At 50.2% G+C, this 63,407-nt stretch overlaps 15 protein-coding genes across 21 annotated transcripts; 9 read left to right on the top strand and 6 right to left on the bottom strand.

Moving 5' to 3' along the window:
* Positions 1-27,123: 27,123 nt before the first annotated feature.
* LOC9643370 (ribonuclease TUDOR 1) lies at positions 27,124-31,171 on the bottom strand. Of its 2 annotated transcripts, none has more exons than XM_024666404.1 (17): positions 31,048-31,171; positions 30,797-30,989; positions 30,659-30,733; positions 30,480-30,596; positions 30,340-30,432; positions 30,080-30,280; positions 29,813-30,025; positions 29,661-29,759; positions 29,444-29,611; positions 29,213-29,392; positions 28,815-29,153; positions 28,492-28,761; positions 28,257-28,442; positions 28,131-28,208; positions 27,895-28,089; positions 27,473-27,823; positions 27,124-27,407 (listed from the first exon to the last, which is right to left on the bottom strand). In XM_024666404.1, the coding sequence occupies exons 2-17, from the start codon at positions 30,926-30,928 to the stop codon at positions 27,219-27,221; spliced, it is 2,886 nt and encodes a 961-aa protein (XP_024522172.1). In that variant the 5' UTR covers positions 30,929-30,989; positions 31,048-31,171; the 3' UTR covers positions 27,124-27,218. The 2 variants fall into 2 exon arrangements, with proteins under 2 accessions (XP_024522172.1, XP_024522179.1); XM_024666411.1 differs by having other exon boundaries at positions 27,895-28,083; positions 31,048-31,170.
* A 57-nt stretch (positions 31,172-31,228) lies between these two features.
* Positions 31,229-32,750, bottom strand: LOC112343273 (protein NCA1-like). Its single transcript, XM_024666451.1, has 7 exons — positions 32,462-32,750; positions 32,193-32,409; positions 31,989-32,134; positions 31,831-31,924; positions 31,631-31,777; positions 31,421-31,576; positions 31,229-31,371 (listed from the first exon to the last, which is right to left on the bottom strand). Exons 1-7 carry the CDS (start codon positions 32,629-32,631, stop codon positions 31,282-31,284), a joined length of 1,020 nt encoding a protein of 339 aa, XP_024522219.1. The 5' UTR covers positions 32,632-32,750; the 3' UTR covers positions 31,229-31,281.
* LOC9643369 (transcription termination factor MTERF2, chloroplastic) lies at positions 32,430-35,256 on the bottom strand. The gene is made up of 7 exons (XM_024667734.1): positions 35,005-35,256; positions 34,099-34,805; positions 33,630-34,035; positions 33,370-33,585; positions 33,210-33,317; positions 32,879-33,153; positions 32,430-32,824 (listed from the first exon to the last, which is right to left on the bottom strand). The coding sequence occupies exons 1-7, from the start codon at positions 35,254-35,256 to the stop codon at positions 32,638-32,640; spliced, it is 2,151 nt and encodes a 716-aa protein (XP_024523502.1). The 3' UTR covers positions 32,430-32,637.
* A 121-nt stretch (positions 35,257-35,377) lies between these two features.
* Positions 35,378-35,905, top strand: LOC112343730 (nucleolar protein 12-like). Its single transcript, XM_024667727.1, has one exon. The coding sequence runs from the start codon at positions 35,378-35,380 to the stop codon at positions 35,903-35,905; it is 528 nt and encodes a 175-aa protein (XP_024523495.1).
* LOC9643730 (UDP-glucuronic acid decarboxylase 5) lies at positions 35,809-37,695 on the bottom strand. The gene is made up of 13 exons (XM_024666441.1): positions 37,491-37,695; positions 37,350-37,436; positions 37,216-37,303; positions 37,073-37,164; positions 36,955-37,019; positions 36,806-36,894; positions 36,675-36,752; positions 36,525-36,618; positions 36,413-36,479; positions 36,293-36,356; positions 36,198-36,238; positions 36,038-36,148; positions 35,809-35,986 (listed from the first exon to the last, which is right to left on the bottom strand). The coding sequence occupies exons 1-13, from the start codon at positions 37,590-37,592 to the stop codon at positions 35,918-35,920; spliced, it is 1,047 nt and encodes a 348-aa protein (XP_024522209.1). The 5' UTR covers positions 37,593-37,695; the 3' UTR covers positions 35,809-35,917.
* A 47-nt stretch (positions 37,696-37,742) lies between these two features.
* LOC112343280 lies at positions 37,743-38,883 on the top strand. Its single transcript, XM_024666457.1, has 4 exons — positions 37,743-38,061; positions 38,136-38,179; positions 38,238-38,404; positions 38,450-38,883. The coding sequence occupies exons 1-4, from the start codon at positions 37,764-37,766 to the stop codon at positions 38,862-38,864; spliced, it is 924 nt and encodes a 307-aa protein (XP_024522225.1). The 5' UTR covers positions 37,743-37,763; the 3' UTR covers positions 38,865-38,883.
* A 115-nt stretch (positions 38,884-38,998) lies between these two features.
* On the top strand, positions 38,999-39,904 carry LOC112343726 (zinc finger protein GIS2-like). Its single transcript, XM_024667717.1, has 2 exons — positions 38,999-39,162; positions 39,373-39,904. Exons 1-2 carry the CDS (start codon positions 38,999-39,001, stop codon positions 39,902-39,904), a joined length of 696 nt encoding a protein of 231 aa, XP_024523485.1.
* Positions 39,902-42,004, top strand: LOC9643729 (probable ureidoglycolate hydrolase). Its single transcript, XM_002963474.2, has 11 exons — positions 39,902-40,214; positions 40,271-40,356; positions 40,412-40,486; positions 40,533-40,661; positions 40,715-40,801; positions 40,860-41,062; positions 41,110-41,212; positions 41,288-41,379; positions 41,423-41,485; positions 41,533-41,773; positions 41,822-42,004. Exons 1-11 carry the CDS (start codon positions 40,032-40,034, stop codon positions 41,976-41,978), a joined length of 1,419 nt encoding a protein of 472 aa, XP_002963520.2. The 5' UTR covers positions 39,902-40,031; the 3' UTR covers positions 41,979-42,004.
* On the top strand, positions 41,974-43,460 carry LOC9643728 (protein ANTAGONIST OF LIKE HETEROCHROMATIN PROTEIN 1). Its single transcript, XM_002963473.2, has 2 exons — positions 41,974-42,084; positions 42,143-43,460. The coding sequence occupies exons 1-2, from the start codon at positions 42,040-42,042 to the stop codon at positions 43,433-43,435; spliced, it is 1,338 nt and encodes a 445-aa protein (XP_002963519.2). The 5' UTR covers positions 41,974-42,039; the 3' UTR covers positions 43,436-43,460.
* On the top strand, positions 43,361-47,318 carry LOC9643368 (DExH-box ATP-dependent RNA helicase DExH10). The gene is made up of 16 exons (XM_002963472.2): positions 43,361-44,441; positions 44,494-44,808; positions 44,857-44,961; positions 45,011-45,079; positions 45,133-45,300; positions 45,357-45,428; positions 45,479-45,595; positions 45,644-45,868; positions 45,929-46,087; positions 46,135-46,224; positions 46,277-46,372; positions 46,439-46,592; positions 46,640-46,788; positions 46,846-46,938; positions 47,000-47,092; positions 47,150-47,318. Exons 1-16 carry the CDS (start codon positions 43,470-43,472, stop codon positions 47,258-47,260), a joined length of 2,988 nt encoding a protein of 995 aa, XP_002963518.2. The 5' UTR covers positions 43,361-43,469; the 3' UTR covers positions 47,261-47,318.
* Positions 47,299-48,600, top strand: LOC112343724 (mediator of RNA polymerase II transcription subunit 27-like). The gene is made up of 6 exons (XM_024667712.1): positions 47,299-47,427; positions 47,513-48,052; positions 48,109-48,162; positions 48,211-48,282; positions 48,337-48,380; positions 48,428-48,600. Exons 1-6 carry the CDS (start codon positions 47,299-47,301, stop codon positions 48,546-48,548), a joined length of 960 nt encoding a protein of 319 aa, XP_024523480.1. The 3' UTR covers positions 48,549-48,600.
* Positions 48,542-49,823, bottom strand: LOC9643727 (ubiquitin thioesterase otubain-like). Of its 2 annotated transcripts, XM_002963111.2 has the most exons (8): positions 49,689-49,823; positions 49,574-49,639; positions 49,433-49,516; positions 49,255-49,377; positions 49,155-49,207; positions 49,049-49,098; positions 48,894-48,994; positions 48,542-48,843 (listed from the first exon to the last, which is right to left on the bottom strand). In XM_002963111.2, exons 1-8 carry the CDS (start codon positions 49,797-49,799, stop codon positions 48,589-48,591), a joined length of 843 nt encoding a protein of 280 aa, XP_002963157.2. In that variant the 5' UTR covers positions 49,800-49,823; the 3' UTR covers positions 48,542-48,588. The 2 variants fall into 2 exon arrangements, with proteins under 2 accessions (XP_002963157.2, XP_024522230.1); XM_024666462.1 differs by having other exon boundaries at positions 48,894-49,098.
* A 13-nt stretch (positions 49,824-49,836) lies between these two features.
* Positions 49,837-51,096, top strand: LOC9643726 (protein unc-50 homolog). Of its 5 annotated transcripts, none has more exons than XM_002963471.2 (9): positions 49,837-49,943; positions 49,996-50,063; positions 50,110-50,135; positions 50,201-50,291; positions 50,344-50,439; positions 50,487-50,617; positions 50,676-50,798; positions 50,844-50,915; positions 50,976-51,096. In XM_002963471.2, the coding sequence occupies exons 1-9, from the start codon at positions 49,863-49,865 to the stop codon at positions 51,026-51,028; spliced, it is 741 nt and encodes a 246-aa protein (XP_002963517.1). In that variant the 5' UTR covers positions 49,837-49,862; the 3' UTR covers positions 51,029-51,096. The 5 variants fall into 5 exon arrangements, with proteins under 5 accessions (XP_002963517.1, XP_024522252.1, XP_024522266.1 ...); XM_024666484.1 differs by having other exon boundaries at positions 50,844-50,934; positions 50,988-51,096; XM_024666498.1 differs by having other exon boundaries at positions 49,839-49,943; positions 50,481-50,617; positions 50,988-51,096.
* An 83-nt stretch (positions 51,097-51,179) lies between these two features.
* Positions 51,180-54,859, top strand: LOC9643367 (probable LRR receptor-like serine/threonine-protein kinase At4g20940). Its single transcript, XM_002963470.2, has 3 exons — positions 51,180-52,386; positions 52,442-53,977; positions 54,033-54,859. Exons 1-3 carry the CDS (start codon positions 51,294-51,296, stop codon positions 54,626-54,628), a joined length of 3,225 nt encoding a protein of 1,074 aa, XP_002963516.2. The 5' UTR covers positions 51,180-51,293; the 3' UTR covers positions 54,629-54,859.
* Positions 54,722-55,387, bottom strand: LOC9643366. Its single transcript, XM_024666505.1, has 2 exons — positions 55,356-55,387; positions 54,722-55,302 (listed from the first exon to the last, which is right to left on the bottom strand). The coding sequence occupies exon 2, from the start codon at positions 55,265-55,267 to the stop codon at positions 54,746-54,748; it is 522 nt and encodes a 173-aa protein (XP_024522273.1). The 5' UTR covers positions 55,268-55,302; positions 55,356-55,387; the 3' UTR covers positions 54,722-54,745.
* Between the last annotated feature and the right edge of the window lie 8,020 nt (positions 55,388-63,407).

Genomic DNA, 63,407 nt, shown 5'->3' with positions numbered 1-63,407 from the left:
TTTTGTGTGATGGACTTCACAAACGAGGAGATCACTCATGCTTACGAAGTCAGCTCCATCATTGACTTAATGGTGGGACTTGCGGAGGTGGAATCTTCAGTCCACTATATGATCTACGACTCCGAATCCTATCACAAGTTCTGGAAGGCCTTGAACGAGGTGAAGGCTCAGTTGAAAGGCAAGGAGATGCGGGAGATCCATGGGATAATGGCTAAGAAGAAGATACCGACGAATGTCCGCATCTTCACACTCGCCCTTGTTATTGGTCCTGCAGCAGAGTGGGACTGGAGTGACTTCCCAGCTTCGTTCGACAAGGCCAATCGAATTGATCTGAGGGAGGTCAATTTACCCGTGCCTGAGGAACTGAAGATGGCTATGGAGCTTTCGAATCCAAAGAAAGCTCCAGGTGCAGCATGGGAAATGCTCAGCTGGGTCTTCAACGCAATAGCGGGTGGGTCATCTGCTTCCGACTCCAAGGGCAAATGCGTTGTCGAGTACAACTGCGGCGGACTATTCTTTCGAGCCGCACTACTCAAGGGTGTCCCTTGTGTTGCGGTGACAAACTCCATTGAAGAGATGACTTCAATGGAGCATATAATTACAGTTGCCAAAGAAAAACAGTATCTTCTCTGCGAACCTGGTGAGTACACACTTTAAGTTTAAATGTTATCTCACAAGCTCTGTATGCAGGAGCGTGGCCACCCCCAGATGCTGAAACGGCGTTAACAGCTACTTTTGAAGATACCCATGTTGGGCCGAGCTCACAACCTGCACAAGGTAAGGTCACGTGAGGCCTCACGCCATTTTGATTATAGATCGTTGTGAATATTTAGACACGAGGACTGAAAAGCGCACTGGTGGCGCATCGAAGAAGGACAAACAGAAAAGCAATAGGAAAAAAGGAGGTACAAATTATATTTGCAATGGCGTGTGGTCTCATGCCATTCCTTGCAGGAGAAACTTCTTCAAAGGCAAAACAGGCAAGCACCAGCCAAGCTCAAACTGACAGTGGTCATAAAAAGCGAAAGCACGTTGGACAGTCGTCGAGATCAGAGGCGTTTGATTCGAAAAGGAAGAAGGGCAACGAAAAGATGATAGGTAATGCCTCGCGGTTATGGCGTGTGTGCTCATGCCATTCATTGCAGATCAAGGGCTGAGTGAAAGCAGGCAGTCACCACCTCATGACTCAGATTCCTATGGCGGACTCCCCTTCCCCAATCTCAATGGAGAGGTACAATGGATGAGGGAAGCTTTTCAAGGCAGGGCCACGTTTTTCTCATCTCGTCGTCTTCGAAGGGTGCAAGAACGTGCAGAAACCATGTTAAGACAGTCGGGTGAGGATACGGTCCTAGGTCACGCACTAAAACAAGCTATGGATGTCTTGTATTTTGAGATGGAGACTCGGCCAGATGATTTTCCCAAGATGGTCCTGGAAGAACAAGCCATCCAGCCTGAGCAGCCTATGGAAGAAATGCAGGAGGGGGATGAGGAGCCAGAGAAAGATAATGAGCAAGAAGAGCAGAAGGATGAAGAGGAGGACAAAGAAGAGGAGGACGAAGAGGACTTGGATGGTCCTCACAATGGTGACGATCACAATAACGACGACGACGATGATGACGACGATGGCCAGCCTGAGGTGGCCAAAGAGCGGCGGAGGAAGGTCATACAAGACAAACCATCAGGTAAATAATAATACATCCATTCCTAACCTTTTACCATTTCTAACATTGTCCATGTAGGTCGCAGAGCAAATGGTAAGTAGAGATTATTCAGTTGAATTTACAAACTCTAGCCTTTAGTGTCGAGGAAGGATAGTGCCAAGCAAGGGTCGAAACGTATGTCCAATCCTTCAGAATCAGCAGTGCGCTCAAGTGATATCGGTCCTAGTTCCTCAATAGCAGTTGATGGTAAATACAGTATAGTCGATTCAATGTGCTAATGAGTTTGTTTTTAGTAGCACGGGAGGATACCATCTCAATCGAAGGGAGATATTTGGACATGCATATGGATCCGCCAGTGGACTCTACTTGGCTGCAAGAGTCATCAGAGCTGGTGGAGGCTACTATCCATATCAACGCCAAGCAAGCTGACCACGCTCCACTTGATGCTGCCCATACCACTGAGTCAATCTTGTCCACGTATCCAACTGACGGTGACCAGGCGCCATTGGACCCACATGAGGCCGCCCCAGCCGCCGAGCCGGTCGTATCCTCATTTCCAATGGACTCAACGTGTGCCCAATCGTCTGACTACGCGCCGTTGGAACCTCCCTACACCGCCCCTGCTGCTTGTTCGGTCATGTCCACTTTGCCAACGGAGGCACCAGCTGAAATGGCGTGTGATCACACGCCATCGGAACCACCCCATGCCACTGTTGAGCCAGTTGTACCAGAGTCTACAGCTGAAATGGCATGTGCCCACACGCCATCGGATGCGATTGACCCCACATTGCAGAGGAGAGTATTTCCGCCCTTCACGTTTCCTCGACCAAAACCCTCTCAACGACCATCGGGAGCAACATTCGCTAATATTGTAGATGGTAAAATTGACTTGTACCATTTTTTATGCTGACGCATTTCATTTCAGAGTCACGGCGAAGGTACTGTATCGTTTTTGATCTGAACGGTGTCCTTTTCTCCCATGAGCGTGGCTCGTCCTCGAATGTCATTGCACCCTCCAAAGCCTGCGGTCGCAAGTTGGTCAAAAGAGACAGATTCACATTAATCACACGGGAGAAACTGCGGGATCTAATAATGACCATGCGACACTTAAAACAGAGGGCCGGGTTCAATTTGCAATTGGGAGTTTGGACATCCATGATGCGCCACAATGCATTAACGTTGCTACAGATGATGCACGATCAGACGCGAGTAATATTACCATTTGACTTTCTCCTAACGCAGGAGGATTGCTTGACTATGGTCCATGTGAGGGGTAGCAAGCCCATCTTCGTCAAGCCAGAGGCTGTAGTGATGAACCGGACTGCTAGCTCAAGTGAAATCCTCATCATCGATGACTCGCCGATTAAAACTGCAGCGAACACGCACACATATGCAGTGCACCCCATCTCTTGCAGTATGGAAACTAGGGAGAAGAAACCGTATGTTCTGGGGGACCTTGCAAAACGGCTTGGAGCGATGGTGATAGAGAACCGGCCAGTCCAGGAGGTGGCTGCAGAAATCAACCAAATGGCAGATGGAACGGTATATCAGAAGCCATTTGATCGGACAGACACCAGTCATCATTTATGGCATGTATATTGTCTAGCCAAGCACTATCCGCATCTCCATAATCTGCTAAACCGGATGGGTTCTTCGACCACTGAACATGAGCGTGGACGTATTAGAGAAGAGATGGCATTACTATTGGGTTTAAATCCTGATAGTGTGGAGAGTGATGAAATTCCAAGATTATTGTATAGGCGTTGGAGGCAAAAAATAACAGTCTGAGATGGCATGTATTTATTTAAAAATGTAACTTATTATGGCATGGTGTTCCATGCAATTGTATTAATATTAAAAGACAATTCTTTGAGAGGATTTGCATTATACTAGAAGTGTTACAGCATGTTATTGGAAGTCTACGAAGTTGTTTTATTAATAATGGGAAAGTAAAGATTGAATGGGGAATTGGGCTCCACCTAGACTCGGAGCAACTGAGCCAATATTAAAAGGATGGAAAGAAATTGGACGACGATGACAAGGAGAAGAGAGAGGTGAAGCAGTGGCAGGGGGAGGAGAAGTGATTGAGTAGACATTTCCTTGTTTAAAATAAAATGGCATGTGCCTCAATGCAGTTGAATTTTGTTATATTTATATACTATATAAAGGTTTGGAAACCTTATTTTACAAGTGGGATAATGACAATTCCCACTTTAACGAAATAGAGCTTATAAGATTTCCTTAGAAAGCTGAGGATGTGATCCAAATGAGTGTTTGACGCAACAAACGGGCTAACGTAGTTGTGATAAAGAATTATAGTTAGGATCACGGGAAAGATAAAGACTCCAAAGCAATAAAGGAGTCACAAGATTATCCTCATATAGTTTAGGTTGGTACTCATGAATGTGAGACCAAAAGTAATGACTGTGGAAGGTCAAATACGGAAGAGGACTCAAGTCCTTGAAATGGTAGCCGGGGCTACCTTTAATAAATGCTGGAACAACCCAAGGAGTTGGGGGGTGTACTTAGAGATGAGTTGGTATTCTCATCACATGGACAAGTAGTCCTAAGGGGCAAAGGTTGCCCCAGAGAACAAAATCAAGTGTCAGAGTAACACTTGTGAAAATAGTCATTGTAAGTGAGGACATGAATGCCAGAAGTGTATTCCAGTGAGCTAGTGCCCGACAAGTAGGACCTTACAGGTCTGTGGATTAACCAAGTCCAAAACTGCTGGATGACTCAAGTAGAGTCAAGAAATGGTCCTAAAGGACTGATGGAAGCGTTTGGACTAAAGTGTGTGGTACCCCACGAAGGATGGGGGGGATCATAGGATCCAAGGATGAGAACAAAGGGTATCTCATCGATAGCAAAATGTGCCATGCTAAAGTTATGGGAAGGGTGTTCCCAAAAAGAAAACAACTTTGAAACAAAGTTGTGTGTGACTTCTATAGTGCAGTGCTAATGGATGGTTGGCATAAAAAAGAGTGGTATTGGTCTTGGCAAAGACTTAGACACAAAGAAGAAGTGTCATAGAGGTAGGCTCGTGGAGCCGATGGTGTGGAGACACCAAATGTGCCAAGGTGTGATACCTTGAGGCTATGTTGGTGGGCTCATAAGAACCCCTTGCCAAAGGAATCCCAATGGAAATGGGAATGGCATAGCCTAAGCTGCAGAGCATGCAGTTGGAGTGTGGTGACCCAGATAATGATGGAGGTGTGGAAGCACCAGCAATGAGTTGTAGGACTTGACAACTATGAGGCAACTAAGCAAAAGGTGCAAAATAATTGGTTAAACAGGTAGAAGGTAGCTACCCAAGCCTTCTTAATGGCATAAGGAAATTGGATATACCCTTATGGGGGATAAGTTGCTTATGTTGCGATATAGTAAGTTAATGTCATGAAAGGAAATACTCATTGTCAAGGAAGCCGTCATTGGGAAACCCGAACACTCTAGAACACCAGGAGGTGGTGTTTGATGTCGCGAGGGCAATAGATAAGGCCCAAGGGGCTAAGTCCCTAGTGAATGATGGATAGAAGGTGCTATCCAAATGTCCAAGGTGGCGGAGATAGGAGAAAACTGTCTACTTGAATTGAACAAAGCCAAAAATGGAATTTTGGCAAGGCTAGCGATGGGCATGTAAAGGCCCATAAGCAACAACGTAATCTCGGTGTGTGGGATTATAGGGTGAGCACACCTGGATTGAGGAACCACTCCCTAAGCTATCGGGTAGGTTCATCCCTAAGAATACTTGCTAAGGCATGATAGAAAGTGCAAAGCTATCCTCTTGGTCTGGAGGAGAATGACCGAAGGAAAGGTGTGAAGCCAAAAGCAAGAAGTATGGGGGTAAAACCAAACCATAGGAATCAAAGGGCATAACCAAGGTTGGTTATGCCAGTTGGGAGTGGAGAATCAAGTGGGGGCTCGAGGGTGTTGCCACTCGCAACCGTGATGCCATGAAGAGTCTAAAATATGGAATTGTCCATGTTAGACTATATGGTAATTGGAAAGCTTGCAAAAAGGGAGGCCTTAGCAAGCTAAGGAACAGAGTTCCTTCAAGGTTCCCAAAGATGATTCTAGGTAGCTTAGTACCTAGAAAGGCCAAGCATAAATGGTTCAAAGAATGCGCGAAATCAGAGTGGCGCAGCAGAAGCGTGGTCTTGAAGCTTGCCATGAGGCAAGGCTATCAAGGTTAGGGAAGTAGTTCCCGAGTGTTCAAAGAAAGGGCTTTGAACAAAAGTCGATGATCAAGGGCTTTCACGCTTGTGCAGGAACCATGTTATAATGGTCGGAGGACTTGCCAAAGCGAGATTGGCAAGTCAGGGGAACAAATACCCTAGTTGAAGGTGATAACTTCAAAAAGGGTGGGCCATGGGGCCAAGCATGGAGGAGTCCATGCATGATCACAGACTTGTCAAGTAAGAGGACTTGGCAGTGTGGAAGAACTAGGTTCCTAAGCTGTGATTTATAGCGCGCTTTGAGTATAAGTTGGTGCACCGGCGTGGGGAGTCACGCCAAGCATCTTGGGTGATGCCGTCCGTAGATGCATATACGGAGGTTGGGTTCGAGTTCCAACCCTCTAGTGCTTGGGTTCGAGTCCCAACTCACTAGGGTGTGGTGATGGTTTGGAATATGAGGACACTCATTTTTCGGTGGTCATGGACTCTTAGTTTGGAGACTGGTTTGGGCACACCACCAAGCGAGGGATGCCTCGGAGTCGTGATGCACGGTTAGATTGCTTAGAGTGAAAGCTCGGCATATCTAACTTGAACACTTTGGTGCAAAGGGCACCAAGGACGTGGTGAATGAGATGGGGACACCCAGTCTCAGTTGCTATGGATCCTTGGCCGGAAGGGCTGGCTTGGGCGCACCGCCAAGTGTGGGGGATGCCCCCGGGGTCATAATCAATAACTTAGAAGGGTCTGGAAGACCTAGTTCCTATTGCTAGACCTATTAAGGGGTCAAGATGAGATCACTAGGTGATCTTGTGGCTAAACAAGGACAAGGTCTTTATTTGGGTTAAGGGATATGATTCCTAGTTCAAAGTGTTGATTTGAACTATTGATAAAGGTGTGGCTTGGTCAAGGTGACTAAGTGGGAAGGACACCTAAGGGAAATGAACTACTACAATACAATGGTATTATGAGTTCAAGAAAATAGTCTCCAGAGACAGGCCCATGGGTGGGTCACAAGGTTGGGCTAGGAAGAGAGCCTAGAACAGTTGGGGAGACTTACTAGGGGTGAACACCCTAGTTTGGGCAAAGCAGATCCTTCGCTATGGAACCAAAAGAATACCTCCATGAGGGAGGTAATGATCTTATGTTGCTTGGTGCAACAATCCAAGGATAGGAGCAAAAAACAAGTGCCCAAGATAGGGCCGTGGAATCCATTGGAAAGAATCCAAGTAGCAAAGTTAGCCAAGGAACACTAATGTGTTTGATGCTAACGGATTGCGGAAAAAGAAGTGAACTTCCAAGGATGGATTCCCAAGTGCTCCAATTTGGCAAAAGAAAGGCTCCAAGTGAGGGAGCAACTAAGGAGCCAAAAGATAGGGCCGTGGACAGCCCTAGCACAAATAATGATAAATGGAATGTAATGCCAATGGTGGCACAAAAATAAAAAAGAGGATGAGGGTGCCCTCGAATAGAGAACTTCCTAGGAGGGGAAGTGGAGTTGCACAAAATGTGCAAAGCAAGGTGTCAGAGACACCTAGGAAATTGACTTCAAAAAGTCAAAAGTAAACGTTCCAAAGTGCAAAGGTAGATCAATGGAATTTGTGACTACTCAAGAATGAGTAGTGGAATTGAGTTAGAGAGGGTGTCTTTAACGGGTTTAGCGAGAACTGAACCAATAAAAAGGAGCAACCCACCCTAGGTGGTCAAGTGAGTCTCTAAGTTGGAGAGACTATCCTCCTTAGAGGATGGGCAAGGCATGGTGAGCCTTTGGTGTCAAACCATTGACGAATATGGAGAAGGCATGGTGGGCTTTCAATGTCAAACCATTGACAAATATTGGCTAGGTGCCAAGGGTGGAAATAGTAACACATGTGGGTGTTACTTTATAGAATGGTTTACCGTTCGATGAGGACATCGAACTTCGTCTATGGGTGGTGGAGTTGTGAGACACAAAATCCCTAGGCCCCAAAGTGGAGTCGGAAGGGTGCCACGTGGTAGTGGCCGAAGCGAAAGCCAAACGAGCGTAACACGTTTGGACTAAAAGCTCCGATTTGAAAGGTTGAGAGCGGGAGTGGAACTCCCAACAAAGTGCTCGAGGAACAAGCACGAAGCGAGCAATAAGCGAGGCTCCAAAAAGGGACCCAAAAAGGAACAACACATGACACGTGGGAGTGTCCGAGGTGGAGTCCGAAGTGGAGTCCGAGATGGAGTCCGAGATGGACCGAGACAGAGTCCGAGATGGAGTCCGAGGTGGAGTCCGAGATGGAGTCCGAGATGGAGTCCGAAGTGGAGTCCGACATGGAGTCCGAGATGGAGTCCGAGATGGACCGAGACGGAATCCGAGATGGAGTCTGAGATGGACCCGAGATGGAGTCCGAGATGGACCCGAGATGGAGCCCGAGATGGACCGAGACGGACTCTGAGATGGAGTCCGAGATGGACCCGAGATGGAGTCTGAGAAGGACCCGAGATGAAGTCCGAGGTCGAGACCGAGATGCGGACCAAGACCGAGACCGAGACCGGGACCGAGACCGAGGCGGAGGCCGAGTCCGAGTCCGAGTCCGAGTCTGAGTCCGAGTCCGAGTTCGAGTCTAAGAGGGTGAAAGCCCAAAGCGTTTGTCTCCCAGACCCTGGGGGGTTTGGTGAGCTCAAGAGGGTGAAAGCCCAAAGCGTTTGTCTCCCAGACCCTGGGGGGTTTGGTGAGCTCCAAAAGTATAGTAAGGGAGAGGACTGCAGTGGAGCCAGTTTGGCCAGGAAAGGCCGGTTTGGCCAGGAAAGGCCAGTTTGGCCCAGGAAGGCCAGACCCAGTGTTGGGTGATGAGCTGACCACTGGGAAGTCCAAGACTAGAGTGAACATGGACCGACAAGCGGGGTAGCTTGGTGAAGTGTTCAAGAGCCGGCTCTAGTTCCCCCGGGAGATCGACTGGCCGATGCTCCCAGTCCAAGTGTGGGTGGCACTACCTACTTGGATACTAGGTGTGGCTCAACGGAACCTCACTCTAAGCCCATGGCTAAAGCACCTAAAGGTGAAAGGCGGGGAGAGTACCCAGGTGGCTCGCGTAAGGCCACGGTGTTCCGAAATGTTGTCCCAAAGGCCCAGACTGTGGAAAGGAAGAGGAGTAGTCCTCTGGGGTAGTGACCAAGGACACAGTCGTGTGGTAAGGAAGTCCCAGAGGACCGTGGGACTTAGTGGTCAGGCCTGTGGGCCTCGAACCAGTGGTAGTGTTGGCAAACACGGCCAGGGGCAGAAAGGGACTTAGTGGGGGCTGATAGAGGGATATTGGGGAAGGCTATTCCCCTTGTCGGTGGGCATCCTAAGGATGCTAAGGAGTGGATCTGAGCTGACCACTCACGAATGGTTTGCCTAGTCTTGGAGAGCCAAAGACTGGGATGCATGTGGTATTGGACTACCAGTGTGGCAAAGGTGATTGGGCATGGCCTTAGCGTAACAAGATGCCATGTCGGTGGTACCTTTGAGTGTCGGTCATGGGATCAGACACGTAGGTGATTGGGCATGGCCTTAGCGTAACAAGATGCCATGTCGGTGGTACCTTTGAGTGTCGGTCATGGGATCAGACACGTGGAGCACTTGGACCAAGTGCAATTGTTGAGTGGCATGGATGCCATTCTCGGGGCTAGCAAGTCCCAAGTCCTGAATTGGACTTATGGAGGTTGTGAATGAGACTCCTCCAAGTGGTCGGAGGTGTGGTTAAGTGACTAAAGTAGAATGGAAAAATTAGTCGCTTACAACTTGGTATCAAAGCTGTTCCTTAGTCCGACTTTTATTGGTGCTCAAGTATATCACCATTGATGTTGGCATCGGAAGGTCCTAGAAGTGGGCTTATCCTTGAGGAGTAGCATGTCGAGAAGACATGGCTCTCCACTCAAGTTCATGCGTGAACTTCGGTACAAGGTGGTGGATAGAAAAGGGCCAATAATGGAATGACTTTGGGATCTTGGGAACAGTATAAGATTTCCTTAGAGAGCTGAGGATGTGATCCAAATGAGTGTTTGACGCAACAAACGGGCTAACGTAGTTGTGATAAACAACTATAGTTAGGATCACGGGAAAGATAAAGACTCCAAAGCAATAAAGGAGTCACAAGATTATCCTCATATAGTTTAGGTTGGTACTCATGAATGTGAGACCAAAAGTAATGACTGTGGAAGGTCAAATACGGAAGAGGACTCAAGTCCTTGAAATGGTAGCCGGGGCTACCTTTAATAAATGCTGGAACAACCCAAGGAGTTGGGGGGTGTACTTAGAGATGAGTTGGTATTCTCATCACATGGACAAGTAGTCCTAAGGGGCAAAGGTTGCCCCAGAGAACAAAATCAAGTGTCAGAGTAACACTTATGAAAATAGTCCTTGTAAGTGAGGACATGAATGCCAGAAGTGTATTCCAGTGAGCTAGTGCCCGACAAGTAGGACCTTACAGGTCTGTGGATTAACCAAGTCCAAAACTGCTGGATGACTCAAGTAGAGTCAAGAAATGGTCCTAAAGGACTGATGGAAGCGTTTGGACTAAAGTGTGTGGTACCCCACGAAGGATGGGGGGGATCATAGGATCCAAGGATGAGAATAAAGGGTATCTTATCGATAGCAAAATGTGCCATGCTAAAGTTATGGGAAGGGTGTTCCCAAAAAGAAAACAACTTTGAAACAAAGTTGTGTGTGACTTCTATGGTGCAGTGCTAATGGATGGTTGGCATAAAAAAGAGTGGTATTGGTCTTGGCAAAGACTTAGACACAAAGAAGAAGTGTCATAGAGGTAGGCTCGTGGAGCCGATGGTGTGGAGACACCAAATGTGCCAAGGTGTGATACCTTGAGGCTATGTTGGTGGGCTCATAAGAACCCCTTGCCAAAGGAATCCCAATGGAAATGGGAATGGCATAGCCTAAGCTGCAGAGCATGCAATTGGAGTGTGGTGACCCAGATAATGATGGAGGTGTGGAAGCACCAGCAATGAGTTGTAGGACTTGACAACTATGAGGCAACTAAGCAAAAGGTGTAAAATAATTGGTTAAACAGGTAGAAGGTAGCTACCCAAGCCTTCTTAATGGCATAAGGAAATTGGATATACCCTTATGGGGGATAAGTTGCTTATGTTGCGATATAGTAAGTTAATGTCATGAAAGGAAATACTCATTGTCAAGGAAGCCGTCATTGGGAAACCCGAACACTCTAGAACACCAGGAGGTGGTGTTTGATATCACGAGGGCAATAGATAAGGCCCAAGGGGCTAAGTCCCTAGCGAATGATGGATAGAAGGTGCTATCCAAATGTCCAAGGTGGCGGAGACAGGAGAAAACTGTCTACTTGAATTGAACAAAGCCAAAAATGGAATTTTGGCAAGGCTAACGATGGGCATGTAAAGGCCCATAAGCAACAACGTAATCTCGGTGTGTGGGATTATAGGGTGAGCACACCTGGATTGAGGAACCACTCCCTAGGCTATCGGGTAGGTTCATCCTTAAGAATACTTGCTAAGGCATGATAGAAAGTGCAAAGCTATCCTCTTGGTCTGGAGGAGAATGACCGAAGGAAAGGTGTGAAGCCAAAAGCAAGAAGTATGGGGGTAAAACCAAACCATAGGAATCAAAGGGCATAACCAAGGTTGGTTATGCCAGTTGGGAGTGGAGAATCAAGTGGGGGCTCGAGGGTGTTGCCACTAGCAACCGTGATGCCATGGAGAGTCTAAAATATGGAATTGTCCATGTTAGACTATATGGTAATTGGAAAGCTTGCAAAAAGGGAGGCCTTAGCAAGTTAAGGGACAGAGTTCTTTCAAGGTTCCCAAAAATGATTCTAGGTAGCTTAGTACCTAGAAAGGCCAAGCATAAATGGTTCAAAGAATGCGCGAAATCAGAGTGGCGCAGCAGAAGCGTGGTCTTGAAGCTTGCCATGAGGCAAGGCTATCAAGGTTAGGGAAGTAGTTCCCGAGTGTTCAAAGAAAGGGCTTTGAACAAAAGTCGATGATCAAGGGCTTTCACGCTTGTGCAGGAACCATGTTATAATGGTCGGAGGACTTGCCAAAGTGAGATTGGCAAGTCAGGGGAACAAATACCCTAGTTGAAGGTGATAACTTCAAAAAGGGTGGGCCATGGGGCCAAGCATAGAGGAGTCCATGCATGATCACAGACTTGTCAAGTAAGAGGACTTGGCAGTGTGGAAGAACTAGGTTCCTAAGCTGTGATTTATAGCGCGCTTTGAGTATAAGTTGGTGCACCGGCGTGGGGAGTCACGCCAAGCATCTTGGGTGATGCCGTCCGTAGATGCATATACGGAGTGTAAGCGACTAAATTTTCCATTCTACTTTAGTCACTTAACCACATCTCCGACCACTTGGAGGAGTCTCATTCACAACCTCCATAAGTCCAATCCAGGACTTGGGACTTGCTAGCCCCGAGAATGGCATCCATGCCACTCAACATTTGCTCTTGGTCTAAGTGCTCCACGTGTCCGATCCCATGACCGACACTCAAAGGTACCACCGACATAGCAGCCCGTTACGCTAAGGCCATGCCCAATCACCTTTGCCACACTGGTAGTCCAATACCACTTGCATCACAATCTTGGCTCCCCAAGACTAGGCATACCATCCGTGAGTGGTCATCTCAGATCCACTCCTTAGCATCCTTAGGATGCCCACCGACAAGGGGAATAGCCTTCCCCAATATCCCTCTGTCAGTCCCCACTAAGTCCCTTTCTGCCCCTGGCCGTGTTTGCCAACACTGCCACTGGACCGAGACCCACAGGCCCGACCACTAAGTCCCACGGTCCTCTGGGACTTCCTCACCACACGACTGTGTCCTTGGTCACTACCCCAGAGGACTGCTCCTCTTCCTTTCCACAGTCTGGGCCTTTGGGACAACATTTCGGAACACCGTGGCCTTCCGCGAGCCACCTAGGTACTCTCCTCGCCTTCTGCCCTTGGGTGCTCTAGCCATGGGCTTAGAGCGGGTTCCATTGAGCCACACCAGGTATCCAAGTAGGTAGTGCCACCCACACTTGGACTGGGAGCATCGGCCAGTCGATCTCCCGGGGGAACTAGAGCCGGCTCTTGAACACATCACCAAGCTACCCCGCTTGTCGGTCTGTGTTCACTCTAGTCTTGGACTTCCCAGTGGGCAGCTCATCACCCAACACTGGGTCTGGCCTTCCTGGGCCAAACTGGCCTTTCCTGGCCAAACTGGCTCCACTGCAGTCCTCCCCCTACTATACTTTTGGGGCTCACCAAACCCCCCAGGGTCTGGGAGACGAACGCTTTGGGCTTTCACCCTCTCAGGCTTCGGACTCGGACTCGGACTCGGACTCGACTCGGACTCGGACTCGGATTCGGACTCGGGCTCGGGCTCGGGCTCGGTCTCGGCCTCGGCCTCGGTCTCGGTCTCGGTCCCGATCTCGGTCTCGGTCTCTGTCCCGGTCTCGGTCCCGGTCTCGGTCTCGACTTCAGACTCCATCTCGGACTCCATCTCCGACTCCATCTCAGACTCCATCTCGGACTCCATCTCGGGTCCATCTCGGGTCCATCTCGGGTCCATCTCGGACTCCATCTCGGACTCCATCTCGGGTCCATCTCGGACTCCATCTCGGACTCCATTTCGGGTCCATCTCGGACTCCATCTCGGGTCCATCTCGGACTCCATCTCGGACTCCATCTCGGACTCCATCTCGGGTCCACTTCGGACTCCACTTCGGACTCCAACTCGGGTCCATCTCGGGTCCACCTCGGACTCCATCTCGGACTCCATCTCGGACTCCACTTCGGACTCCAACTCGGGTCCATCTCGGGTCCACCTCGGACTCCACTTCGGACTCCAACTCGGGTCCATCTCGGACTCCACTTCGGACTCCAACTCGGGTCCATCTCGGGTCCACCTCGGACTCCATCTCGGACACTCCCACGTGTCATGCGTTGGTCCTTTTGGGTCCCTTTTTGGAGCCTCGCCTTTTGCTCGCTTCGTGCTCGTTCCTCGAGCACTTCGTTGGGAGTTCCACTCCCGCTCTTGACTTTTCAAGTCGGAGCTTTTGGTCCAAACGTGTTACGCTCGTTTGGCTCTCGCTTCGGCCACTACCATGTGGCGCCCTTCCGGCTCCACTTTGGGGCCTAGGGATTTTGTGTCTCACAACTCCACCACCCATAGACGAAGTTCGATGTCCTCATCGAACGGTAAACCATTTTGTAAAGTAACACTCGTATGTGTTACCATTTCCATCCTTGGCACCTAGCCAATATTTGTCAATGGTTTGACATTGAAGGCTCACCATGCCTTTTGCATATGCCTCAATGGTTTGACACCAAAGGCTCACCATGCCTTGCCTATCCTCTAAGGAGTGTAGTCTCCCCAACTTAGAGACTGATTGGACCACAAGGAGTGGTTCTCTCCTTTTATTGGTTTAGTTCTCGCTAAACCTCTTAGAGACCCTTCTCTAAGTCAATCCCACTACTCCTTCTCGAGTAGTCTCAATTTCCATCGATATAACCTTTGCACTTTGGAACTTTGAATTTTGACTTCTTGGAGTCAATTTCCTAGGTGTCTCCGACACCTTGCCTTGCACCTTTTGTGCAACTCCACTTCCCATCCTAGGAAGTTCTCTACTCGAGGGCACCATCATCCTCTCTTCTATTTCGTGCCAAAGTTCCAGTTATCATACTTTGTGCTAGGGCTGTTCATCGCCCTATCATTTGGCTACCTTACCGCTCCCTCCCTTGGAGCTTCCACTTTTGCCAAATCGGAGCAATTCGGAATCCCTCCTTGGAAACACACTTCCTTTCCCGCAACTTGTTAGCGTCCAACACATTAGTGTTCCTCGCCTAACTTTGTCACTTGGATTCCTTCCAAGGGATTCCACGGCCCTATCTTGGCCATTCATCTTTTGCTCCTATCCGTTGATTGTTGCACCAAGCAACATCGAATCTCTACCTCCCTCCTTGAGGTATTGTTTCGGTTCCATAGCAAAGACTCTTCTTTGCCAAGTCCAGAGGATGTTCACCCCTAGTACGTCTCTTTAGCATCTTCTGCTATGGGCTCTATCCACGGCCCAACTTCGTGACCCTCCCATGGGTCTTTTATAGAGACTACTTTCCTCGGACTCACTATGCCATCGCACGGACATAGTTTATTTCCCTTAGGTGCTCTTCCCACTTGGTTATCACGACCAAGCCACACCACCTTAAACAGTTCAATTTCAACATTTTGAACCAGGAACTTCATTCCTTAGCCAACCAAGGACCTTGTCCTTTTCTGGCCATAAGATCACCTAGTGATCTCACCTTGGCACCTTAACAGAGTTGCCAAGAGGTACTTGGTTTTCTAGACCTCCAAGTTGTTGACTATAACCCCGGGGGCATCCCCCACACTTGGCGGTGCACCCAAGCTAGCCCTTACGGCCAAGGGTTCATAGCAACTGAGATTAGGTGTCCCCATCTCACTCACCACGACCTTGGTGCCACTTGCACCAAAGTGTTCAAGTTAGATATGCTGAGCTTTCACACTAAGCAATCTAACCGTGCATCACGACTCCGAGGCATCCCTCGCTTGGCGGTGTGCCCAAACCAGTCTCCCCACTGAGAGTCCATGACCACCGAAATATGAGTGTCCTCATATTCCAAACCATCACCACGCCCTAGTGATTTGGGACTCGAACCCAAGCACTATAGGGTCAGGACTCGAACCCAACCTCCGTATATGCATCTACGGACGGCATCACACTAGATGCCTGGCGTGACTCCCCACGCCGGTGCACCAACTTATTTTTAAAGCGCGCTACAGATCACAGCTTAGGAACCTAGTTCCTCCACACTGCCAAGTCCTCTCACTTGACATGTCTGTGATCATGCATGGACTCCTCCATGCTCGGCCCCATGGCCCACCCTTTTTGAAGTTATCACCTTCAATTAGGGTCTTTGTTCCCCCGACGTGCCAATCTCACTTGGCAAGTCCTCCGACCATTGTAACATGGTTCCTGCATAAGCGTGAAAGTCCTTGACCATCGACTTTCGTTCAAAGCCCTCTCTTTGAACACTCGGGAACTACTTCCCTAACCTTGATAACCTTGCCTCATGGCAAGCTTCAAGACCACGCTTCTGCTGCGCTACTCTGATTTCGCGCGTTCCATGAACCATTTACACTTGGCCTTTCTAGGTACTACGCTACCTAGAATCGTCTTTGGGAACCTTGAAGGAACTCTGTCCCTCAGCTTGCTAAGGCCTCCCCTTTCACAAGCTTTATAGTTGCCATATAGTCTAACATGGACAATTCCATATTTTAGACTCTCCATGGCATCACGGTTGCTAGCAACAACATCCTCGAGCACCCTCTTGATTCTCCACTCCCAACTTTCATAACCACTATTGGATATGCCCTTTGATTTCTATGGTTCAATTCCATCCCAATACTACTTGCTTTTGGCTTCACACCTTTCCTTCGGTCATTCTCCTCCAGACCAGGAGGATAGCTTTGCACTTTCTGTCATGCTTTAGCAAGTATTCTTAGGGATGGACCTACCCAATAGCCTAGGGAGTGGTTCCTCAATCCGGGTATGCTCACCTTATAATCCCACACACTGGGATTACATTGTTGCTTATGGGCCTTTACATGCCCATCACTAGCTTTGCCAAAATTCCATTTTTGGCTTTGTCCAATTCGGGTAGACAGTCCTGTCCTGTCTCCGCAACCTTGGACATTTGGATAGCACCTTCTATCCATCATTCGCTAGGGACTTAGTCCCTTGGGCTTTATCCATTGCCCTCGCGACATCAAACACCACCTTCTGGTGTTCTAGAGTGTCCCGGTGTCCCAATGATGGCTTTCTTGACAATGAGTATTTCCTTTTATGACATTGACTTACTATATCGCAACACAAGCAACTTATCCCCCGTAAGGGTATATCCAACTTCCTTATGCCATTAAGAAGTCTTGGGTAGCTACCTTCTACCCGTTTAACCAGTTATTTTGCACCTCTTGCTTAGTTGCCTCATAGTTGTCAAGTCCTACAACTCATTGCTTGGTGCTTTCACACCTCCATCATTATCTGGGTCACCACACTCCAACTGCATGCTCTGCAGCTTAGGCTATGCTATTCCCATTTCCATTGGGATTCCTTTGGCAAGGGGTTCTCATGAACCCACCAACATAGCCTCAAGGTATCACACCTTGGCACATTTGGTGTCTCCACACCATCGGCTCCACGAGCCTACCTCTATGACATTTCCCCTTCGTGTCTAAGTCTTTGCCAAGACCAACACCGCTCTTTCTCATGCCAACCATCCGTTAGCACTGCACCATAGAGGTCATACACAACTTTATGTCAAAGTTGTTTTCTTCTGGGAACACCTTTCCCATAACTTTAGCATGGCCTATTTTGCCATTGATGAGATACCCTCTGTTCTCATCCTTGGATCCTATGATCCCCCCCCCCATCCTTTGTGGGGTACAACACACCTCAGTCCAAATGCTTCCATCAGTCCTTTTAGGACCATCCGTTGACTCTACTTGAGTCATCCAGCAATTTTGGACTTGGTTAATCCATAGACCCGTAAGGTCCTACTTGTGAGGCACTAGCTCACTGGAATACACTTCTTGCATTCTTGTCCTACTCAAAAGGACTATTTTCACAAGTGTTACTCCGACACTTGATTTTGTTCTCTGAGGGCAACCTTTGCCCCTTAGGACTACTTGTCCATGTGATGAGAATACCAACTCATCCACTCAATACACCCCCAACTCCTTGGGTTGTTCCAGCATTTATTAGAGGTAGCCCCGGCTACCATTTCAAGGACTTGAGTCCTCTTCCGTATTTGACCTTCCACGGTCATTACCTTTGGTCTCACATTCATGAGCACCAACCTCAACTATATGAGGATAATCTTGTGACTCCTTTATTGTTTTGGAGTCTCTATCTTTCCCGTGATCCCAACTTTAGTTGTTTACCACAACAACCTTAGCCAATTTGCTGAGACAAATGCTCATCCGGATCACATCCTCAACTCAATGAGGAAAACCTTGCACTGTTCCCAAGATCCCAAAGTCGTTCCATTATTGGCACTTTTCTATCCACCACCTCGTCTACAAGTTCACACATGAACTGTAATGGAGAGCCATGTCTTCCCGACTTGCTACTCCTCAAGGATAGACCCACTCCTTGGACCTTCCGATGCCAACACTAGTGGTGATATACTTGAGCACCAATAAAAGTCGGACTAAGGAACTGCTCCGATACCAAATTGTAAGCGACTAAATTTTCCATTCTACTTTAGTCACTTAACCACATCTCCGACCACTTGGAGGAGTCTCATTCACAACCTCCATAAGTCCAATCCAGGACTTGGGACTTGCTAGCCCCGAGAATGGCATCCATGCCACTCAACATTTGCACTTGGTCCAAGTGCTCCACGTGTCCGATCCCATGACCGACACTCAAAGGTACCACCGACATAGCAGCCCGTTACGCTAAGGCCATGCCCAATCACCTTTGCCACACTGGTAGTCCAATACCACTTGCATCACAGTCTTGGCTCCCCAAGACTAGGCATACCATCCGTGAGTGGTCATCTCAGATCCACTCCTTAGCATCCTTAGGATGCCCACCGACAAGGGGGATAGCCTTCCCCAATATCCCTCTGTCAGTCCCCACTAAGTCCCTTTCTGCCCCTGGCCGTGTTTGCCAACACTGCCACTGGACCGAGACCCACAGGCCCGACCACTAAGTCCCACGGTCCTCTGGGACTTCCTCACCACACGACTGTGTCCTTGGTCACTACCCCAGAGGACTGCTCCTCTTCCTTTCCACAGTCTGGGCCTTTGGGACAACATTTCGGAACACCGTGGCCTTCCGCGAGCCACCTAGGTACTCTCCTCGCCTTCTGCCCTTGGGTGCTCTAGCCATGGGCTTAGAGCGGGTTCCATTGAGCCACACCAGGTATCCAAGTAGGTAGTGCCACCCACACTTGGACTGGGAGCATCGGCCAGTCGATCTCCCGGGGGAACTAGAGCCGGCTCTTGAACACATCACCAAGCTACCCCGCTTGTCGGTCTGTGTTCACTCTAGTCTTGGACTTCCCAGTGGGCAGCTCATCACCCAACACTGGGTCTGGCCTTCCTGGGCCAAACTGGCCTTTCCTGGCCAAACTGGCTCCACTGCAGTCCTCCCCCTACTATACTTTTGGGGCTCACCAAACCCCCCAGGGTCTGGGAGACGAACGCTTTGGGCTTTCACCCTCTCAGGCTCCGGACTCGGACTCGGACTCGGACTCGGACTCGGACTCGGACTCGGACTCGGATTCGGACTCGGACTCGGGCTCGGGCTCGGTCTCGGCCTCGGCCTCGGTCTCGGTCCCGATCTCGGTCTCGGTCTCGGTCCCGGTCTCGGTCCCGGTCTCGGTCTCGACTTCGGACTCCATCTCGGGTCCATCTCGGACTCCATCTCGGACTCCATCTCGGGTCCATCTCGGGTCCATCTCGGGTCCATCTCGGACTCCATCTCGGACTCCATCTCGGGTCCATCTCGGACTCCATCTCGGACTCCATTTCGGGTCCATCTCGGGTCCACCTCGGACTCCATCTCGGACTCCATCTCGGACTCCATCTCGGGTCCATCTCGGACTCCACTTCGGACTCCAACTCGGGTCCATCTCGGGTCCACCTCGGACTCCATCTCGGACTCCATCTCGGACTCCACTTCGGACTCCAACTCGGGTCCATCTCGGGTCCACCTCGGACTCCACTTCGGACTCCAACTCGGGTCCATCTCGGACTCCACTTCGGACTCCAACTCGGGTCCATCTCGGGTCCACCTCAGACTCCATCTCGGACACTCCCACGTGTCATGCGTTGGTCCTTTTGGGTCCCTTTTTGGAGCCTCGCCTTTTGCTCGCTTCGTGCTCGTTCCTCGAGCACTTCGTTGGGAGTTCCACTCCCGCTCTTGACTTTTCAAGTCGGAGCTTTTGGTCCAAACGTGTTACGCTCGTTTGGCTCTCGCTTCGGCCACTACCATGTGGCGCCCTTCCGGCTCCACTTTGGGGCCTAGGGATTTTGTGTCTCACACGGAGGTTGGGTTCGAGTTCCAACCCTCTAGTGCTTGGGTTCAAGTCCCAACTCACTAGGGTGTGGTGATGGTTTGGAATATGAGGACACTCATTTTTCGGTGGTCATGGACTCTTAGTTTGGAGACTGGTTTGGGCACACCACCAAGCGAGGGATGCCTTGGAGTCGTGATGCACGGTTAGATTGCTTAGAGTGAAAGCTCGGCATATCTAACTTGAACACTTTGGTGCAAAGGGCACCAAGGACGTGGTGAATGAGATGGGGACACCCAGTCTCAGTTGCTATGGATCCTTGGCCGGAAGGGCTGGCTTGGGCGCACCGCCAAGTGTGGGGGATGCCCCCGGGGTCATAATCAATAACTTAGAAGGGTCTGGAAGACCTAGTTCCTATTGCTAGACCTATTAAGGGGTCAAGATGAGATCACTAGGTGATCTTGTGGCTAAACAAGGACAAGGTCTTTGTTTGGGTTAAGGGATATGATTCCTAGTTCAAAGTGTTGATTTGAACTATTGATAAAGGTGTGGCTTGGTCAAGGTGACTAAGTGGGAAGGACACCTAAGGGAAATGAACTACTACAATACAATGGTATTATGAGTTCAAGAAAATAGTCTCCAGAGACAGGCCCATGGGTGGGTCACAAGGTTGGGCTAGGAAAAGAGCCTAGAACAGTTGGGGAGACTTACTAGGGGTGAACACCCTAGTTTGGGCAAAGCAGATCCTTCGCTATGGAACCAAAAGAATACCTCCATGAGGGAGGTAATGATCTTATGTTGCTTGGTGCAACAATCCAAGGATAGGAGCAAAAAACAAGTGCCCAAGATAGGGCCGTGGAATCCATTGGAAAGAATCCAAGTAGCAAAGTTAGCCAAGGAACACTAATGTGTTTGATGCTAACGGATTGCGGAAAAAGAAGTGAACTTCCAAGGATGGATTCCCAAGTGCTCCAATTTGGCAAAAGAAAGGCTCCAAGTGAGGGAGCAACTAAGGAGCCAAAAGATAGGGCCGTGGACAGCCCTAGCACAAATAATGATAAATGGAATGTAATGCCAATGGTGGCACAAAAATAAAAAAGAGGATGAGGGTGCCCTCGAATAGAGAACTTCCTAGGAGGGGAAGTGGAGTTGCACAAAATGTGCAAGGCAAGGTGTCAGAGACACCTAGGAAATTGACTTCAAAAAGTCAAAAGTAAACGTTCCAAAGTGCAAAGGTAGATCAATGGAATTTGTGACTACTCAAGAATGAGTAATGGAATTGAGTTAGAGAGGGTGTCTTTAACGGGTTTAGCGAGAACTGAACCAATAAAAAGGAGCAACCCACCCCAGGTGGTCAAGTGAGTCTCTAAGTTGGAGAGACTATCCTCCTTAGAGGATGGGCAAGGCATGGTGAGCCTTTGGTGTCAAACCATTGACGAATATGGAGAAGGCATGGTGGGCCTTCAATGTCAAACCATTGACAAATATTGGCTAGGTGCCAAGGGTGGAAATAGTAACACATGTGGGTGTTACTTTATAGAATGGTTTACCGTTCGATGAGGACATCGAACTTCGTCTATGGGTGGTGGAGTTGTGAGACACAAAATCCCTAGGCCCCAAAGTGGAGTCGGAAGGGTGCCACGTGGTAGTGGCCGAAGCGAAAGCCAAACGAGCGTAACACGTTTGGACTAAAAGCGCCGATTTGAAAGGTTGAGAGCGGGAGTGGAACTCCCAACAAAGTGCTCGAGGAACAAGCACGAAGCGAGCAATAAGCGAGGCTCCAAAAAGGGACCCAAAAAGGACCAACACATGACACGTGGGAGTGTCCAAGGTGGAGTCCGAAGTGGAGTCCGAGATGGAGTCCGAGATGGACCAAGACAGAGTCCGAGATGGAGTCCGAGGTGGAGTCCGAGATGGAGTCCGAGATGGAGTCCGAAGTAGAGTCCGACATGGAGTCCGAGATGGACCGAGACGGAGTCCGAGATGGAGTCCGAGATGGACCGAGACGGAATCCGAGATGGAGTCTGAGATGGACCCGAGATGGAGTCCGAGATGGACCCGAGATGGAGCCCGAGATGGACCGAGACGGACTCTGAGATGGAGTCCGAGATGGACCCGAGATGGACCCGAGATGGATACTGAGAAGGATCCGAGATGGAGTCCGAGATGGACCCGAGATGGAGTCTGAGAAGGACCCGAGATGAAGTCCGAGGTCGAGACCGAGATCGGGACCAAGACCGAGACCGAGACCGGGACCGAGACCGAGGCGGAGGCCGAGTCCGAGTCCGAGTCCGAGTCTGAGTCCGAGTCCGAGTTCGAGTCTAAGAGGGTGAAAGCCCAAAGCGTTTGTCTCCCAGACCCTGGGGGGTTTGGTGAGCTCCAAAAGTATAGTAAGGGAGAGGACTGCAGTGGAGCCAGTTTGGCCAGGAAAGGCCAGTTTGGCCCAGGAAGGCCAGACCCAGTGTTGGGTGATGAGCTGACCACTGGGAAGTCCAAGACTAGAGTGAACATGGACCGACAAGCAGGGTAGCTTGGTGAAGTGTTCAAGAGCCGGCTCTAGTTCCCCCGGGAGATCAACTGGCCGATGCTCCCAGTCCAAGTGTGGGTGGCACTACCTACTTGGATACTAGGTGTGGCTCAACGGAACCTCGCTCTAAGCCCATGGCTAGAGCACCTAAAGGTGAAAGGCGGGGAGAGTACCCAGGTGGCTCGCGTAAGGCCACGGTGTTCCGAAATGTTGTCCCAAAGGCCCAGACTGTGGAAAGGAAGAGGAGTAGTCCTCTGGGGTAGTGACCAAGGACACAGTCGTGTGGTGAGGAAGTCCCAGAGGACCGTGGGACTTAGTGGTCAGGCCTGTGGGCCTCGAACCAATGGTAGTGTTGGCAAACACGGCCAGGGGCAGAAAGGGACTTAGTGGGGGCTGACAGAGGGATATTGGGGAAGGCTATTCCCCTTGTCGGTGGGCATCCTAAGGATGCTAAGGAGTGGATCTGAGATGACCACTCACGAATGGTTTGCCTAGTCTTGGAGAGCCAAAGACTGGGATGCATGTGGTATTGGACTACCAGTGTGGCAAAGGTGATTGGGCATGGCCTTAGCGTAACAAGATGCCATGTCGGTGGTACCTTTGAGTGTCGGTCATGGGATCAGACACGTGGAGCACTTGGACCAAGTGCAAATGTTGAGTGGCATGGATGCCATTCTCGGGGCTAGCAAGTCCCAAGTCCTGAATTGGACTTATGGAGGTTGTGAATGAGACTCCTCCAAGTGGTCGGAGGTGTGGTTAAGTGATTAAAGTAGAATGGAAAAATTAGTCGCTTACACTAGGGATTTTATGTCTCACAGAAACATGGTCAACAAGTTAAAGGATTAAATAGAAATGTACAATATGGGCATCAAATTTCTTCTATAAATGTTATAGGCTAAAGGATCATTGAAATCAAGATCGAAATGATAAAGAGTTCATTTGATAAGACTAAGTCCGAAATTGTGTCCAAAACCGACTCCCAGATTGAATTTGAGATTGAGTCCGAAATCAAGTTGAAGGCAATGCTGAGACCAAATCCAAAACTAATACAGGTTGTGGGGGGCTGCAGGGGGTTCCAAAAGTACAATAGGGGTAATGAGGTCCAAAACCCAATCTTGAAGGAACTCTCTAATGGTGCTTCTAAATTGATTTGAGGTTGGGACTAGGGTTAAGGTACCAAGCCGTTAGGTCATGATGTTTCCCCTCGGGGTTTCAAAGCAAAAGATGCACCCAAAACTTAGTATTTAGAAGGTCTCATAATCAAGCCTTGTTGTACCAAGGGAGATTAGGAACCTAGAGGTCTAGTGTGCTTAGCTACTTATACCTACGGGAATATAATTGAACTTTAAATCCAATCTAGTTTGGGGAGGGGGATTAGGAGAGAATTTGGGAACCTGTGGATGGATAACTAACATTTTGTTGCTTATATAGTGAGTAGTTGAAACTAAGTAGAATTAAGTAGGAGTTAATACTATAGGCAGGAACTTTGGTAAGGGAATTTAATTAAAATTAAAACAATGGTGGTTGTATAGATGAGGTAAGGTAACAAATTCGAAAGGAGAAATTTATGATTTACAACCATCCACGGTCATCAACTCCAATTTCAAATTCATGAGTATCATCTTTATCCTACCCTCTTCTTTCAGATGTCAATATCAAGTAGTGATATAGTTAACTACTATGTAAGCTCTTGAATTTGCCCAAAAGGTTATCTAACCTAGATCGTTCTTTTTGGTTGTTTACAGTGTTATTCAAACCCAAAAATGCTTTAACCCCAAATATCCTAAGGCCCTTAACCGATTAGAAAAAGGGATGCAAATTTGTTCATAAGCCTTTTCTTTTATATTTGAACTTATATGAATTATCTTGGTTACTTACAATCTACTAATCAAACTAAACTTACCAAATGTCTATTTCAATATATGGTATGATTCTCTTATTCAACTAACATAATTAGACCTAAGACCTATTTAAGACTAAATATAAACTTTTGAATTTAGACTTCCCAAAAAATCACTAAGCTTAATAGTATTTAAACCCAAGAATGTTTAATCTAAGTATCCCAAAACCTTTAACCGATTGAAAAAAAGAGGGTGCACTCCTATTTATAAGCCTTTTCCCTTTATATTTGAACTTTTATAGATCATCTTTTGAATCATTCCCTTTAGTTATGTACACACTAATAAAAGTTACACTAAAGAATAACTTTAATACTAAGTTTTAAATAATTAAATTTTCCACTTTACTTTATAATAATTTAATCATCTTTAACCACTTAGAAAAATCTCATTCACAATCTCTAAAGATCTTCATCCCAACTTGAGGTATTAGATAAGTCCCTAGAAATGAACTCAAAGCTATAATGACTTTGCACCTAAGTATTTTGTCTAAGTCCTATATCAAAAACTCAAAAGTACCACTAATATTTTAATTTCTTTTACTAAGGCCATGTCCATTTTCACTATTTTATTGGTATTCCAATACCACATATACCATGATCCCATCTCTTTAAAACTAAACCATTCATCTATGAGTGATCACTTTATAACCACTCTTTAACATTTTTAAAATATTATAAGACATAAAAAACCTAATATCCCTTATTTGATCCCCATTAAGTCCAATCTTCACCAACATTGCTATTGGGTTAGAGAGTAGTGACAACTAGCACATGGATTTTAGTCAGATTTAATTTAATAAATACCATCAATATAATGCAATAAGATGCTTGCCATCGTTGAGCATTTGCTAGATGTCACAACTGCCTGTTCTGGGTAAATGCCAGTTGCAAGAGAAAACATTGTGATCTTCCATCCAAGGCATCTGCCGTGCCACTGCACTTTCTATACATTTCCATACCTGCAAATCTTTCTGGATGGCAGCTCCTCCTCCCCATCGCCTCATGAATGGGCAAGATCCACATTGCCCCCTGGACACTTTTTTGCCCTTCGTTAACCTGGTTTATAAATAGCAAAATGGGGAAGCTCCGGGTGACGGTGATGGTGAGGACGATGCCACCACGGGCGACCTTGATGACGACCACATTTTCGATTGCATTCCAACGAGGGAGCTCCTCACCGGGGCTGCGTTTGTGGGAAGCGCTTGTGCCAATCTCATGTAAGTAAAGAATGTAATTAGAGCTGATCATTCTTCTCGATACTTTCAGTGACTTCTCTCGGTGGCTGGATGATCAGGTCTGGCTGAAACCAAAAGACGTCATCAAACCAGCTCGCAAGCACCCATCGACCGTCACAAGCATTACTTTTCCGCGGTATGTGGTTCTTCTCGCGCTTTTTCTCTATCTCCTTGCCTATTATCTTATCCAGAACGCAGAGAAGATCGTCTCTACTGTCTCCACCATTCCTCATCTTTGCCACCTCTCAGCCACGATTTTCGATGCTCAGATCTCATCGAGCTCCTCTCCACAGCCTAGAGATTATCAGGATTTGTCTAGTTTTCTCCTTGCCGTGCCTTCTCAATGTCCTCTTCTTCACACACTGGAGCTTTTGGGTGTGAGTGTGACTTAGCAGTGACTTTGGAGTCGCGCTTAAAAGCCCCTCACCACGAGCAATGACTTGGGTTAGGAGCATGTCAATGATATCTTCAAAAGCTACTCAAACCTCTCGGATCTTTGTGTTGTGGCATCCCATCTGTTGATAATCGAGCAGCTTCTACAGCCCAATGCCAACTTCTCTCACGTCTCTCAAGCTCTGTTTCTCTCCTGGAGTGTTGCATATCATAGCTCCACACCTTGGAAGTTGATCAAAGATAATAGCACCAAGCCCTCCATGCGGAGTCTACGTTTAGTGGGACATGGCAAGCAATCTGTAAAACATGCTCCAATCTCAAGGTTCTTGAAAAGGTATACTTCCATTTTCCTTGGTTTTATGTGTATTGAAGAAACGCATTTGTTGTTCTTTTGCAGCTAGAAAGAGGGCTGTTTGTAAAATTCCATCTGCTCTTCCGAAACTTGAGAAAGTTTGCCTTCGGACAGGGTCCCTGTACAGTACCACCTGATTTAAACTCAATCAAACAAACCAATTTATATTTCCACATAAGCCCTAAAACAGTTTGAATGGTCTATATTATGTGCAAGACAAAGGAATCAGAAGGATGCAACAAACTCTAGGTTTTGAGTCTAGCTAGTTCCATGCACCTTTTCCATTCATATTTTTCTCCATGACCAAGGATTTCTATATATTCCCAGGTTTATTGCGTTCCATCTTTTTTTTGGGTGCAAATTTATTGATGATGAGGCTGTTGCAATGCTCTTCCCACAATTGAGTAACTCTCTTCACTGTCTGAATCTGCGAATCTCTGCTGCAACGAAGGGGGTTTTGTGAGTATGTACAAGCTTTAGTTATGGTTTTCAAACAAGTTTTTCAAATCTGTTTGTTTTCTTGTTATCGTTAGGAACAACTTGGTGCTCTTAGCAACAAACCGAGTGCCTCAAGGTGGATCGTCCACTGAAGGCAGGGACAGGGACAGGTTTAATGTTCTGACAAACTGGGTGTTTTGATTAAAACTATCAAGGCGGATTGTCCATTCCTTGCGCGAATCAAGAGGCTGGATGCTAGTATCAGGTAGAATGGATCGGTTATAGACATTGCTTGCGAGATGTTTCTTTCATGTGAGGGAGAGACTCTGATCAACGTGAATGATTTCAGCCGAGAAACGACCTCTGATGCTTGTAATGCAAGCTGCAGAGATAACTGTGCTGCTTGGCTCTCTGCGAGGCTTGTGGATAGAAATCTTGCTACATGGCAATTTCCATATCAATCAATCAATCAATCAATGCAATCTACAAAAATGACTCTCAAATCCTCGAGGGTGGACTTACTTGCGTCCTCCTCTACGTGCTCCCGGTCCCTTATCTTCGTCGTCGCTTCCATCCACATCACCATACTGCCAGATGTTCAATCTCGCCTTGCGAGCTTTCTCTTGGTGCTCCGCCAACACCTCCAAGGCGGCCCTCTTCTCCTTGCTGTCCCACTTGCCAGCCTTATCCACCCTCGCAAGCCCAGCCTGTCCACCACAAGCACAAATCAATCAGAACAATGCCTCTTGTCAATGGACCTGAGTCCACTCACCTCCAAAAGCCCCGCATTCACGCTCATGCTCGTGTCAACGTCCACTAGCGTCACAATGAGCCGCGTCCCACTTCCCTGGCCTTTGACCTTGCCGCCGGACGCGTCCCGTCCCTCCACCTTGGCCATCATCGTCTTGCTTGTGCAGATAAACTCGGCCGCCTCTTCGCAAAATTCCTCTCCTTCACCGGGTACTCTGACGTGGGCAAGGCTGCACCACTGCGCCAGGCCTGGCGTCCCAGCCACCGAGGGGTCAATGGGCCTCAGTTGAGACAAAGGAACCACTTCCTGGTTTCCATAGTCGATATAAAACACCTCGTATTCACCCTTGCCAGCCTTTGGAGCGTTCACAACCTGAAACACAAGCCGTTATAATCAGCTCAGCTCTGATTATATGCCAAGAAACCACACAAAAGTGGACTCACCAGGCCACGATACCAAGCACCGTCATAGTTAGCCAGTACTAGCTGTCCCCTTTCCGGAGTAAAACCCGCGGGGGCTGCCTTTTCAGAAAGGCTCAACGATTCAAGTTGCTGCTGAATGCTGGACGCCCGGGTATCGCTCACTTCTTGCACATAAAATGATCCGCCAGCCAGCACTTGCGTAACTTGCACCTGAAACTAGAGAAGTTTATTGTTACGTCGAAAACAACAAGAGTTACCTGCAAGACTTCTTGCTTGGAAGGCTTGTCCGTCGATTGCTTCTCGGATTCTCCATCGTCGCTAACATTCTCCCAGATCTACAGAACCTAGTCAGACCAACTTTTGAGCTTGTTCATGCCACAAACCTTGAGACGTTGCGTTCTCGCATGCTCTTCGGCCTGCATGAGGAGATGGCCATCCGTGATCCTCTCCGCGAAACCTGGCTGCAGCTTAGCCAGCCCTGCTTCCAAGAGACCGATACCGACGTTTACTTTCCCCTCGTAAAGGCTACCAAGGAAAGTTCCAGTTCTATCCGCTGTCTCTACTTCAATCTGGCGAAAGCTAAAACATTAAGGCGGACAAAGAGCACCACGTACGCACCTCAACGTCGCGCTGTGACACCCGTCGCCGCATGAAAGCGAGCGCTTCGTCTGAATAAGGCTCGCCTTTCCCAGGACACCTCACTCCCGAGAGTGAAAAGAATATCAAGCATGTCTCTTTGGGAACAAACAGCTTGTACCGATGACCACTCAGTACGAAGTCCACAACTGCAGACAGCCGCCTTGCTCTCTGGAGGAATGGCAAGAACTGCCTGGCCTTGCTCGCAAGCAAGGCCTGCTTGGCCTGTAACGTCTGCTTGGCTTTGCTTGTCTGCAGAAAGACGGAGCGTTAAGGCCGAACACTATACAGGGTTTTGACCATACCTGAGTCGGAACCATAGTCAAATCGTTGATATGGGCTGGCGCACTGGGAGGCGTTCCTTTCTTCCCGGGCTTCTGAGATTTTCTCTCGGCAGCGACTAAGTTGTCGTAATAATGCGAGCGATCATCAAAATCTCTGTGCCGCACAACCTGAGCGTGTCCATTGGCCAGCACCAGCTCTGCCACGTTAAAGCCCTCGGGTTGCCCGGGCAGCGGCGGCTCAAACACCTCGGCGCCCTGGGGAGCCGACGACAAGAACACGGAACCAAACTCAAGAAGCCGGGTCCCTCCGGCCTCGGAATCGGTGGTAATGGTCCGGGAGTACTCCATAAACACACGCACCTGAACCATGCAAGCAGCGGGTTGAGAGAGAAACAAACAAAAGAGCGCGCCAAACCAACCTGCTGCCCGATAAGGCGGGAGCGGAGGAACTCCTTGGCCTCCCTGAAGCGCGCTTCCGCATCAGTTCTCTTGGGTGCCTGAATACTCGACAGATTAACACGACGGTCCCAATTCGGTCTTCCCAGCGGGATCGCGTCATCGGCGACAACGATGCAGTCGGCGCTCGTCACCTCTATCACCTGGGAGCGCGCGAGTTTAGCTCAAAAACACCAAGAGCAACAACAAGGTACCTGTCCAGTGAAGACATCGTTCTTGATGGCCTTGGTATTGATCTGCGGGACGAATCCAGCAAACAGCCGGAGCCTGTCCTTCTTGGCTTGCAGTTCAGCAGCTTTGAGGCGGCGCTTCTCGTCTTCTTCCAGCATGTTGGCACTCCATTCGGCGTACTTAGCCAGGCCCTGCAATCCTCGCAATGGTCAAGGACTCAAGAGTGGAGCAGGAGTCTACCTGTTGCAAGAGTTCCAAGGCAAGGTCTACAGTCTCTTTGTATTTGACAGACCCAAACAAGGTGTTGAACTTGTCCGTCCCTTCCAAGACGATTATAACCTGCCACACAAGGATTAATCAGGGGATGAATCAAGTTGAAGAAGAGAGCATACTTCTCTATGCAAGATCCTGCACTCCGTGAAGTGCTTTGCCTCTCTTGCCCATTCCTCGGGAGCTTCCAGGTTGGTGGACGCTGCCAGCTTCTGAGCAGTGGTAAGTGTCGTTGGTGCCGCTGCTCCCTCTCCTGCCTCTCCGTTTTCCGCGTCTTTGGCATCTCCGCCACCTCCCGCACTGGCCGGAGCCACCCGTCTTCCCATTGACGGAGCCTGAGAGCGACTGCTAAGAAAAAAAAAAGGAAGAAGGAAAGGATTGGTGCATACCTGAACTCCAGCTAGATGCACCTGTACAAACTGAAAGCTTGGGAGTAAATAGACCCGGAATGAGCTCCCGTCCCTCACTTGCTCCACAAATGCCCGAAGAGGCTTCCCCTTGCTGGACTCAAGGAGAGCACGGGCATCAAAGGTGGACGTGTCACCGATTGCAGATGGGGGGATTGAGCGTATGGATCGCTCGCCAGCTTCCTGCAACACAGGTGACAAGCTTATAGTCAGGGTGGGGCGCAACCTCCTCCATTTCGTACCTTGTTCCATATTCCAAGGCCCTGCTGCCGTGCTTGTTCTTCAGCCTTGAGGAGTTCCTCGATAAAAGGACTCTTCTCTGCACCTTGTCGGACCTGCAGGAACGATGGCAGATCTAAGCAAAGGTTTGCATCACCTGTACCTTGGCCCATCCAGCGCTGGCAACGGCAAGCGCGACGTTGGCGTCATCCATAAACACAGAGCCAAATTCTCTGTTGTTGAGGTTTGCAACGGCATAGTCCACCTTAAAAGTCACCTCCTAGATGGCCACGACCACGAGCGTGAGAGAAGTGGTAGGGAGTGGCGAGCATGAACACAAACCTTCCCGATGCATTTGTTCCTGAGAAACTCCCGGCTGTCCCATGCGAAAGGCTCATCGCTGGTGTCCCTTCGGGCCTGCCAAGCCAGCAAAAGGCATGAGACCGGATCACTGCCTGCAAAACCAGAATTTGCACTCACCAGCCTTGGAGCCATGAGCGAGGAAAGCGTGATGGACTTTTCTGGCGGGATTCCTTCCTTGGCGGTTCCCATGATCACCAGAGAATCCCCGGATGGCACAGCCTTGACCGTCCCCTTGAACCATCCCGCCATACTTTGCGGATTCAGCAACCGATCTCGTGGAAGTCAGCTGCCCAGGCCCCAATCCTCGAATCTGTCACACAACACACGGAGTCACAATCAAGTGGTGCGATCCATGAGAATGAGCATACCCAAAGGCTGGATGGATGTGGCGGCAGCAAAGGGTGGTATAGATCCGCAATCCGATCCGATCCAAAAACCGCCGCCCCGATCCAGGAGCTCCGCCGCACAGCGCAGAGAGAGAGAAACAGGGGAATTATATATACACGCTTAAAGCTCCCTTTTGCGTCTGGGGTTCGATTCCGGACACCCTTTTTCTTTTTACTACACGCGCTATTTATTATTGAAAATGAGAGAAATTCGAATCAAGGAGCTTGTGCTTGTTTCTTCTTCGCCTTCGTCTCCTGCTGCTGCTGCTGCTGCTGGGCATGGAGGAAGCCGAGAACGGAAGCCCGCTGTGCGTGGAACAAGAAGTGAGCTTGGGACACAAATAGTAAGTCGTACCCGTTTATTCAGAGATTCATCCCGTGGCGACGGCGGACAGGTGAGGTGCTCCATCCTGGTGATGGCGGCGGCAAATCCCTCCGCCGCCTCGCTGTCTCGTCCCATGGCACGCTGCACATCTGCAACCTTGGCCAACGACACAACCACGTCGATGCTCTGCACACACACAGACGCCAACGTTAAAAGGCACGAGCCCTTATCTTGACGTACCTCTGCTGACAAGTCGTTCCGGCCAGCTTGAGCCCTGTCTCGGACTTGTAGCGCCTGCTTGTACAAGGCCAGGGCGCACTCGAGATCGTCCGCGTAGTACTTGAGATCACCCAGCTTGTTAAGGGACACCGACAATGCATGAACAATCTGTGCATTACGAGCGAGAGCTCAGTTAAATACAAACGTGGGGAAAAGCTCACTTCCGCATTCACGTCGACGCCAGTTATGGCTTGGAGGACGCTCACACTCTCTGCGTACTTGTCCATCGCGCCATCCAAATCTCCCATGGCTCGCCTACACACAAAACGCTCCCATGGAATCACAAGCAGCCATGCTTGCATGCAAGCCTTCAACTTACAGGCAGTCGCCCAATAAACCAAGAACAGCACCATGTTGCGAGCACACCTCCGCCGAGGCCCCTTTGGTCTCCATCATCTCCCTCGTGTCCTCGACACAAAGGTCCAGTCTAGCCTTGGAGCTCTCCAGGTTTTGCGCTTGAAAGGCCTGCATCGTCGAGACGCGAATCCATCAATGGCTCGATGCAAAAAACAAACCACCACACTCGCATGGCATGCTGGAGGAGAAAGCTTCCCCTGGCGAGGCTGGCGTCCTCGTAAACCACAGGCCCCTCTTCTTGCTGCTGCTGCTGCTGCTGCCTCCGTACCCTGGCGTGTCCCTGAATGAACTGGTCAACCAGCTTCTGCAGCTCGCCATCCTCCTCAAGCCCGCTTATGTCGACACCACACAGGGGGCAGTCGCTGAAGCGGGCAATGCAAGCGCTGCCACGAGACCAAAACCATTCACAAATTTCTCGTCTCGTCTGTGTTTTACCTGCAAAAGACATGGCGGCAGGGAAGGCAGCGCGCGGCCTTGAAGAGGAGAGCCCGGCACACTAGGCAGCTCAAGGGGCCGAGCTTGAACGAGGCAGTGTCGTAGCCAAGTGGGCACTTGGGGCTGCTGTCGCTCACCTCGTGAGTCGCTCCACCAAACGGGCAGGCCATCTCACCTCAAGCCCTAATATCATCACTGTCGCTTGTCTCTCTCTCCACAAGGCCTCGCTCCGCAGCGTACACCTTGCGTCCAAACTCTTCGTCGCTGCAAGCTAGCATCTGCTTGAGCCTAAACTGCAGGCCCTTGCTCTCCAGCAGCTCATGCCTCGCAACTATCCTCGACTCTAGAGCGTAGCTGAAGAACCTGAGAAACTGAGTCAGCCAAGCCAAGCTTGACGTTGCTTTTATACACATGTACCTGGGAAACTTGATCGCCTCCTCTAGCCGCCGTCGCATTACACGTTTGAGGTAGAGATACTTGGGCTCAAGAACCGCTGGATTGTACTTGACAAGCATGGGGAAGTCTGCGATCATTTGGCCCAGCTGATGGCTCTGTATTCCCAAGGACATGAAAAACCTCACGTTGTCCGACAGCCGGAGGTTGAGGCTACATCCTATGATCTCGGGCTGTGCCGCAATCACCTTGCCAATCTTGTCTTCGCTCACACCAGCATCGTCGAGGAGAAACCGGACCTGTTGGGCACCCGTGTCACTTACTACCATCCACTCACTCCACAGCACAAACTTACCACGGGCCTGATCCTTTTGTTGAGGCTTGCGGTGAGCAACGGCGGGAAGCCAACGAGCACCTGCCCAATCACTTCCTCGTGCACGCCGATGGCTCTCAGAAACTGGACCTGTTCCATGGTTAAGCGTGAGAGCCGGTAAAGGTGGCAGAAAGCACGCTACCTTTGGAACAATGTTTATGGAAAGGTCGAGGCAGAGGACAGAGGGGTTGAGGGACAGAATCCTTCGGATGCCTGAGCGCTCAATGCCCAGGCAATACAGGAACTTGACAATTGGTTGCCACGACTCTTCCACACTGGCACCCAGTAAATGAGGCCGCGTTACAACCATGTTTCCGATTGTGTGGTCTCCCAGCCCAAAGCCTCGCAGATAATCCAACTGCCAGAATGATAGGTTATACAAAACGTAAAGAAGGGACTAACCTTTGCAGCCATCTCCTGGATTGAAAGACGGCCAAGGATAGGAGGGAAGTTGAATGCCATTGTTCCAAAGCTGTACTCGTCAATTCCTAACTCGGTAAACATTCCAATCCTTCGATTGAGTTGGTCGTGATCCTCAAGCAAGACCGAAGGAGAGAAGGTGAAGACGAGTCCCATCCACTCCCTCTTGAGTCCCGCGTTCTCCAGAAGAGCAACGTTGTGGTTGAGCTCGTTGAAAGGTCGCAGGAGGAGCGCGGGCTGCTTGCTGAGCACCGCACCCAGGTCTCTCCCCTTGACGTGAAGATTCTTGAGCCACTCCACCCGCAAGCGGAGGTGATCCACCTCGTCCCCGACGTAGCAGATGAGCTCCCCAATCTTGGAGGCCGTCAAGTTGTTGTGTCGCAGCCATCTACACGTGACAAGGACGCGTTAAGCGCTGCTAGCCGGGAGGCCGAGAGCTGGCTGCGCTCACCTTATCAGCGGCACCACGCGGGACTTGTCAATGCAGTACCTGGCTCGGGTGGCGAAGGAGAGGTGAGCGTAGCTGGGGTCGCGCTTGAGCACCACTGCCCTGGTGATGACGGTGTCCATGAAGTGGGAGAGGTGGCCAACAATGCAGTTGGAGAAGGTCGGCCCAAACTTGGCGGCTTGCATCGCTGCCACCATCGCGGCTGCCGCCACCTTCCTCTTGGAGACAATGGACCGCTTCAGCTCATCGCTTGCATCGTGGACGAGCAGAATGTCCTCCCAGCGCCACCGTTGCTCCGGTTTTGCTGGTGTCGCCGCCCTCGCCCCGAGCAGCTCTTGACCACTGCCGCCAAACTCGACGCTGCTGGCGTTTTGCCTCCGCCGCCCAAGCCCCTGTTCGATCGAGGCGCTCGCACACCACACCTGCACGGCCACAGCAGCCATACGAGTATGACCTAGGCTTGTCAGACTAGGGCAAGGCCTCCCGATGGCGCCCGAACAGGTGTGTGCCGCCGCCTCCTCGCTCTTCTCCTCCTCCAATCCATTCAAGCGCGCTGCCGCGGATGTGGATGATGGAGAAGCAGCGCGCATGCCAAAGAGGCCAAGGCCAGCACCAGAGGTAACGGAGGATGAAGATAGCGATGAGTGTGATGATGAGCAGCTGGAAGATGAAGCTGATGCTAGCTTGCGGGAACAAGACGAGGAATGCCGCTATGACAGCGACGAGAAGTTGCAGAGGACCGTATTTGTGGGTAATCTGCCACTGGACACAAGGAAGAAGGTGCTGATTAGGACCTTGTCATGCTTCGGAGCCATCGAGTCGGCTCGCTTGCGATCGGTGCCTGTTGGAACGGTGAGCCGGACATCCAAAGTGTAACCAGCTTATATATCTCCGATGCTTTGTGCAGACCAAGATGCCAAGGAGGGGCGCTGTCATAACTCGCAACCTCAGCGACAACCGAAGCAGGTATGCAATCCCTGCTGCCTGTCTCATACTCTCTCTCCCTTCCACAGTTTGAATGCCTACGTTGTCTTCAAACACGTAGACTCTGCAAGAGCGGCGCTCACATACAACATGAGCGAGGTACAAAGGAAACCGCACAGTCTTTCCAGGCTTATATCTAGCTTTGCAGTTTCGAGGCAAACACATCCGTGTGGACATTGCTGGAGCCCGGAGTCAATTGTCCAAGGGAGCCGTCTCTTACGATAAGGATCGTTCCATCTTTGTTGGAAACCTGCCTTTGGATGTCGAGGTACAGGCTTAGCAACGATCTTGCCTTCTCATGAGTGAACACTTCCAGGATGAAGAGCTCTATGCTCTGTTTTCTGTTCCTGATGTGGCGCTGGAGGCTGTGCGTGTCGTCAGAGATCAGAAGACCAACATTGGCAAAGGTTTCGCATTTGTGCTGTTCAAGTCCAAGGTTCGTGTTGTGCCTTCAAAACTTGTACCTCACTCAGCATTCCAGGACGATGCCAAGCATACATTTGAAAGAGGTGCTCTTGAGCTGCGCAACAGGAAGCTGAGGCTTCGTCGAGTCTCTAATCGCAGCCAACAAGAGACAACGAAACCAAGGCGCCGCTACAACAAGCCTGCAACAGAAAGCAAGGTGAAGACTCGGAGTTACGAAGGTAGCCGTTCTGGACAAAAGAGACGCGCCCTTCCCCAGCGACTCACTGTGGCAGGCAAAGACGCCAAAAAGGGTGACGCAAGAAAGAAGAAAAGGCCTGCAGTTCTCGCAAGGAAGGCCAAACAGAAGGGCCTTGAAGTTCCCACATCCAGTAAAAAGAATAAGCCTGGGAAGAAAACTTGAGTAGTAGCCTTCCTATTTGTGTATGCCCAGCCTGCTTCGAAAGTCCTCAACCATCAACGGCAATCCGTCTCGAAGTGCAACCTGGTTACGATGTACACAGAGGTTAGGGGCCGAAAGAGACTTCGCACAAACCTTGGGCTCCCACTTCAATATGGATTTTGCTTTCGTAATGTCTGGCTTGCGCTTTCGAGGGTCATCTGGAGTGTTGTCAACAACCTTCCACTTAGCAGATGAATCCACCAGCTGAACAGTTCAAAGTTGTTTAGCTAGCTATATACACAAAGCTACGAACCTCTCGCACGGCTTCTGCCAGCTCTAGAATGGTGAACTCGCCTGAAAACGAGACGATCAGCCAGAAAAGAAGAGATGGTGCTTCTGTTTCTTTACCTGGATTTCCGAGGTTGATGGGACCAGTGTCATCGCAAGCCATCAGTTTGATGAGGCCGTCAACCTGCAAGCATCGATGCTAAAAGTAAAGGCTTGCAAACATATGGGAACGTAACATACCAGATCCGAAACATAGCAAAAGCTGCGTGTTTGGCTACCAGGAGCTTGGACGGTCATTGTTTCCCCCCTGTCAAGATTATACAGCAGGACATCCATTTCGCATGCAGCATACCTTAGAGCTTGGGCAATGAAGTTGCTAACGACCCGTCCATCGTCGATATTCATCCGGGGGCCGTAAGTGTTGAAAATGCGAGCGATCCTTATCTCTGAGAATTACTGGACGTCAGAACCAGCGTCATCAAGCTAAAGCAATCGAGCACACCAATCCCGTGCTGCCTGTGATAGTCAAACATCAACGTTTCGGCCACGCGTTTTCCCTCGTCGTAGCAGCTCCTAACACCTGCTTGACACAATGAGCAGGCAGTAGACAAGACAAATATCTGGTGCACGTACCTATGGGATTCACATTGCCCCAGTATTCCTCCTTTTGTGGATGCTCCAGTGGATCCCCATAAACTTCGGAGGTTGACGTGAGTAAAATCCTGTATGGTTTGAGAATGCGAGTTAGTTTGCTTGCTCTTGTGACAAGAGAGGAGATTAACCTGGCTCCAACACGCTTGGCAAGGCCCAGCATATTTAGTGTGCCCATCACATTCGTTTTGATGGTCTGGAAAAGCCAGCATTGAGATGAACTAGTAGTGTTTTTAAACAGCTACTCACTTTCACGGGATTGTACTTGTAGAAGATGGGAGAAGCGGGACATGCCAGATGGTAAATCTGGTCAACTTCCACAAGCAAAGGCTCCGTGACGTCTGAAACAGGGAGCAGCATGATCATAGTTGCAACACTTGTGCGCACCATACCATGGCGCAGAAGCTCAAAGTCTGGATGGCCGATCCAGCGCCTGAGGTTGTCTTTCGTCCCAGAGAAGAAGTTGTCAGCGACAATCACCTGCGCGGCAAGTAAAACGCGTGCGGATTCATGCACGACCACGCACCTCATTGGTACCAGCTTCCATGAGGCGATCAACCAGGTGAGATCCAATGAAGCCCGCGCCGCCAGTGACTAGGATCCTCATCTTTTGCTGCACAAAACACACAGAAAACGCATCACACAATCCAGATCTAGGGAGCCTTACAGATGCGAATTTGGAGAGCCGAATTGGCGAGGGCTGGGGAGGAGATCTTGCCAGATGCAGAGAGGGCGAGCTGGATTCATTCGAGTTGGCGTTGTCCCCCATTTGGCAGACGCTGTGGAGTGGGAAAAAACGAGCTGGATCCAAACACGTCAGTTTTTGCAGAAGAGACGAGATCCCGGACCTTGCTTAAATCTGAAGAGATTAGGTCTCTTGTCAAAGGCAGGGTAGCTCGTAGATATAGCCGGGGCATATTCGCCGAGGGTTTTGGCAGAAATGCGACGAGCAGCGGCAACGTTGGTGTGTGGCGATGCATCGCTGCTGGTGGCCAGTCGCCGCTGTGGCTTCAATCGCCGGTGCCAATGCGTCGCCTCGCCTGGTGCGCTCTTGTGGCGGTCGCGGTCGTGGATGACGGGATGTCCGGGCACAAGCGTGAGAAGGACAGCACGCAGCCCCGTTGCCGGTGGTGCCGTGCCCCCGTCGTCTGCGACCCGTGATGAGGAGGAGGAGGAGGAGGAGGAGAGCGACGCGGAAGAATGGTCGGATGGATCAGAGTCAGGCGATGAGAGCCAAGGTGTGTATCAAGCGCATTTGCTACTTTGCATTATGGCCACTGTGTTGACAGTGTAAGGTGCTCGACCTTGGAAGATGACGGATTTGGAGGGTTTGACGGCGGGGAGAAAGAAGCGGAGGTGAGCGCTTCGCTTCATCTTGAGCCGCCTGTGCTATGGGGAGACTTGTGTGTGCCAGGTGGGGGATGGTGAGGATGGAGGCGGAGTGGTGCTCGGGGGCGCTCCCTGGGGTGCAAGGGCCTTGGAGATTGCCCGGAGGATGCTGACGCCGGAGCTTGCTCTCTACGGCTTCAAAGTGTGCTCCACGGGCTTCATACAGGTGCGGCTGGACAAACTCACCGACAGGTATGCCTGTTTCCTGCGCGCTCTGCTCCTCATGGTACTCCTCAGGTTTGGCTCTCCAACCATTGAGGAGGTGGAGAAGTTCAACACGGAGTATGGGGCGCTTATCGAGGAGGCTGGACGCGCTGGCCTTGTCCCTGCTAACGTTGCTATAGAGGTGTCGAGCCCTGGTGCGGAGCGTGTCATCCAGATCCCTGCGGAGCTAGAGCGGTTCAAGGAGCTGCCAATGCAGGTGGTCTACTACGCGGATGGCTCAGTGGAGCAGCAGCAAATCTTGGTGCTGGAGTCGTTTGACAGGGAATCGCTGACGAGCGTCTGGAAGCTGGCCAATGTGCGGGTCAACAGGGAAGCTCGGGGCAAGGGCAGGGTGCTCAACAGGAGGCAGAGGGAATGGAGGCTGGAGTTGGCGGTGGCGTCGATAAAGTTGGTGCGCCTACATGTGGATGTCTTGGCAGAGGAATGAAATCTTTTGTTTCTGTTTACGGCTTTGATTTTTTGGGGAGGAGACCTAACGTCCCGAACGCAGAGCGAAGTTTTAGGTCTTGCTTGGATTGGAGCCCTAAACCAGTTTGTGGGGTAAGAATTTTCTTGGCAAGGATGTCCGTCTCGCTCGACACGCAGACCAAGCTTGGGATGAGCTTGGACGATCTAGCGTCACACAGAGGGCGCCGCATTCAGAGTGGCATTGTGGGCAAGCGCTCCTCTCGCCGGAGTGCTCCGTATAGGTTGCCTTCCCGAGAAAGAAGCCGCGCTCCGTCAAGGTGGGTTTCATCTTGTTTTGCCTTGCGGCCCTTAGGTCATGGTGCTCAGGTCGCTGGTTGAGCTGTGCAACAATTGCCGCCGCACCGGACATTTTGCGCGAGACTGCCCCAATGCGTCAGTGTGCAACAACTGCGGCATCTCTGGGTACTTTGGTGTTATTTTTTTTCTCTTTGTGCGCTCGATTGTGACCTTGGTGCGTGCCCTTCCAGGCACATCGCCGCCGAATGCCCAACAGAGCCGCTGTGCCGAAATTGCAAGAAGCCGGGTCACATTGCGAGCGAGTGCCGCAACGAACCCATCTGCAACTTGTGTGGCAAGTCGGGGCACGTTGCCAAGGGTTGCATCGTCCAAGAGACTGGCCTTCCCAAGTCGCTTCTGTGCAACAACTGCTACAGGCCCGGGCACTTGGCCGCCGAGTGCCCCAACGAAAAGGCATGCAACAACTGCCGCCAGTCGGGCCACCTGGCGCGCGACTGCTCCAACACTCCCGTCTGCAACAGCTGCAGCCAGCCGGGTCACATTGCCCGTGAGTGCCCCTACTCCTCCATGCCGCCGCCATCCTCCCGCGCCCTGGGAGCCTACTCCGATATCTTTTGCCGCAACTGCAAGCAACCGGGCCACATGAGCAAGGACTGCAGGCAGGTGGTGGTATGCCACAACTGCGGCGGCCGGGGTCACATCGCCGTCGACTGCCCTTCCGACCCCATGCTGGCGCGAGGAATCATGAGCAGGAGGCGCTGATTCCCAAGACAAAATTGTGTGCTTCGTATCGCCTTGTTTCTTTTATTGTACACGCGCTTTGTTACCTCTTCTCCTCTTCAATTCAATTTTGCCTCTACCTAGCCTTGGGTCTCTACGCTCTAATCAGATGGCGGCCATGGCGCTGCTCTGTGCGCTCCTCCACTCACTCTTCCTTCTCCTCCTAGCATTCGACGCCCAAGAGGATCCAGTGGGCCTGACCAGTTCTTGCCCCACGGCTCGTTTCGGCAGCTTGTGCACCAGTTTCGACCCAGCCAACCTCGATGTCAATCCCGATGACATCCAGGACTCGGTGAGTGCTCCTTTCCTAGTTGCTTCGCCTTCATGTACGATAAATCAAACCAACAGATAGACAAGCTTGCAACCTTTTCGGATACACCAGCTCCATCGGTCACCCGAATCCTCTACACGGACAATGATGTTGCAGCAAGAAGGTGCATGGATTCTTCACGGTGTAATCAACTAACGACAGGGCCTGATTTCTCGCAGCTTCATTCGAGAACTTATGGAGTCAGCACAGCTTACTGTCCGTGAGGATGCTATTGGAAATATCTTTGGCCGCTGGTAAGCTTCATTTTGTACTCACACTACATGCAAACGAGCAAAGCAGGGAAGGGAGCGAGCCATCCCAGGGTGTTGTTGCATCGGGTTCACACACGGATGCTATTCCTTACGCTGGGAAATATGACGGCGTCGTTGGTGTTGTAGGCGCTGTGGAAGCTATCAAAGCTCTGAGGAGGTGAGCATGGAAATCAAGCATGAGGTGCCCACTTTCTGCTGCCCTCGTTTCAGAGCGGGATTCCAGCCCAAGAGATCATTGGAAGCCATAATGTTCACGTCCGAGGAGCCCACTCGCTTCGGACTGAGCTGCATTGGGAGGTGAGGGGCAACTGGTCCGTTGCATGTCGTGCTTATGCAACTTTGTCTGTCTTAACAGCCGGGTGATGGCGGGGGATCCCAGGGTGGCCGTCTCCCTAGCCAATGCTGTTGACGAGGACAATGTAACCTTCACTCTAGCCGCAAATCGAGCTGGATATGACGAGGCCGGTGACAATCTGCAAAGTGTTGCCGTGGGAAACGAGACATATGCCGCTTTTGTAGAGCTGCACATTGAGCAAGGCCCCCTTCTCGAGGAGCAAGGTGATTCCTCCCCCTCTTTCGATGCCTATGTTTGTGTTTCTCGGCAGGTGTATCCATCGGGATTGTCACCGCAATCGCTGGGCCTGCGAGCCTTGGTGTCGAGTTTGCAGGGGGTGGAGGTCATGCCGGGGCCGTACTGATGCATCTCAGGTTGGTTTCCTGATCCTGCATTCTGCTCAAAGGCTTGTGCATAAAACATTTTTCCCGCCGGCTCGTCGACTACAGGAATGACGCAGGGCTTGCTGCCGCCGAGCTTGCTCTAGCTGTAGAGAGGCACGTCTTGGAATCTGGTTCCCAAGACACGGTTGGAACCACCGGTATGTGGGGATTCATATGCCAACTTTTGACAAAGTATTGCAGGTACGGTTAAGCTGTACCCAGGAGCGATCAATAGCATCCCGCGGAATGCACAGCTTGGCATTGGTAATAACACGCCGCGCATCTAGTTTTTGAACTTTGCTTGTGGTCAGACATAAGGGACATCGATGGAAGCCGAAGGGACGCCGTTGTGGAGAGGGTCCGCGCAACCGCGCACGAAATTGCGGCCAGGCGCGGTGTGGTGTTGCAAAACTTTACAGTCGTTAACCAGGACCCGCCAGCGCAGAGCACGGACTTTGTAATTGAAGCCCTGAAAGAAGCATCGGAGGAGCTGGGCTTGGGCCACAAAATGATGATCAGCAGAGCGTATCACGACTCTCTCTTCATGGCACGGTGTGTATATCCTTCTTCAAGACGCTGAGTTCTGGTGTTTTCTTTCAGGATCGCCCCTACCGCCATGATCTTCATTCCCTGTTACCGGGGCTACAGCCACAGGCCCGACGAGCATGCCACACTGGAGGACATGGCGAATGGCGTCCGAGTGCTTGCGTTGACGCTTTCCAAGCTCTCCTCAAACTGGCAAGCTCCTCTAGAATAAATTGAAAACATGAGAATGCCGCCTCTTCAACCTCGGTAGGGCTTTTGGTAGCAAGATAGAGATGATTCATCCTGGCCTGTGGAGCGAGAGCGAAGACGAAGAAGAGGTACCGGAATGAATGATCAGTGGGTGGGTTCTGAGATGACGGATGGGGGTTGATGCAGTTGATGGCGGGGACGGCGAGGGAGCGTGAGGAGCGTCGGCAGCGAATTGCCGTGCTGCTGGGCTCCATGCTGGAGCTGGTGACCAAGATGGTAACGTGGGTGGTGAGCAGTCACAGGGAGGAGATGAGCGGCAGGGTGGCGGCGCTTTGGTGGCATATACAGGCGCTGCAGGGCGTGGCGGTTGCGCAGCGGGGGGCCAAGCGCAGGCGGGTGGAGAAGGAGTGGTGGGTGAAGCCACGACTGCTCGAGTGTGACAAGTTTGTGGCGGGCAGGCTGGACGCCGACAGCTCGCGGCGGCTGTTCAACATGAGCCCGGGGACTTTCGAGTGGCTGTGCAGCGAGCTAGCACCGCTGGTACACAAGAGCGACACCAACTTCCGAAGCAGCATCCCGCCGCGCAAGAGGATCGCCATCGCCATTCACAGGCTGGCGGCGGGGTCGTCCTACGTGGAGGTGTCCAAGATGTTCGCGGTGGGCGAGGCGACGGTACTCACGTGCACGCGGGAGGTGTACGCGGCGCTGTCCACCGCCTTTGGCTCGGTGCTCGCCTTCCCCACGGATGCCGCGGCGCTGACAAGGGTGGCGCGCGGCTTTCACAACCTCATGGCCCTGCCAAACTGCTGCGGCCTCCTCACGGTGCTCCACCTGCGGATCAGGCGCCCCTCGGGCCCCTGCGGCTCCAGCTACCTGGACCACAACACCAACTTCAGCATCGCGGCACAGCTGGTGGTGGACGCGTCCATGCGCATCCTCAACATTGCCGTCGGCTTCCCGGGGGGCGTCCACCATGCCAAGATCCTCAAGCAGTCTGGGCTGTTTGCCAAGCTACGGGACGGCCTGCTGCTCACGGGAGGCTGCTGCGGCCTCATGGACTTGTCCCGAGCAACACCCGTCAGCATTCCCCAGTACCTGGTGAGCAGCAACACCAGCTACCCGTTGCTGCCGTGGTTGATGCTGCCCTACCACCTCCACGAGGGGGACGAGACGAGGGGCGCAAAGGCCGAGTTCAACGACAGGCTCCTCCAGGCGGCGGCGGTGGGGGAGGACTTGTTCGGGGCGCTCACCAACTGGGGCGTGCTGGCCAAGGTTATGAACGTGGACGTCCACACGGCTGTGGAGCTGGTTGTGGCTTGCGCCATTCTCCACAACGTGCTGCTGGGCCGCCACGACTCCGACCACGCCTGCGACGACGACGACGTGCCGCTGGTGGAGGCGAGCACGGGCCAACACCACGACGGCGACGACGCGCAACACATCCGCGACGCCCTCGCTTGTCACTGCGTCTACTCCTAGCTAGGGTTTTGTGCGACAGCTTAGGTTAAGGAGGATGATGGCGGGCAAAAGGAAGGAGCGGGAACAGCAAGAGGCTGGCGCGGCCGGTGGCGGCAAGAAGCCCAATGCCATGCTCGGGCGCAGCTGCGTCCACGAGGTGGCGGTGCCCACAGGCTTTATAGCGCAGCTGGATGAGGCGGTGCACGGTAGCATTGGAGAGCCGGTGTTTATGGGCGACAGGGCCAAGAGCTACCCGTTCGAGCTGGACCCGTTCCAGCAAATCTCCATCGCCTGCCTGGAGCGTAAAGAGTCGCTGCTGGTGTCGGCCCACACCTCGGCCGGTAAGACCGCGGTTGCCGAGTATGCCATCGCCATGGCCTTCAGGGACAAGCAGCGCGTCATATACACGTCGCCCCTCAAGGCCCTGAGCAACCAAAAGTACCGGGAGCTCAGCCACGAGTTCAGCGACGTCGGCCTCATGACGGGCGACGTGAGCTTGTCCCCCAACGCAACCTGCATTGTCATGACCACGGAGATCTTGCGCGGTATGCTCTACAGGGGCTCCGAGGTGCTCAGGGAGGTGGCGTGGGTTGTGTTTGACGAGATACACTACATGCGGGACAGGGAGCGCGGCGTCGTGTGGGAGGAGAGCATCATCCTCCTGCCACCCGCCATCAAGATGGTCTTCCTCTCCGCCACCATGTCCAACGCCACCGAGTTTGCGCAGTGGATCTGCCACCTGCACAAGCAGCCGTGCCATGTTGTCTACACCGACTTCAGGCCCACTCCGCTTCAACATTATGCTTTCGCCATGGGCGGCTCCGGCCTCTACCTCATGGTGGACGACAAGGGCCACTTTCGGGACGACAACTTCGCCAAGCTGCAGCAGTCATCCAGAAACGCTGGCCCGGACGATTCCCTCGCGCCCCCGGGGCGGAGGCGAGGAGGGGGAGGCAGGAGAGGTGGAGGACGAGGGGGTGCCAAGGCCTCTGCTGGAGTATCCACGGACATTTACAAGATAGTCAAGGTCTTGCATGAGCCTCTCCTCTTCTGCCCCCTAACATGACCTCTCTTTCCAGATGATTATGGAGCGTTCCATGCAGCCCGTCATTGTCTTCAGCTTCAGCCGCAGGGAGTGCGAGCAGTATGCGCTCTCGGTATCCAAGCTTGATTTCAACAGCGACCAAGAGAAGATGGACGTGGAACACGTGTTTTCCAACGCCATACAGTGCCTCAGCGAGGAAGACCGGAGCCTCCCGCCCATCCATCAACTATTACCGCTTCTCAAGCGTGGGGTTGCCTTCCATCACTCGGGCCTACTCCCCATCTTGAAAGAAATAGTTGAGATCCTTTTCCAGGAGGGCCTTGTCAAGGCCTTGTTTGCTACAGAAACGGTGGGCGCTCGTGTTCTACCTTTTTCTGACTCACCAGTTCGTTTCCAGTTTGCAATGGGATTGAATATGCCTGCTAAGACTGTCGTCTTTACTGCCCTACGGAAATGGGATGGTGACGCTCATCGTTACATGTCGTCAGGCGAGTACATACAGGTATAATCTCGCCTATCAACGTGATGCCGCTTGACGTGCTTATAACCAGATGAGTGGAAGGGCTGGGAGACGCGGGAAGGACGAGCGTGGGATTTGCATCATAATGATCGATGACCAGGTAGAGTTTAGCAACTGACAGAAACCGGACTGCTCGCTCGCTCTTGCTTGTAGATGGATGTCAGCACGTGCAGGGAAATGATCCTGGGGAAGCCTGCTCCGCTAGTCAGCACCTTCAGACTCAGCTACTACTCGTTGCTGAATTTGATGAGCCGTGCAGAGGGGCACTTTGACATGGAGTACGTGATGAAACATTCTTTCCATCAGTTTCAGCACGAGAAGGTGTGATTGCCCGATTTATATCTGTTCTCGGGTTTGAACGTCGGTATTGCTTGCAGAATGTCCCCGAAATGGAGAACAGGATCAACAAGCTGGAACAAGAAGCCGCATTGCTGGATGCGGCGGGAGAGGTGCTTTCCAAGTCATTGTGGTTACCTCATCTGATTCTGCATCCTTTCAGGAGACTGTTGCCGAGTACCACCGTCTAAGACTAAAGCTTGCAGAACTTGAAAGACAGCTCATGTCAGAAATTATCCGGCCTGATCGGATTATTGTATTTCTACAACCCGGTCGATTGGTATGGGTTTCTTTTGGTTGCCTCCTGTGGATGACTTTGTTTTGCCAGGTGAAAGTTCGTGACGGAGCAGACGATTGGGGATGGGGTGTTGTCATCAATGTCGTCAAGAAACCCACGCCTGGTGGACCGCTCCCCTCAACCATTGTGGCAGCGCCCCGTGCTGCCTCGTACCTGGTAGACACCCTTTTACTTTGTGCTCCGGGTATGGAACTGGACGGTTCGCGTTTGAAACCGAGGCCCTGCTCACCGGGGCAGAAAGGAGAGATGCATGTGGTGAGTGTGTCCGCGTGTCGACTGGCTTGTGTGCCGCTGATTACGGTGTTGGCGTATCAGGTCCCCGTGCAAATGACCCTGCTCTGTGCAATCAGTACACTCAGGGTGGCTGTTCCCACTGATTTGCGGCCAGCGGATGCCCGATTGAGTGTACTGATGGCAATGCAGGAGCTTGAACGACGATTCCCGGACGGCTTGCCACGGTTGGATCCTGTGGAGGTGCATCAATGGTTTCGTCGTGGCATGACTCTGTTTCGGCTGTGCAGGACATGCAAATAGATGATCCGGAGCTTGTGAGTATCGTGAAGCAAATTGATGAGGAGGAGAAAAAACTGGTTGTCCACCCTTTACACAAGGTACGTGTGGAAAATTTGGGTCTTTGTATTGACGACATGCCGTTACTCCCAGTCGGAGAAAGAGGCAAGCCATTATTCAGCTTTCCAGAAGAAGGCCGAGCTGTTGACGGAAGCACAGCGGCTGAGGTCTAGACTGCGAGATTCTCAGGTTAGTACGTGCGTGTACTCTGGGTTTCTGGACCTACTAACTTCCCGGTTTCTTTCGTTTGCGTAGCTGCACAAGTTTCGGGAAGAGCTTCGGAACCGGACGAGAGTATTGAAGCGGCTGGGACACATAAACGAGCTCTCAGTCGTACAGCTTAAAGGTCGCGCAGCTTGCCTGATTGACACCGCGGATGAGCTGCTTGTAGCGGAGCTGATCTTTGAGGGTAAAATACAATGTGCATCGAACCAGTCTTAGATTGCGGGCATGCAGGGCTCTTCAACGATCTTGATCACCATCAGATTGTGGCGCTCTCGAGCTGCTTTCTACCAATTGAAAAATCCAATGAGCAAATTCATCTCAAGGCGGAGCTGGCCTGGCCTTTCCGGCGCCTCCAAGACACGGCTCGAATGATTGCCGAGGTATGTATGACTCTTGTGGGACTTGAAAGTTGATTCTCACCCTTGGCTGTCTCTCAGGTGGAGCGGGAGTGCAAACTGGAAACAGAAGTGGAGCACTACGTTGAAAAGTTTCAACCATATCTGATGGACGTGATTTACAGCTGGTCCAAGGTGCGTCTATCATGTAAATCTTGGGGGGCTGGGTGTGAGTTGTGACATATATGAGTTGCAGGGATCAAGCTTTGCGGAGATCTGCGAGATGACGGACATATTTGAAGGTAGCATTATCCGGGTGGCAAGGAGGCTGGAAGAGTTTTTGAACCAGGTAGACGTGGATGCTATTCTATACACTCAAGCTCACGTTGCTTGTTTTCATGTGCAGCTGCGGTTAGTTTTCCAGGCCATTGGCAACGGTGAGCTGGAGAAGAAGTTTGAGGCAGGGATCGAGAGCATACGGCGGGGCATCATGTTCGCCAACTCCTTGTACCTATGAAGCGCCGCCCAAAAATATTATTATTCTAGGTCGGGTGAATGGAGGCCCCGCCCAAGCAGCTTGCCAGTGCACTCGAGGGCTTGAACCGAGCCATCCGGCTGATTGCAGATGTCCGCTCTGGAGCGGATGCGCTGCTCGAGGCATTCGACAGTGCGGACAGCCTGCGGGTCCACGACCCGGAGCGAGCAAACCAGGCCATCTCCTCGGCAGTGGAAGGTAGCAAGCGTGCCATGGATCTCCTCCGCGCCACAGGTAATAGCAAGCGCGCTAGGCGCACTAGGCGCTGAGGTTTTGTGCGTGGATACAGCCAAGGAGCTGGAGTCGGCGGGGGTGTTTGTGGGTGCCCAGCAGCGGTATCAGGACAACCAGCCATGGGGGCTCCAGGTGCCAGTGGTGTGCCCCGACGGAGCGCTGGTAGCCTACTCGTGGAAGCGCCAGATTGCGGGCCAAGCTGCGGCATCTGCAGTTGATCGGACTAAGCTTGCCCTCAGATCGTTTTGCGAGCAGAAGAAGCGCTTCCTTCCACACATGGCAAAGGCGGCGGCCAAGGGTGATGAGGAGCCGCGCAACACACCAGCACACTCGCTGCCGGACGTGGTGAAGCGCTGCCTCCAGGAGGCCCCAGGGATGTCCATCACTCCGCACTCGCGCCTCGCCAAGTCACCCTCGTGTCAAGTGCACGATGCTGCACTGCTCCATGTCGCCATCCCTGGTGTGCTCAGGGCAGTCATCTCACTGCTCCCGGCTGGCTCTCCCAATCCGGATGCGATTGCCATCTACTCGCCCAACGAGGTCCCCTTCGGTCGTAGATATACACTTTGATGATTGGACTCACCCGATTCTTGCAGCCGCACATGGACGCGTGGGGAGCCTCCACGCATCAGACGTTCCAACGGATTTCAGTAGGTGCTTGCCTTGGCTGAGAGCTTGGCTGACGCTTGCCTGTGCAGGAGTGCGCAACCAACGCAATGCACCACTTTACGCGCGTTGCCAATGCCTCGGCCACCCTCCTCCTCCTCCTGGTAAAACCCTCTGCCCATTCTTTGCACTCTTTAAAGGCTCCTCTCATGACACAGACGTGGCTCTTCTCCTATCGCTCTCTCTTTGCCAAGCCTTGCAAGTACGTATATAAGTCTCGCGCCTCTATACTGTCTATGATGCTTGCAGGCAGTGCCGTCGTTTGTTAGCGCCCGATGGCGGCTCCAACGTGCCCTTGCCCCCAACACACCGGACGTATGCGGATGGCAACGAGCACGAAGCGTACCACCCCGGTTGCGTTGCTTTGTAAAAGACAGGCATTCTTATTCACGAGCACAAGCAATACAGATCTACTTGCGGTAGAGAATGTCGTAATGCCCTGGCCTGTAGAGCAGGACAACATGGGGGTTCTCACGTCTCTGCTCCTCTGCATCAGCTCCCCCTGGTATGAAGTCGTGGTGGTTCACGTCCGTGGTCTTGCCGTTGTCACAGATGCTGCGGTCCAGATAGACTACACGGACAGGCACACCCAGGGCATCTGTCAAGGCAATTATGTGGACGTGGTCGCTCTCCTCGCCCATGGGTTCCACGGAAGATTTGCAAAACTGCAACCATATGAGCGCCAGGTGAGCCATTCCCATTGGTGTACCTATACCTGATCAACCGTAGTGCTCGAAATCCCGAGAATGAATGGCTCAAAAAACTCGGCTCGCCTGCGTATCTCGGACGACGTGACAAATCTGAAGAACATAATCACTACAACACCAGCGTGGTGATGACAATGGCGTAACAGAGTAAAGCCAAGCATACCATAGTTCGAAATGTATTGATCGCGGCAGCGCTCAACAAGCGTTCCAATGCTGAAAGCACAAAGTTGAGGGTGAAATCCAAACCTCATCTGGGAGTAGCGGGATACCTCATCGACGTTGGCTTGCCCGGTAGAGCGTTTTCCACTTGTTCCACAAATATCTGCTCGCAGCCGGTTCAGATGGGAACAAATAATGCTACAAACCCACCGCCAGGAAGTCCTCAAAGGTGAACTCGGCATAGCCTAAGCTGACTAAGGCGTTTCGGCACTGCTCCACGTTTTGCAGCACCCGGGCAGCTTCTCTCTCGTCCTCCGCTTCCAGAACGTGCTCCTGAAGGGCGAGGCAGTGGTAAGTGCGAGGCGAATACGAGAAAGCCAAGGCGGACCAGATACGCGAACATGAAGCTCCTGAAGAAGCAATTGCCATCGCCTCGGGTCCGACGGATTGCTCCATATGTTTTCCCTAGTTGCTGTTCTGAAAAATCCGTGGTCAGTTAGTCGCATGCGGAGTTGGCGCCCGGGCACACCTCAATCTTGGCTTTGAACACGGGATTCCCCAACTCGTACTCGGCAGCCAGCACCGACAGTGGTTCCTAAACAAAACAAAGAGAGTTATGAGAGGGAGCGAGAGCAAGGGCTCACCTTGTCACCCACAAACTCGGACTTGCACGTCCCCTCTTGGCACACGGCTTGGTGATGCGCCATAATATCCTCGTCCCGCGGCCTCTCCTGCGCCTCCGCTTCCACCTCCATGTCACTCGCCTCGCGTTTTAGGGCAGCGATGGCTGCCCTAATGCCCTAAAAGGCGGCAGCAGCATGCTTCCCACCACGGCGGGCCGCGGCTTGAGGCACCCGCAGCAGCAGCAGCTGCCACACTACCTGCGCCGGATCGTCAAGGTGCCCTCCCCTCTCTCCCTCTCTCTCTTTGCCGCTGACTGTCTTGTTGCAGTGGAGGCAAATGGATGTCGAGTACACCTTTTGGCAAATGTTGCACTTGTGTACCGCACCCAAAGTCGTGTAAGCATACAGCCACCTCTCCTTAGCTCATACTTCCCAATTACAGCTACCAGCACACCAAATATCACAAGCGTACGAAGCTTGACGCCATTGCTTTCAACTGCAACACAAACGGTTGGGCCTTTTGTTTCGTGCAGAAACCAAGAACCAGTGGGCACGCGATGATCCAGCCTTCACCGTCATCAGCAGCATCTTCTTGGCGCTGGCTGCCTCCGCCTACTGTGCCGCGTAAGCTCATGCTCCCCTCCTTACCTTGACCTCTTGCTGCTCCGCGCCACAGGTACGGCTCCAGCTTCCTCCAGGCGGGCGTGACTGTCGTTGGAGTCGTCTGGCTTCACTTTTTACTCACCGGCATCTCCTTGGCAAGCATCTGCTGGTAAGCGCTTGGTAACGAGTCGTTCAAGGTTCAGACGGTAGCTGCAGGTTTCTCTGCAATCGCTACCTCCGGGAAGAAGCAGCAATCCACAGCCATGTGGTGGAACAGCGTGTGGAATGGCTCTATGCGTTTGACGTGCATTGTAATGCCTACTTTCCTCTCTTCATCGTGCTCTACGGTGAGACTAGAAACAGATGTCGCTCTGAGTGGGACTGACGCCATCCTGCTGGTTGCAGTGATCCATTATTTCTTTTCTCCTCTGCTTATTCTTCGGGGGTTCGTCCCCACGCTGCTTTCCAACCTTTTCTTCTTGGTTTCACTTTCATATTACCACTACCTCAGTTTCCTTGGTTATGATGGTGAGTTCGCTGTAGTCTTGCCTTACCTAATGTGCTTGCTACTAGTCCTGCCTTTTTTGGAGAGAACTACGTTCTTCCTGTATCCGGTGGCTGTCCTCGTTGTCCTCTTCCCGTGCGGTAAGTGTAGATATCTCAGGTATTAGTTTGTGTTTCTCTCTCACTCGGTGCAAACTTCAGCATTGTTAACAGGATTCAATCCGACGAGGTTTGTGTTAGGCCTGTATTTTTGAAGGGATCTCTGCTGAACTAAACTATGCTTTGTATATATATAATTTAGTGTTTGTGTGTGTCATTTTCAGCCGCCTCTCTCTTCATTGTGTGTTCACTGGCACTGCAAACCTTCAGATCTGCCTGGCCAGCACGCTCTTCGAAGCTTGGACAAGCGGGCGGGAAGAAGATTGTATATTTTAACTAAGTAGTGTGAGGTGAGAGAAAGCGAGGGAGAGAAGGGTGTTGCTGCGAGTGAGGCGAGGGAGGCGCTACGAGGTTAGCAGAATGGTTGTCGAATGGGCAATGGTGGTGGTGATGGCGGCGGCAGCGCTGCTAGCGGTGCAGCACCATGGGTGTAGAGGTGCCAGTGTTGACGACACTCAAGTGTTGCTGAGTTTTATGAAGGGAATAGACAAAGATCCGCTGGGCAGTCTCACCAAGTCATGGCTGCCGGAAAGCAAGGACTCCAATGGGTGCCCATCAAAGTGGCATGGTGTGTATTGCGACAACAAGGACGGCCGGGTGAGCCGGCTGGAGCTCCAAGGCTTGGGACTGTCTGGCCGCCTTTTGCCCGATACGCTGGGTGCTCTCCACTCGCTCGTCTACCTGTCGCTTGCCAACAACCTGCTGTCTGGCCCGCTCCCTGCCGACTTGGCTCGCCTCTCTCTCCTGGAGCAGCTCGATGTGTCGGGGAACATGCTGGACGGAGAGATGATCCCGGCAATGGGCAGCGGCTTGCGACGGTTGCAGAGGCTGTCCCTGGCCAACAACCGCCTGTCGGGGCCCATCCCGGCCGACGCCTTGACCGGCATGTCGGCACTCGAGGAGCTCGACCTGAGCAACAATGCGCTCGTTGGCCCCATCCCAGCCTCGCTGGCGGCGCTGGAGCTGCTCCGGGTGTGCGACCTGTCGGGCAACCAGCTCAACGGCAGCCTCTCGGCGCAGCTGGGCCGTCTCCAGCACCTGGAGCGCCTCCACCTGGCCGCCAACCAGCTGACGGGCAGCATCCCCTCCTCGTGGATGCTGCTGCCCGCCATCCAGAGCCTCCACCTCGCCCTCAACCGCCTGTCGGGCCCCCTCCCTTGGATCGCCTCGCTTCTCCCCCCGGACCTGCTCTACGTCAACATGAGCTTCAACCGGCTCTCCGGCCCGCTGGCACCAGACGACGCCGCCAACAATCTCTTCGCCAACAAGATCCAGATCCTCGATCTCAGCGCCAACGCCCTGGCCGGCTCCCTCCCCTCGTTTGAGTTTGTCTTCTCGCTCCGGGTTCTCAAGCTCCGGGCCAACCAGTTCACGGGATTTGTGCCACCTGCGCTACTGTCGGCGGAAGCGTCACTGCTCGAGGAGCTGGATCTGAGCAACAACCGGCTCTCAGGTAAGAATGGCTGGCCTTATACATGTCTTTACGTGTGCATGCATGGCCACCACAGGGAATGTCTGGACGATCTCGGCTGCTCGCCTCACCCTGCTCAACCTCTCCCGCAACGCCTTGTCGGGCGGCCTGCCCCCACGGCTTGGCAGCTGCGCCCGAGTGGACCTCAGCGCCAACACCTTCTCCGGCAACTTGTCCGTCATGAGGTCGTGGGGCAACAGCTTGGAATGGATGGACCTCAGCAACAACTCCCTCTCGGGCGCACTGCCCAGCCAGACTGCGCAGCTCCTGCGCCTCACCTCACTCGCTTTTGCAAACAACAAGCTCGAGGGCGGCATCCCTGCTGCCTTCGCAAGCTTCCCCAAGTTGACGAGCTTGGACTTGAGCGGCAACACCTTGCTCGGCCCCATACCCCCCACCTTTTTCAACTCATGCACGCTCGTAGCACTCAAGCTCTCCAGCAACCGGCTCTCCGGGACAATTCCCGTCCCGACCGCCAGCGCCACCGACGCTCCGTTGCGCCTTCTCGACTTGGCAAGCAACCAGCTGGATGGCGCTATTCCCTCCAGCCTCCTCACGGCCACCTTGCAGTTTCTCAACCTCAGCAACAACAAGCTATCGGGTGACATACCGGTGGACGTGACCAAACTCGATCGCCTGCAGCAGCTCGACCTCTCCTCTAACCAGCTCACCGGTTCCATCCCCTCAACGCTCGGTCCTCCTACACTCACTCTGCTCAACCTCTCCAACAACAACCTCTCGGGAGCCATTCCGTCCCAGCTAGAATCCAAGTTCCCGCCTTCGTCCTTCTACCCTGGAAACGCCCAGCTCCTGTCCAATGGCTTCCCCAGCTGGAATGGCCATGCACCACAGGCCAACCAGCCCTTGGGCCTTGTCAACAAAACCCGGCGGAATGGTCGAGTGTCTCCGTCTCTCAAAGCTGGCCTCCTCGGCGGTTGTGCTGCAGCCTTGCTACTAGCCCTCGCTATAGTCGGCCTTGTCTATTACAACAGGCAGCGGCAAAGTCAAGGTGACAACAAGTCTGGCATTCCGGTGTTTAAGATTGTGGAGAGAGATTTCAAGGTCCATCACCAGCAGCAGCCGCAGCAGGAGCAGCAGCAGCAGCAGCCGCAGGTAGAGAATGAGAAGGACGACAACGTGTTGAAACGGTTGCCCTCGAGAAAGGGCTTCTTCTCGTCGCTGAGACCAGCAAGTGCGAGGGAGGAGGAGGGTGCCTTAGGCTGGAACTCCCCAGACAAGCTAGCAGGCGATCTTTTCCTTTGGGATGGCGACGTGCTCTTCACTGCCGAAGAGCTGTCACGAGCACCAGCGGAGGTTCTTGGCCGAAGCAGCCATGGAACGTCATACAAAGCAACACTGGACAGTGGTCATACCATCACTGTCAAGTGGCTCAAGGAAGGGTTGGCAAAGTGCAAGCGGGAATTCACCATGGAGGCCAGAAGGTTTGGAGGCATCAGGCACGACAACGTGCTTCCATTGCGGGGCTACTACTGGGGGCCCAGGGAACACGAGAAGCTCATCCTCACTGATTTCGTTGCCTATGGCAGCTTAGCGGACCGACTTTTAACTGCAGGTACGGGTACGGTTCTCGTCTTGTGGTGCTCACCTACATCTAAATTACATTGCAGAGAAGTCATCCGGTGTTGGCCGATATCCACCATTGTCGTGGCCTCAGCGCCTACGAGTCTCCGCGGATATTGCCCGAGGCCTGTGCTATCTCCACGACGATCACAAGCTTGCGCATGGCAACCTCAAGGCGTCCAATGTTTTGTTTGAAGGATCCGACCTGCGTGGACGTCTCACCGACTATGGCCTGCACAGGCTCATGACCGCTGCGGGAACAGCCAGCCAGTTTGTCAATGCGGCAGCTCTTGGTTACAGAGCTCCAGAGCTGTCGAACATCAAGCGTCCAAAGCCAACCACCGGGGCGGATGTCTATGCCTACGGGGTCCTCCTGCTCGAGATCCTCACCGCCAAGGCTGCAGACGACGTCATCTCTGGGGGCTCCACTGCGGTCGATCTCCCAGAGTGGGTTAAGCTGCTCGTATCGCACAACAGGTCCAGTGAGTGCTTTGACCCTCACCTGCATGCCGGCAGCTTGGAGCTGCAACAGCTTCTAACGCTTGCCTTGCGATGCATCTCAGCAGAGCCATCAGCTCGGCCCGCCATTCGCATTGTCTACCAGGAGCTGCTCCCCATGCTTGAAGCCGCAGCAGCTGAATGATGGGGACACCAGTTCAAGTTTTGACTCGTGCACGGATGGTTGCATATGCTACTTACTATGTTGGCCGAGCTGACCTCTCATTCGTCACCTCTGTCTCGGCCACCTCTCACACTTCCCCTAAATCGTTCGAGCTGACCTGGGGCTGCTGCTTTTGGGAGACCCAGGAGACGATACGCTCCCACCATTAGCTCTGATCTTTTGTTCCACTTTAATAAGCTCAGCTTCCAGGCACACGCGCGTGGCTTCCAGGTTCTTCCTATCGTGTCTCTCCTTGTGCAGGCAATCCTTCATCAGCGCAATCTGGTCTTGTAAATCCTTGCACCGCTTGGCATTTCTTCTGGCGTTGAGACTCGTCTCGGTTACCCTCTGCCTATAAGTCACGACGTCACGGTTGGCGCTCTCCAGGGCCCGGCTTACAACCTGAAAAACAGCAAGCGGTTCTTTTTGAGCCAAGAATAGGGAAGCACTCACGTCCATGCAATTCTCTAGATGGTGATTAACAAGTTCTAGGTCTCCTGCTCTGTCTCTGATTCGACACAGTTCCTTGTTCTCGCAGCAGAGCTGACTGTTCAAAGACTTGAGCCGCTTGACATCCTTTTGCAGCTTGGCTATCTCCTCCACGAAAACATCCCGCTCCATTTCTATTTCCTGCGGGGAATCAGTATCATATACGTCTGTGGAGCAAAAGCAGTTGGATTAATACTTCTGCTGCTTACAATTAGCTTACTCTTGCGTGTGATATCCGAACGTCCCTCCGCAAGTGAGTTATCTCTTCGTGCTGGCCATCACAGATGTTCTGAAGCTCCTCGTACCTTATCTTCATTCCTAATCATAGGACATTTAGGATTTCTTACAGTGTAAAACACCAAGCATACCTTGGAGTTTTGCTCTAACTCTAGTTGCTCCACTTGTCTTGTACGAGGGCATGTTCGTTTGCATCTCCATGTCTTTAATATCGTTCTCCAGCTTCCTGCTTTTTATTTCTTGTAAGCATGAAATGCTCGGAGCTAAACAATCACCTGTTCTCAATCTTGACTGTCGATGCATGAACCTTGTCCCGCTTTAGATAAAACGCTTGATCGATGAGCATCCGTTTCAGACGTAGGGCTTCTTCCAGCAGTGACTCTTTGTCCCTACTCGCCAGCATCAATTTTTGGGTGAACGATGGGCTTCCTCCCCTAACTTTCGCACTTACCAAGCCTTCCGTCACTTCCACAACCCCTTCCTTAGGGTGCGGAGGAGTCGGAGGCACCCAAGCGCCTCCTCCACGCCGTGGATTTGGAGGATCCCATACAAATGGATCAAACGTGTTGGAAATGGGTGTCTCCTTGGAGCGCTTGCTGCTACACAGAGTCCGAGGTCTATAAACACTCTCCATGTCTTCCATTTTGCTCAGAGCTTATAATTTAAAGCTGAGGTAGCTGACATCTCCAATGTTTACTATCTATTCTGCTCCTTGACCCTAGCAAGGCTATGCATAACTTCCAACAGCAGAATATTCATTTAGTGCAGTGTAAGCCCATTGGTTACTTGGGATTGACCGTTTCATTACGGAAGAACCAGTTTTGGGCTAGACTAAGCTCTAGCGAGAAGGGTTTCCATCCACAAGGAGGATCCGAGCAAATACGTGAAAGAAAAACAGGGCAGATCAAGATTCAAAAATGAAATAAAAATAACTTTGGTTAGGCACAAACCAAGTTTTAAATGTACCGAGAAACCGCACACCAACAAACGACCTTCTCTCAATATGGAAACGCCGGACGTTAGCACGACACCGCCCCCATGGCAAATCGCTGCCCAGCCTACCGAGATCTATGGGAGCAAGACAAACTAAAGTCTACAGGCGACAGGGCACGCAGTTCGGAAATCCGCCGGCAACACAACGGCTTCTCACCCTGGAGAAAGCCCGATGTGCGATGAACGAAAATGGAAGGGAAAGAGTGTTCAGCTTATTGTTCTATTTTTTTGAGGAAGTGGTATTTGGGGCTTATTTGTAGAATTTCTGTCGCTAAAACGATAAACTCCTTTAGAAAAAGCAAATTGGAAGAAAAGTTTGTTCAAGGCGTCTGTGGAATCCCTCATAGAATGGACGAGTGACGTAATATCTACTCCAGAGTCTTCTCTGCATATACAAAAACGTCTCCTGATAGAGCTGATAGACTGGCACCAGTTTCTGTGGTGTTCAAAGGTTATATTTTAGATTATCGACCTGTATTTCTGTTTATGTAGATTTTGGCTCATGTTTACTTAATTTATTAGCTGCAAAATATTGAGTTAAGATGGATTCCCATATGATCTCTTACAAAAGCCTGACCCTGCTTCCACCACGACATCTAGGGCATAGTGACTGCAAGCATCAGACATGTTGAAACACCACTCTTTTGGAATTTGGATCAAGCATTCCAAACTTTCAAGGAGAGAAGCTTTTTATCTCATGCTTCAACCATGTTGTGAACTACAAGTTTACTTCAAACAAGATATGATTATTGGGATGGGTACAAAGTCGGGTGAAACGTCTTAGGAAATATACACAGATTGTGGATGCACTCACGGCCATGACAATCTTTTGGCTTCAATTGGGCATGGGCAACAATTTGCCAAAAGAAAGAAGGTGTTGTCTTCTTTAACATGAAGGTAATTACAGCTATTCTGGTGGTCAACAAGACCAGTAACCATGGAACAGAGGCTTTATCCTCCTACTCTATGTAGCCATCCAACGATAGTGATAGGAAGAAACAAGTCAGAAAGGTGAAGGAATAAAAACTGTACTTACCTAATCAACACGTAATCATGCCCGGTTTGACCTCTTGACCTAGTGGAATCCCCAAGATCAGTTTTCTTGGGGTCAACAAGACCAGTAATTATGGAACAGAGGCTTTATTTTCCTACTCTATGTAGCCATCCAACAATAGTGATAGGGAGAAACAAATCAGAAAGGTGAAGGAATAAAAAATGTGGAAGCCACTTACCTATAGTGCTGGAAAACGCATGAGAGATTCTTTATATACAAGAAAATCATTTAAGAGTTCAATCATACCTTTGTGAGGATTGGAAGTTGTGTCTGCTGGAAATCCTTACAGCTGTTACTTCCTGATTCATGACTTGAATATCACCAAGGACCTGGCACACCACAGTGCACCACAGCGTTCCACAGCAGCATGAGTATTAGCTCTATGCATTGAGCAACCATTACAATGAAACTAGAGGTGGCCATTTGAACATAACAAGGTTTCCCATCTTCTTTATTTTTTTCTTTTGTTTGGACCTTTGTAAGTAACATCATTGAAACCTTGTTTCCTATGAGAATTAAATTTATCAGGACAACTGGCAATGAAGATATTATTCACATTGCATTACAAGTGTTTGAAAGGATGTATATCCAAAGAAAATGAGTATTTTAGAGATGTGGGGGGTTCCAAATGTATAGTAGGGATAGTGGGTATATCAGGCATGGCTGACCAACTTGAGATATAGTTTAGCTAGACTTACATAGTTATCCTTGCTCTGTATCTAATTTGGGTCTAAGCCTAAGTTTTATACCATGCTAGTTAGTGAAGTATTTATATCCTCGTGTTAAACCAATGATTGTAAGCTCCTGAATTTGGACTTCTTGGAAGGTCACCCAGCCAAGTATTATTTAAACCCAATGATGCTTAACTTAAGTATCTTAAAACTTTTAACTGATTGAGAAAAAAGATGCATTTTTATTCATGGGTTTTTCCCCTTTATATTTAAACCCTTATGAATTGTTTCTCAAGTGATTCTCTTTGGTTGTTTATAATTCACTATACTTCCCTACAAGTTTACGCCCTTGTGAGCAGAAGTTGAGAGCTGCGAGAGCCCTGCTCTCTTAACACTCTACCCCTCTAGTCAAGCCCAGCCAAAGGCAAACTAAACTTCCAAGATGTCAATCTTAACAAATGGTGTGATTCCTCTAAAGTTATTCTTTTGGTAGCTTATATTGATATGCTAAAATAGTGTTAGACTTTATTTGGCTCTATTTTACATGCTGGTTTTGGCGTTGGGATGCTAAATGCTCTAAGTGTTCATGTCCATTCATTCCTTAAGGCATACACTCAAGAGTCATTCCATGCTTTAGTTCTTTCGCTCTTTGTCTTTAGCTTGGGAGTTTGGCTTTATCCCTTCGTTCAATGGCCCTCAAATCCCTTAAGTTATCATCTTATGATAAATCTTTATAAAGTAAAGGGTGAAAACCACATACGCTAGATCTATTAGTGAAGTATATCTATAAAATATAGAGATTATCCTAAACATGGTTTTGTTCCCACATCCAAATTTGCAATCTAGCACCATTTATTAGTTAGGAAGTTTTATGATTATCCCATAAACTAACTCTTGAGACTAGGGTGTCCTAAAGACTAACTCTTAAGACTAAGGTGAAAGCCCAAAGCGTGTATTCCTATATTGGGGGGAGGTTCCAAATGTATAGTAGGGATAGTAGGTTGGGTATGGCCAACCCTAAGGCATAGTTTAGCTCTCTATTTGTGTGCCTATCCTTAATTTATGTCCAGATTGGGTTTAAACCCAAACTCTATACTATATTAGCTAGTGGAGTATTTATATCCACTCGTTAGACCATTGGTATACTAAAATTTTCTTGAATTTATTTTGTGTGCTAATCTTGGCATTGGGATGCTGAATGCTTTAGGACTATTCTAATGTTGCTTTATACTCATATCCCTTCTATAGTGCACATGGTTTTTACCCTTTATTCTATGGTGAATTACCATAGGATAACCACGAAGCAAAACCTAAACCCTTCATATGCCACGTGTCATATGCCACATGTTACATGCCACATGTCCAAAGGACAGTGGTGTGGAACCCGAGTTTCAGGGCCTTGGGCCACTAAATGAAAGAACGGTGCAAAACTCCCAAGCATGGAGCCAAAGAGCAATGGCACTAGAGCATGGAATGACTCCCGAACGTACAGCCTAAGGAGCAAAGGAACAGGAGCATAAAGCGACTTGGAATAGTCCTAGAACATTCAACATCCTAATGCAACACGCAAAATAGAGCCAAATAGAGTTTGGTGCTATTTTAGCATACTGATGGCCTAATGCGAGGATATGGGTACTCCACTAGCTAGCATGGTGTGGAGGTTGGGCTTAGACCCAAGCCAAACTCAGAACAAAGATAAACACGCAAACGGGAGCTATACTATGCCTTAGGTTGGTCAGCCATGCCCAACCTACCCACTATCCTTACTATACATTTGGAACCCCCCACAACACCCCTCCCCCTTTGAGGAACACATGCTTTGGGCTTTCCCCCCAAGCCTCCCTTAGTATCAGAAGTTAGTGTCTGGGACAAGCTCAAAACTTACTAAATATAGAATGTCCCTAGATTGTGAATTTAAATATGGGACGAACACCATTGTGTTTAGGACAATCTCTACATTCCATAAATATGCCAAATGAGCAAATCTAGACACTTTCCATAAATAACATTTAGGACTGGAATAAAACTAACACAAAGAGCATGATAGCAAGGGTGGTGGGTTACACAGTAAGCTATATTGAGGGACTAGTCTCAATATGCGAGGGTTCTTGTCACTAGCCAGTGCAAGACATAAGGAGACAAGAACTCTTTACCGGGCTAAGTATGCTTAGCTAATAATATGTAAAAATTCCATCTTTATGCTCATCCGGTCTAAGTACATTCAAAATGCCCAGTTAACACTAGCATAAGAGGGACTAATAAAGGGTCTAGCAATACCGACCTCCTGCTATCGTGGCAGTAAGGAAAGAGTGTTTGTAAAGACTAGCTGACAGGTAACTTTCGATACTCGAAGTTACATTTGCGACACTCTCCCTCTCTTAGGGAAAATTAACGTCCTTGTCGATGCATACTCTAGTTTAGAATACCGCCAAGGAAACAACTCCAGAAAAAAATTCATAGTATTCACACTATATAAGAAATGCACCAACTTAAATGAGTTAGGGTAACCTCTTTGTCTAACGCGGATGCGCTACCCACTCAAACACCTTCTGGCTATCACCAACAAGGAAATGACCAACAGAGTTAGCCACCCTTGCTGCTCTGGGTGTCACCCAGCTTACAAAAGTGTGATACGCCCCTGCCCATAGGTGGCATAAAGAGAGAAGCTAGAGGCCCCAACCCTCATGAGCTAAGAAACTAAACCCATCGGTAAGGTTTAGATAGAAAACTGTAAACAGGTAGTTAGAGTTGTTTATATGGTCATGCCCTTTTTAATGACATAAGGAACATCGACAAAAAGGTGGGTGATGTGATCAGTCGACAGTAGCTACCCCATGATTAAAGATTTCACCATGCATACGAAGTGCCAAAGCCAGTCGGCCTATACTGGCCTAAATACAAAGATCAATAGATGGATAATATCAAAGTCATAGACAATGATATCTTAGAGATTTAATTATCAGTGAATAAAGCTTAGTTTAGAACACAAAAGTAGTCCAAGTAAGTTATCATCCAATAATCGAGTATTAGAGTATAGGAACCACCAAGATCATCATAATTGGAAAACATAAGATTCACCATCCAACAAAATTTAATAGCCAATCTATCATCAAGAAAACTGAATGATAAAAATTAACTATCAAAGATTGTAGACAGCATGCCAAACAACTTATCAAAGATAACTCAAAGAACACAAAGTTGTAAGCAACCAAAGGGAACAACTTGAGAGACGATCCATGGGGTTCAAATATAGAGGGAAAGGGCCCATGAAAAAGAGTGCACCCCCTTTTCCAATCGGTTAAGGGTCTTGGGATAGTTGGAGTTAAGCGTCCTTGGGTTTGAATAGTACTGGGCTGGGTGACCTCCCGGGAAGTCCAAACTCAGGAGCTTACAAAAGTATTATCAACTAGCAAGCAAAATGCTCGCGAATGTATTACCCGAAGGAAATAACATCTAATCTATCAGAACTAACTATTGCAACAATCAACAAAAAAAAATGAATGTTGCAAGACTAACAAACATAGTGTTTATGCCAAATATCACTGCTGACCTGCCGTCTTGGGGCGTTCTTGCGGCCTCTCTGCACTTGTCAATCTGAATAAATCTCAGTCACAATATGAAGAAACTCAAGTTACTTAAGTAAGTGTCAGCAATATCCTACCGATGTCTCGAACCCACAAGAGACCAATCCAAAGCAAAGCACAAAGAATATGTGGTAATGCCAAAAGCCAAAAGCCATCAAAGAGAACAACTAACTATCATGAAAGATCATCAATCATCCCATCAATGAAGAGATGCATAATCATCATTGAGAAAGAATCTACCATCCCGAACAACGGCAAGCATTCTATATCAACAACAATCAAGAAAAACCTTTGACAAGGATAATCAACTATTCTAAATGATAATCAATAATCACCAATGATTGCTAAATGCAAACACTAACTTCAATATCAAAACTAATGAGCTAAAATGCCTTTCTCAACAACTTCTAACAAATGGAACAATGAGCACAAAACTCAAGGAACCAAAAGCTAGAAGAAGCCTATACCTAGGTGTTGCCTAATAAATGATTATGAGTTTTGCAAGAACTAACTTCAATGTTAAAGAAGAAATCATGGTACAACTTACAATATATTTCTTAACACATCCATATGCTAAACTTTATAATGCTAAAACTATTGAAGAGCATGTCTGCATCAATCCAAAAGCCAAGCATATTGAAGCGATTCTTAACAAGTGACAATCTAATCGATCCTCTATGAATCCATTTATAGCAAGATGTAATTCACTTCATAACAAGCATAAGAAGATCATCAATGATCGATATAAAGGATTCAACATCTTTAATATTGATCACTAACTCTTCCTTTCGTAAAGTTAGCATAGTCCATGATTAAATCACTTTTCAAGGAAAACCTCAAAACTCAACCCCTACTAAGCAATCTTGTGTAGAATACCATTAACTCAATTTGCCACTTAATTCATTTGAATGTTAATATAGTTGCTAACTAACAAATGCACAAATGCCAATAACACAAAGCTACAACCAAATCATCAACACTATCTTCATTGAGACTAATGAAACTCGATATCACTTCTATGGAAAGACATTTCATCTCATTTAAATCTCAACATTAATAATATCAACGATAAGGCATCACTTCAATACCATCAACACCAAAACAAAGCTAGAAGAAAGAAAGAATGAATCACCACTCAAAACTCTCCAACAACCAAGCTAACCAAAGTCAAAGATACCTTACTTAGTATCTAAGACTAAACCTTTAGCAAAACTCAGTTATAGATAACACATCATCAAGAAGTGAATCACCACATTCAAGACTCAATGAAATCCAACATTATGAACTAAATGCAACCAAAATGATATCGACAAAGGTAGAATCGATATGCCAACATGGAAAAACCATGTAAGTCTAATGACACGATCCTCTGCAACACCATCCGGTAAAGCAAGCCCATCACTACTAAATCATTATTGAGTGAAACAAGTGTCACAGCCCTCGACAAAGTCTATAAGTAACCATTAGTCATAGAGCAACTAACAATCACTCTTCAACTTGCCTTCACAAGACCTAAACACTAAACTCACATCATCATGTCATATACTTGTCCAATATGAACATAATACCCCAGATATAAGATATTGGATCATGGACAGAGCATGAACTAGAATGTCCACTCAAATCCAACTCAACCGTAATAAGCTCACTAATGCGTTTAGCCAATAGCTCTGAGCATGCCTTAAAGAGGCTATGATCAACACTTAGTAAAAACTAAAGTGTAGACCATAAGA

The sequence above is a fragment of the Selaginella moellendorffii genome, unplaced genomic scaffold (assembly GCF_000143415.4).
Source record: "Selaginella moellendorffii unplaced genomic scaffold, v1.0 SELMOscaffold_3, whole genome shotgun sequence".
Classification (NCBI taxonomy): Eukaryota; Viridiplantae; Streptophyta; class Lycopodiopsida; order Selaginellales; family Selaginellaceae; genus Selaginella; species Selaginella moellendorffii.
This window is presented reverse-complemented; position numbering and strand designations above follow the sequence as displayed.

Excerpts from the sequence above, each read along its gene's own strand:
- LOC9643370 (XM_024666404.1), bottom strand. The coding sequence starts at position 30,928 with ATGGCGGGATGGTTCAAGGGGACGGTCAAGGCTGTGCCATCCGGGGAT. Across the intron at positions 30,734-30,796 it reads CGCTCATGGCTCCAAGGCTG|GCCCGAAGGGACACCAGCGA; the intron begins GTGAGTGCAAAT and ends CTGGCTTGGCAG. Across the intron at positions 27,824-27,894 it reads GTGCTTGGTATCGTGGCCTG|GTTGTGAACGCTCCAAAGGC; the intron begins GTGAGTCCACTT and ends CTTGTGTTTCAG.
- LOC112343273 (XM_024666451.1), bottom strand. The coding sequence starts at position 32,631 with ATGGCCTGCCCGTTTGGTGGAGCGACTCACGAGGTGAGCGACAGCAGC. Across the intron at positions 32,410-32,461 it reads TGCCGCCATGTCTTTTGCAG|CGCTTGCATTGCCCGCTTCA; the intron begins GTAAAACACAGA and ends GTCTCGTGGCAG. Across the intron at positions 31,925-31,988 it reads GGTTTATTGGGCGACTGCCT|GCGAGCCATGGGAGATTTGG; the intron begins GTAAGTTGAAGG and ends TTTTGTGTGTAG.
- LOC9643369 (XM_024667734.1), bottom strand. The coding sequence starts at position 35,256 with ATGTCCACACGGATGTGTTTGCCTCGAAACTGCAAAGCTAGATATAAG. Across the intron at positions 34,806-35,004 it reads CGCCCCTCCTTGGCATCTTG|CGGCATTCCTCGTCTTGTTC; the intron begins GTCTGCACAAAG and ends TCGCTGTCATAG. Across the intron at positions 34,036-34,098 it reads CGCGTGGTGCCGCTGATAAG|ATGGCTGCGACACAACAACT; the intron begins GTGAGCGCAGCC and ends TGTCACGTGTAG.
- LOC112343730 (XM_024667727.1), top strand. The coding sequence starts at position 35,378 with ATGAGTGAACACTTCCAGGATGAAGAGCTCTATGCTCTGTTTTCTGTT.
- LOC9643730 (XM_024666441.1), bottom strand. The coding sequence starts at position 37,592 with ATGGGGGACAACGCCAACTCGAATGAATCCAGCTCGCCCTCTCTGCAT. Across the intron at positions 36,753-36,805 it reads GGGCAATGTGAATCCCATAG|GTGTTAGGAGCTGCTACGAC; the intron begins GTACGTGCACCA and ends TGTGTCAAGCAG. Across the intron at positions 36,357-36,412 it reads TTTGCTATGTTTCGGATCTG|GTTGACGGCCTCATCAAACT; the intron begins GTATGTTACGTT and ends CGATGCTTGCAG.
- LOC112343280 (XM_024666457.1), top strand. The coding sequence starts at position 37,764 with ATGCGACGAGCAGCGGCAACGTTGGTGTGTGGCGATGCATCGCTGCTG. Across the intron at positions 38,180-38,237 it reads GCGGGGAGAAAGAAGCGGAG|GTGGGGGATGGTGAGGATGG; the intron begins GTGAGCGCTTCG and ends TGTGTGTGCCAG. Across the intron at positions 38,405-38,449 it reads CTGGACAAACTCACCGACAG|GTTTGGCTCTCCAACCATTG; the intron begins GTATGCCTGTTT and ends GGTACTCCTCAG.
- LOC112343726 (XM_024667717.1), top strand. The coding sequence starts at position 38,999 with ATGTCCGTCTCGCTCGACACGCAGACCAAGCTTGGGATGAGCTTGGAC. Across the intron at positions 39,163-39,372 it reads AGAAGCCGCGCTCCGTCAAG|GCACATCGCCGCCGAATGCC; the intron begins GTGGGTTTCATC and ends GTGCCCTTCCAG.
- LOC9643729 (XM_002963474.2), top strand. The coding sequence starts at position 40,032 with ATGGCGGCCATGGCGCTGCTCTGTGCGCTCCTCCACTCACTCTTCCTT. Across the intron at positions 40,802-40,859 it reads GGACTGAGCTGCATTGGGAG|CCGGGTGATGGCGGGGGATC; the intron begins GTGAGGGGCAAC and ends CTGTCTTAACAG. Across the intron at positions 41,380-41,422 it reads AGACACGGTTGGAACCACCG|GTACGGTTAAGCTGTACCCA; the intron begins GTATGTGGGGAT and ends AAAGTATTGCAG.
- LOC9643728 (XM_002963473.2), top strand. The coding sequence starts at position 42,040 with ATGATTCATCCTGGCCTGTGGAGCGAGAGCGAAGACGAAGAAGAG. Across the intron at positions 42,085-42,142 it reads AGAGCGAAGACGAAGAAGAG|TTGATGGCGGGGACGGCGAG; the intron begins GTACCGGAATGA and ends GGGTTGATGCAG.
- LOC9643368 (XM_002963472.2), top strand. The coding sequence starts at position 43,470 with ATGATGGCGGGCAAAAGGAAGGAGCGGGAACAGCAAGAGGCTGGCGCG. Across the intron at positions 44,962-45,010 it reads CGTCAGGCGAGTACATACAG|ATGAGTGGAAGGGCTGGGAG; the intron begins GTATAATCTCGC and ends GCTTATAACCAG. Across the intron at positions 47,093-47,149 it reads TGGAAGAGTTTTTGAACCAG|CTGCGGTTAGTTTTCCAGGC; the intron begins GTAGACGTGGAT and ends TTTCATGTGCAG.
- LOC112343724 (XM_024667712.1), top strand. The coding sequence starts at position 47,299 with ATGGAGGCCCCGCCCAAGCAGCTTGCCAGTGCACTCGAGGGCTTGAAC. Across the intron at positions 47,428-47,512 it reads ACAGTGCGGACAGCCTGCGG|GTAATAGCAAGCGCGCTAGG; the intron begins GTCCACGACCCG and ends TCCGCGCCACAG. Across the intron at positions 48,053-48,108 it reads CCATCTACTCGCCCAACGAG|CCGCACATGGACGCGTGGGG; the intron begins GTCCCCTTCGGT and ends CGATTCTTGCAG.
- LOC9643727 (XM_024666462.1), bottom strand. The coding sequence starts at position 49,799 with ATGGAGGTGGAAGCGGAGGCGCAGGAGAGGCCGCGGGACGAGGATATT. Across the intron at positions 49,099-49,154 it reads GGCAAGCCAACGTCGATGAG|CATTGGAACGCTTGTTGAGC; the intron begins GTATCCCGCTAC and ends TTGTGCTTTCAG. Across the intron at positions 48,844-48,893 it reads CGAGCACTACGGTTGATCAG|TTTTGCAAATCTTCCGTGGA; the intron begins GTATAGGTACAC and ends ATATGGTTGCAG.
- LOC9643726 (XM_024666479.1), top strand. The coding sequence starts at position 49,863 with ATGCTTCCCACCACGGCGGGCCGCGGCTTGAGGCACCCGCAGCAGCAG. Across the intron at positions 49,944-49,995 it reads ACCTGCGCCGGATCGTCAAG|TGGAGGCAAATGGATGTCGA; the intron begins GTGCCCTCCCCT and ends GTCTTGTTGCAG. Across the intron at positions 50,799-50,843 it reads CAGTTTCCTTGGTTATGATG|TCCTGCCTTTTTTGGAGAGA; the intron begins GTGAGTTCGCTG and ends GCTTGCTACTAG.
- LOC9643367 (XM_002963470.2), top strand. The coding sequence starts at position 51,294 with ATGGTTGTCGAATGGGCAATGGTGGTGGTGATGGCGGCGGCAGCGCTG. Across the intron at positions 52,387-52,441 it reads GAGCAACAACCGGCTCTCAG|GGAATGTCTGGACGATCTCG; the intron begins GTAAGAATGGCT and ends TGGCCACCACAG. Across the intron at positions 53,978-54,032 it reads GGACCGACTTTTAACTGCAG|AGAAGTCATCCGGTGTTGGC; the intron begins GTACGGGTACGG and ends ATTACATTGCAG.
- LOC9643366 (XM_024666505.1), bottom strand. The coding sequence starts at position 55,267 with ATGGAGCGGGATGTTTTCGTGGAGGAGATAGCCAAGCTGCAAAAGGAT.